The sequence below is a fragment of the Papaver somniferum genome, chromosome 9, assembly GCF_003573695.1.
Source record: "Papaver somniferum cultivar HN1 chromosome 9, ASM357369v1, whole genome shotgun sequence".
NCBI classification, from domain to species: Eukaryota; Viridiplantae; Streptophyta; class Magnoliopsida; order Ranunculales; family Papaveraceae; genus Papaver; species Papaver somniferum.
The window spans coordinates 169,102,898-169,174,986 of NC_039366.1; the positions used below are offsets into that span (position 1 = coordinate 169,102,898).

Below are 72,089 nucleotides of genomic sequence, written 5' to 3' on the forward strand. Positions count from 1 at the left end.
TCTTATATTAGTCTAATATAAATATTAAAGTATTCTATATGCATAGAAGGTACGATAGGGAAGTTGATACACATACACCAGCTAAATGGGTACGGAGCAAGAAGGGTGTTTTTTTGTGGTGGTAGATGTCGTTTTCAAAGTAGTCTGAAGAGTAATGTTATGGAAGGTATTATATTGTAAAGGTTTTTGGATATCTATGTATAGAACTTTCCTTAGCTTTGATATATATCCTCGTTTGATTGGGGGCCAAAGAAATTAATCGGGGGGCATGACATTTTATTTGCACTCTAAAATTTTCAGGGGCGTATTAATCCGATCGTGAATATACTATTTTATTCTTGACTATTTTATTTTATTTTCAAATGACGATTCTAACTAACGACCCTAACTAACGACAGTTTAAAGTCGTCACATACATAATTAAAACAATAACGACTCTTCCAAAGTGTCGTCAGCGAATTGATTACGTATATGACGATTCTAAATTGTCGTACATTTCCGCCATTAACGATGAAGATAACGACTCTTTTTAGAGACTAACGATTGTTTTTAACGACACTTCTAAAACATTAACGACTGTTTACAGTCGTCAGATACATAATTAAAATATTAACGACTCTTCCAAAGGGTCGTCAGGGAATTGATTATGTTTATGACGACTCAAAATTGCCGTACATTTCCGCCATTAATGAATCTTCGACAGTTTAGAGTCGTCACTGAAACAATCGAAAAATTAACGACTGTTCAGGGTCGTCACTGAAAATTTTCAATACCATGACGACTTTTCATACAGATCTGGGCAAAAAAAAAATCAGACACAAAATTGCAGACAAAAAATCTGAAAAAAAAAAGAATTAAACTCTAATTAAATCAGATTATCACTAATTGATTAAAATTATCACTAATTATTTAGGGACATTTTAACCATTTAGAAAATATTTTTTTAAGGGGTGACCCAAATTAGGATTGGGTGACCTTTTTTGTCCTCTAGTGCAAGGCCCCCAATTAAAAATCAATTCCTTACCAAGAAGGTAAAGAATAAACGAAGAAAATACAAAACAAGCTCAATTGTAGAAGAGCTACTAAGAAAGAAAAGAAAAAGGAAAATATTAATACATGATCGTTTCTCAGTTGTGCAGGTAAGGTATCTAAGGAGATATACTGAAAAATATTTGTGCCACACACCAATTATAAATGAGAATCTTGACGTTGTTAATCAGTTCATCTTGAGTTTTGTATTTCCCGTTAAAAAGCCTTGCATTTCTCTCAACCCAGATTGGCCGCCATACCGCAAACGAAATAATATATCATATATTGTTTCTAATATTAGAGATTTTAGTCTTTCTTCATTTTTATTCCCAACTGGTTTGTCCAACCGACTCTTGAAAAACCCACCGTAATCTGTAACATTTCGGAAACAAAAGTCAGACACCTCTAGTTGTTTCACAAAATAAATGATAATTAGACTCGGCTACCTTCTTACAAAATAAAAAGCCATTAACCCAACTAGAATTTATGTTGGTATCCATTGTAGGGGATGCAACGTAGCACAACGTCCAAACAAAAAATATTACCTTTTCCAGAATTTTAGAATTCCATAAGCTTTTGTGCTGAAATAGTAGTAAACCATATGTTTACAACGTCTTGTAACACTCAGCAACTAATAAATTCTGCCTACCTTGCTGCCAAATTCTATGATCTTCCCCATTAGTTCCATAGTTTAATGTAAAAATCATATTCATAAGATGTGTAACATCATTACTTTCCACCACCTTGCTTTTACGAAAATTTACATTTAACCCCGAAATAAGTTCAAAAGCAAGTATGACATTTTTAAATTTCTTACCTGAACTGCATCATCATCAAGGAACACTAGGAGATCATCCGTAAATTGTAGATGATTAATTTCAGGTGCATCATGTGATCAAGACTGCTAATGGGGGTACCATTTTGCTTGGGGGTGTACCAATATGCATATAGGACAATAAAACATTTGCCTTTGGGTTGGTACACCCCCAGGAAAAATGGTACCCTCCATTAGCAGCCTTGCATGTGATGGTTTTAAACCAAAAGATAATCACATTGAGGATGCCTTATTAATCAAAATAGACAACACTTCCACAACCATAATGAAGAGGAATGGGGACATCGCCTCGTTTGACACCTTTTGAGCTTCTAAACTGATATGATGCAGTACCATTGATCACCATTTAAAATATTCTAGTCGATAGACACCACTTAATCCGATTCCTCCAAATATTTTCAAAGCCGAACATGGACATGGTGTAGTCCAGGCATCCCCAATTAATATTATCAAGCGTTTTTTCCAAGTCCACCTTCAACACCAAACCTGGCTTACCCTCATTTTCTCGAGAACCAATAAGCTCAGATGCAATCAATATTCCATCTATGATTTGCCTGTTATCGACAAAAGCTCCTTAAAATTCTGAAATAACAGAAGGAAGTACCTTTTTTAGCCTACTTACCAAGAGCTTTGAGATAATTTTGTAAACACCCACTATTAAGCTAATAAGCCTGAAATTATGCATACTGACAGCTCCTTCACATTTAGGCATGAGGATGATGTTTTTACAGTTCAATCTTCATTCAATGTTTCATGTACGCTCTCAAATTCCTTCATAACCATTAGAGCACTGCTCGGTCGAACTCGCAAGTGTTGGTATCTCAAGCTTGTTTGTCAAGTTTAGGTGATCAAAACTATAAGCCTTGATTTCTAGTCTACTTATAGTTATGTCTCGGACTAGGATAGAATGTGTAGTTGAGCTTTAGACTTCATGGCGTTCATCGATTGAAGATGAATATCTTCTGAGTAGAGCTTGGAGGAACTTCATCAACAAAAGGTATGTGGAGACTAAGACTTATCTATCACTCAGAAGTCTATTCTATTATATCTCCTACTGAGACTAAGTCGTATAGCATAGACTTTACATTATACACATTTGATATTTCGGGTTGAGTTTAACTCGCTTACATCTTTATCGAAATATGTATTAGAAGATTTTTTCTTTAACTACATTCATCATTATTATTGACGAGTTTAGTTGGAAACAATTTATTTGTTGGAAACTAAATAATGAGTCAAAAGATGATCATGTGAAAATTGCCCTGAAACATCTTACATGATTTGTGTGAGACAGTCATTTGATGTAGACTCGGAATGTTTCGTATTGATCATTTGATCACTTGAAAATTACTTATAAGTTAATAGTTTGTGTGAGAGAACTGTTGTTGTCTTCTAAGGATGTTCCAATGATTGAAATGGGAGTTTAGAACAATTAACCATTGTCTGGATATAGCACAATATGCATACCAGTACGCAAACTTTTGTGGTATGATTCAGGACCGGAAACCAAGTTTGCATACTTGTATGCGAACGGTTTTAACTGTTAAACTCCGGGAACCAAGTATGCATACCAGTATGCAAACGGTTTTACCTGAGTTAGGTCCGGGACGACAGTATGCATACCCGTTTGTGAATTGTCTGACAAGACCAACGTCCGGAACTTAAGTTTGCGTACCCATATGCAAACTAAGTTGGTTTATGTTCTAAAATCGGTTAAATATGATTTCATACTCATGAATAAATACATATATAAATTAAGGAATACAATCTTTGCAAATCGTGGCTTAATGTTCATGAATTGATTCTCTTGAATCAATCCGATTTTGTTTCAATTGTGTCTTGTATACTTCAATGAGAATATAAACAATTTAAAAACTCTACGAGTAACACAATTAGATTCATTTGATTATCATTTGATATAGAAGTGTTAGATGAATGTGGTTAATAGAAAAGTGTTCATATGGCTAACGTCGGTTAACTATTATTGAGCCAACTCAATATACACGTTTAGGTACGGTTACCCATATCTAAATGAAAGTATATTTCATTTGTGTGTAGCAAGCTAAGACCATCTAACAGTGGATAGATATTTCTTTGGTTTTAAGCAAACTTAGCTTGAATCTTAAATCAGGTTTTCATCTAACGGTGAATATTGATTGCTTTGTTTCAAAGCTATCAAACCCTGATTTGAAGATTATAAGTATGTAAAATACTTAAAATAGTCCTGTAAGTGGCGTACTCTTATGTAGTGATAAAAATATGTATAAAAGCCCCCTTTTATTCCAATTAGAATTGTTTCTTATGTATAGAAATCCAAGTGTAAAAGTCCTCATGCTCGAACCCCCTTGAAAACTAGACAAAAATAGCTAATATAGCTAAAAATGGATCGCTTTCAAATTTAAAGAAAAATAATTCGTGTAAAGAAGGTTCGCGAAACTGATTACAAAATGATTTTGTTATAGCATTGCTGGTTGAACCCACCAAGTGTTGGTACGTAAAGTTGGTTGTCAAGTTTAGTTTTAAAACTCGGAGTCACTTGAGTCGATCACCAAAGTAAACTTTGTTAGGTTAGACTAGGAACATAGAAATGTTGAGACTTTCTATAGTTACTCCATGAAGATAACAAAGATATTATCCTTTAGTTTGAGGTTAATAACTACAGACTTGTCTTATTCCATTTTTATTCTTTGTTCTTTCAAGTGTATATTCATTGAAAACATAACATATAAAGTTAAGTTTATTATAATTACTTTAATATATGTCATTTTGGTCATTAATGAAACACAATAGTTGTTTCTACAATCTAAGTATATGGAGCTACGGAGTATAGTTTATCTATGGACTTCGTGTTCTTGACACTTCAATAATTGGTAACTTGTTATTTTTTAGTGTGGTGATCTTCCGGTTGAATCCAAACCTTGGGATCAATGTGTGAAAGAAATTTCAAAAACATAGTTTAAGGAAGTAGACTTGTGAATTTTATATCGTGGTTGAAATCTGGATTCAAGACCGATCATTTGTGTCAATGATCGATCTCAGGACCGATCCTCACTATATCTGACTTGTTTTTACATTTTCGATATGTAAGCTTTCTTCGGGTTTTTGCAGACATCGAGATGTACTCGAGTTAGACTAGGAATATTCATAAATGTCGACATAGTGAATGAACATGTGCTAAACTTTGTATCTTATTGTTCAAGTATGTTCCTTTGATACTCAAGGCAAGATCCTGATAACCGTTTTTTCAATACCTATTTTTATATTGAAATATATGCTTACCAAATCTCAGAGTGCGAGATATCGTCTCGTAGAAATTTTTCTGGTTTAAATTTAATTCAAATTTTGTTAAAATTTGAATGGATGCGTGTTTTCCCGATAGCCACCATTGAGCCTCTTGAAGGTGTCTGTTGGTAATGAACGAGCTTCTCAAGATGTAAACCCCTTATAAATAGTGGTGACTGTTTCTCTTGCAGACACATCAAAAAACTTATATAGCATCATCGAAACTTCTTTACACTTTGTTTTTGGTCGGGTCAAGAAAGTAAAATTTTTTTGAATTCAATTTCGATGTTAGGGCATCACTGAATCTTGAAGGCATAATTCATAGACTTTTTGTACTCGTCAATTATTTGGGAATGGTCGAATTATTATCTAAAAAAGAATCGAAAGATCCTTGAATTCAAGGATACACTATTCTCTGTGTGTTTTCATCCTCCATTTTGAAACCAGTTTTTCAATAGTAATAGGCTGGCCCTACCAATTTAAAAAAAAATGTTGGACCGAGCCGGTCGGCCCAGCCTAATTTAAATCCCCTAGGAAAAACTGACATCGTTAAGGGATGGCCTCTTCTGCTTCGAAAACCGTAAAAAATGGTCTCAAGTGCTTAACTCGAGCCCAATATCCTTTCCTAGAATTTGGTCGGCCTTGCTTTATATTGATCATCGGTTCATCATGGATGGATTTCTTGGTGTGGGCCATTTAAATTAACCAAGCCAGGCATGGCGTCCCACGATGGGCTGTAACATGCTTCGAGTTCCTACAGGTACAGGCAGGCTCGGGAGGGTATAGGCAGGCTGAATATTTTCGAGTAATATTTACATCCCTATGCAAACTCCTTATAAATAGCGGTGGTTGTTTCTCTTCCAAATACATCAAAAGTCTTACAGTTATTTTCTTTCTCTTCTATGTAGCATCATCAAAAACTTCTATACAATATGTTCTTGATCTGGTGAAGGAAATGATATCATTGAATTTAATTACAATATTAGTGATTCATTGAGTTATGCATGCATGATTCACAGACCAGTTGTACTCGACAATTATTTGGTAAAGGTCGAGTCATTGTCTAAAAAAAATTAAAAGATCCTTGATACCGGAGATATATCATTGTCTGTGTATTTCCGTCCTCTATTTTATTACCAATTTTCCAACAATAGTGGCTTGGCCCTACCCACTAAAAAAAGTATTGGGCCGAATCGATTGGCCCAACACAATTTACAGATCCTAGGAAAAACTGATATCACTAAGGGGTGGCCTCTTTTGGAACGATTTTTTGGGAACTACTCCATTTTGGAGGGGGACTACTATTTCTTTTTTGGGTGGATATTTGGAAGTAAAGTGAAACACCCCTTATCCATATAATTATTTTAGTACCAAAATTACCCTTTCTAATTAAGTTAGTGTAATGATTAGTGAGTAATTAATGATTAGTGAGATTAAATTAGTAAGTTAATTATTTTCAAAAGAAGAATTACTGAGAGGGAGAAGAATAAGATGAAGATGATAATGAAGATGAGGGTTTTGGAAGCAAAAAAGTTAGATCTTTTTATTTGAGCCACAACAAGAGTACGATGTTTTGGGTACTCACGGATACTTCAAATTTAGTTAATGGTGCTTGAATTGGCCAAAACATTCCTAAAAATGAACAATTTACAAATTGATTTCGGTTTGGTTAAAAAAGTTCGGCTACGACATCTGAAGAACAGGTAGCCGAACTCATCTGCAAGTGTAGTTCGGCTAATGTTTCTGAAAACACAGGTAGCCGAACTCAGCTTTAATGGAGTTTTTTCTTTCAAAGAAAAAGTTCGGTTAGGAGAAAAAAATTGCGACGTAACCGAACTTTTTGCGACGTAATCGAACTTTTTGTGACGTAACCGAACTTTTTTACGACGTGGCCGAACTTTTTGCGACGTAACCGAACTTTTTGCGACGTAACCGAACTTTTTGCGACGTAACCGAACTAAAAGTTCGGTTGAGACATATTTTTTTTTACGACGTAAACGAACTTTTCTCTGAAAAATAAAAAACCTCCATTAAAATTGAGTTCGGCTAGTTCGACAAAGTTTTTCACATAATTCCTAGCCGAACTTCTCTCTACAACTTCCATTTTCAGCTCATCTTGATGATTACTTCTCATTTTTTTCAACCAAAAACGAATGACAAGTAATGGGCTTGTGAGAATATTTTTGTTAATGATTTAAATTAAGCTATATGTATAGAGGTGGTGGTTGGTGGTTGGTGGTGGTGGTAGTCGGAGGTGGTAGGTGTTGGTCGGCGGTGGTGAGCAGCGGTGGTGATTATATATATATATATAGTTATTATGTTGGTTTTAAATTAAATTAGGTTAAGGGTAAGTTAGTCATTTCCACACTTTATGACAACCCTTATAACTATAGGGTAGATATTCTTATCACATAATAGTCCCCGCCAAAATGGAGTAGTACCAAAAAAAAAAAAAAAAAAAAAAAAATCGTTCCTCTTCTGCTTCGAAAACTTAGTCAGAAGGTGGTCTTAAGTTGCTTAACTCGGGTCGAGTCCAGTGTCCCTCCCTGGAATTTGGTCGGCCATGCTTTATCTTCATCATGGATGGGTTTCTCGGTGTGGACCACTCAGCACTTAAGCGAGTCAAATAGAACATGCAAGCTAGCAAACAGGGACTAATATTCAGAATTATTCAATTGAAGTAGTTGTAGTTGTTGTGAACCCTTGTCTCGAGCGATTAAGTCAGTCCCCACGTGTTTAAATTATTTTCCAACCATTTTCATATCTTTATTCGTTAATGTGTCTTTCTTTAGTTGATGAAATGTCAAAATTTCAAGTTAATTACTTCATCTAAAACCATTCGACACTTAAAATGACCACATACATGGAATTACTGTTACAAAACTTTGAACGTCTCTACGATACAATGGTAAGTCATTGGAATGTTAATCCTCACATAATCTTCCATATTACTATACTTTATGGATTATTTTATTTTATATTTTAATCCAAATTAATATTTGTAGTTGTCTTTTCTGAACGAAAAGGTTGATACATTAAGAAAAATCAGAGATGAAATGAAACACCATAAAATTGCAGTAGCTTTAACTTGTCAGTGACTTCCGCAGATGAAAGTAATCGACCTCCAAACATCATCTTGTTCCCAATTATGATAGTATGAGACCAGATTACTTGACAGAATTAAGCACAATAAACTTCATCAGAGTGTATAACTAATAGTATTAATCAAAACAAAACGGATATCCATTCCAATTGCCAGTTCATTTAATGTTGTATGTCTTCAATAATTTTTTTACAATATTACACGTTTCATAGAATCAAAAAAGAAGAATCAACTGGTTTCAGATTCATCAGCAGAATGTTTAAATAATCTGCTTGATTAACAGTAACATAATTAGTCAATTAATTAATTACTCTTAGTCAATCTCACAGTTGATCTTCTTACATCTACCCCTAATAGTCTGCATGGTGACAATCTTGTAGTAATAGCAACATTCTTCTTACATTCTGAGACGGTTTCCAGTTTTGGTGACCAAACTCTTTCTTTTGAAGATCCAACCAATACATCATAATGTTTCTTCAGTTCTGGTGTACTGCAAAGAAAACTAGTACTACTACTAGTACTACTAATAGTACTGTTTCCATCTGATGTACTGATCAATTTCATTATGAACTCAGGCAAAACCCTAATCAGCATTCTTCCGTCACTACCTTTCACGTATTGAAACGGACATTCAGTAAAATTTATAGGTCTTTTTGGTTTACTACCACTTGAAGATGAAGCTAAAGAAGATAGAGATGAAATGGAAAGAACTTTGAAAGCGAAAGGATCGATAGGCAAAATGAAGTAAGTTTGTCCGGCAAATAACTCATCGCTTATCGACAAAGCCGGTATAATATGGTTTATGTAGAATGAATTTGCATGACAAACCATCATTTCTGGATATTCAAACATGATTTCTCCTGCTATTTTTTTCCCTTTAAATGTGATTGTTTTTCCTTCCCAGAATATTAACTTCACTAGTGATGAAGATGAAGATGATGTTGATGCTTTGTAATTTACATAGAAACATAAAGCCATTGCATTTCCCATGCTTTCGATCTCTTTCTTTTTCTGTTGCCTTGTCTGTTATTAGTTTGAGAGATGGACGGTGTTGCTCTGGATTTTTCCTGCGAAGATATATATAGATGGAGGAAGAAGAGGTTTGAGATTTTGGGTTTTCTGGACTTAATGGGGTAATGGGTAGACTTGGTTTAAATAGAGTGTGATATGTGTAAGACCGAGTAAAGTCAACATTTAATTTTCTAAGTGTTGTGTGCGTATCCAACTTGTGGGGGAGATCGGTGGTCAGCCAAGCCGGCTGTAAAATTAAATGCATCCTGTTGCTGAGGTAATTAATTTCATTGGACACGGAAAAAACATAGTATTATCAGCAACGACGCATGTTCGACCTTGCTGTGTAATTCAGATGGCGGTAGATTATAGAGTTTCATCGATTAAAAAAAATGTATATATTCAAAGAACTGAAGGTGACGTATAATCAGATATCTTAAGATTGAAGCAGCCGCAATATACCTTGGAGAAGTTTTATCATAAAACTTTTATGCTCCTTCAGTTTAGTTAGAGAAGCAATTTTGTCGCACATCTTCTAGCTTATTTTACATTCCTAGACTGTCCACGGTCCAAAAATATCAAATATGCATTTATGATCTAGATAATGAGAGGAGGGCAAATGCCAAATTTGGTTGCCGAAGTTTTTAATTGGCATTTACTAAATTTGGCCAGTTACAGATTAAAACTGTGTGTGGCGTAGGCGGAGATTGAAATTGAGCTTGACCAGGGTCCAACTTTAATCTTGAGTTTCCTGCATTGTGGATGCTCTTACAGCTTCATATTTACTCGCGTGTGAGCCTCCCAAGTTACAACTTACAAGTAACCATATCCCTAGAGTCCAGAATTTGTCTTTGTATACAATCTCTGTTGGCTCACATGCATCAAGTGATTTTCCTTGATTGTTTAATTAATGGTGATTATAAGTTTCCACCTTGAGTCTTGTTATTTACAATACAAGTACAAACAATAGTCTGGACTGAGACATAGTAAAACTGCCATCATGATAATAGTACTTCTAATAGTAAAACTGACATCAATTGAGTATCACTAACTTCTATGCTTTGAGTTAGTCAAAGTAAAAAAATCTCAACAATGATACATCCTGTCGACTAGACTAGTACTGATTCTGATATCTGAACTATTTATATGATGTATCTAGGTCTCGCTTGTCATAAAGCTAGAGTCTATACCGACTAAACTTGTTGGCAATTTACCAGATGAATTATCCGAAAACCCATCATTTGGTTAAACTTGCTTAACATGATACGTATTAATGCTAATTTAATAATCTCAGATCAAGAAAACAAAGTAAAAAACACACTATTACAATAATTTTTCATGCAACATGCGCAAGACAATTAAATTCCATGTGGTTACCAAATTCATTTAAAACAAAACAATTTTTACTATTGGATCCACTGATTACTCTTGTGGCAGCCTTGCTTGCATGTTGTTATAATGGAAATAAATAGAAAATAAAACTTCTTCTCAATTCTATCTTGTTCTATGCTTCCTTGACGGCAGCGGTATTTCAACACCGGATGGATAAACATATTATTCGTAAGGACAACTCGAAAAACAAGGCAAAACTTGCAAGTGAAAAGAAATGATTTAGATATACAGTTTGGCTAAGAAATCGTCCATGTTTTAGTAGATGTTGAATTTTTTGATGCATCACATTATCCTAATTTAGATGAAATCAAGCCAAAGTCAAATGAAAGGAGTTAGTAGCTGCAGCAGGTGTGATTAAAAAGGGATGTTGTACTCATCTAACCGTGTGAGATTCATGTTCCATTATGCAACTTTTCGTCTTTAATAACAAACCAAAGAAAATTCAATATCACCATGTGGACGAGAACTAATAGTATTTCTTGTCTTTATCATCTTCAAGGGTTGACATACGCATCGACCGAGTCGCGTCGATAACTGGGATCTTTCCTGGAGTCCCTATCCCTATAATTATTAGTTAATCCATACTTACTAATTAATCTAATCAGAGCTGTCCTGCAACTAAGAAAAAACATATTAAGATTTGTAGGTCTGAATGTTTGATACTCAAGTAAAACCACTTCAAAAAATAAATAAAAGCTACAGGTGAATTTCCTTGACCACTTTATATTTTTCAGAATTTTAAAAACGTGGGAAATAATTCTGGCTCAAGTTTTCTGCTCAAAAAAGCTTTTAACTGAAGTGGCTGAATTTACCATTTACAACTGCTGCATGGTTTGAACTTTTCACTACTTGCAGAATGCAGCACCTTAAAGATTTAAGCTTGAATTTTTTTTCAATCATTTAGATTCATCTCTACCAAACCCTACCTAAGCTTTTATTTCTTTGAAATTTCATTTGAAACATATTTGTCATCAACTAGACTCTTCTTCACTGTCGGCATATTGTAGCCGACTTTTGACACATCAGCAACAGGTTAATACACTACAGACACCAGGATATAACTTAATTAATTTTCTGACGCTTAATGATAAACAAATGATAAAGTCGCGCTGATAGATTTATAATCTTCGATTAATCAAGGGCTTAAGTATTCTAGGTCGACAAATTGTAATGTTAACTTTTTTAAGTATTTGTGGCTAAACATTAGACAAAGAAAATACTATAATCAGGATTTGGTAGCAGTAATTGGTGAAAGAACTAGCATCACATCCTGATGCATGTACATAAAATACACAAAAGATACAAAATTCCCAAGATATTTTATGATTGATGCACCACCAGTACTAGAAATTGAACAACTAATAATACAATAAAATGGTGACAGAAGCATAGTCCAGTCTAAATAACTTGAATCTAGTCTCAAAAAACTTCAGAGCTTTTTCTTAAATTAGTTGAAATTTTGGATCCAAAAAAACTTTGTTAAATAAAACTATATAAAACATCTTAATAGAGTTGTACATAGAACACAAAGCATGTTTCTCATGTCCTAATTTTAGGAATTTTTTTTTTAAATATATTTTGGGGAGGAGTTATTAAGATTAAACTTCTGATAACGTTCGATGATGTTGAGACTTGAGAAGAAGCAAAAATGTGAGAAAAAACCTAAATCATAATATAAGCACCATTTTTGCTGATCCACAACCACCTAGGATCATAATCACAATGACATACATTATACTAATCCAGCCAATTTATAAACAGATAAATGCAGTCTGAACAAACGTGGAAGACTGGAAGTAGTATGGTTGTACAGACAAGTCTTATTTTATGGAAGTGTCAAGATCCTGGAACACATAAGTATTGCTAAAATATTTCAGTTCTTTTCCCCATTAACCCCATGCTTAAATTCAAGAGATAGAATATAGTACTATCTTGTTAATGAAACCAAGGTCGAAATTTCTGACGAAACTTCATGGTCTAAAATTGTTAAAACAAAAACGAAAATGCCAGATTGACCGCAGGATTGAACCCGCGGTCAGTCTAGCAGCACTCCAAAAAAAATATATATTGCAGAAAAATGTCAAAGGATCCTTAAGATATAACACCTTACCAAATTAGGTTCTGAGAGTATTTGTAAAAGAGTATTTGTTTCCAGTATCTCATCATCAGTATCTTAAAAATAGCATTGTAAAGTTCCTAAACATTTTGTTATCCAACAAAATAATGCTGTCAAAATGTAATATAATAAGCTAAAAATCAGGGTGTGTAAGTCATACATAGTACAGTGAACTCACATGTAGGGATGCACATGGGTCGGTTTGGGTCGGTTTTGGCCTCACCCACCACCCAACCCACTGATGGCGGGTAACAGAAGTTGTCACCCATAACCAACCCGACATCATAGTGGGTCGGTTTTAACCCGACCCACATTACAGCGGGTTGATTCGGGTGGGTGGCGGGTTAACCCGTTATAAAATCAAATGAACTGTATGAACATGACAAATAACTAAAAGTGCAGACAATTAGCATCATAACAAGTTACTTACAACTAAAAGCGTTTACAAAATAAAAATGAGTTCAACTTCTAAAAGCTCAAAAGGTGAATTACTAGCCTACTGGCTACTGCACTAAATCCTAATAACTATACTAGTACCAGCTTCCTCCATCCATGTGATCCATGCAGGTCACCAAATAGATCTGCAAGGGAAATGAACAATTAGAATGAAAGTTAAGTAATCAAAGAACCGACAATGGGGTATAATTCTGCTATGCCATCCATGTGACACAACCAGATGACCATGAGAATCATACAAATTAAATGTCATACAACTCAAGACTCAAAATTAGAGAGACTATATCATACAAATTAAACGTCAGACGTATTCAGTCACCAAAGAGATACATATTGTTGTTTGATTGTATGAGTTAACTTCTACACTTTTGGCATAAGTTCAATAATCATCATCCATTGCAGAATATAAAACAACAAAAAAATATATCACCACAGATAATTATAATAAGAAAAAATCCATTTCAAGGGAGGATGAAAACATTGCAAAACATATTGTCGTTGATAATTACGGTGCAGGGGGGTAAGTCAGAGCAGCAGAAACCAAAAATCTAAACCAGCTGCTGCTTATGATGATTGTACCTAGATAACAAATTAAAGCTATCTGCTGCCAATTTTAGTTTAAGCAACTCTAAAAGGGGAATCCACCTAGATAACAAAAAATTCTGTAAAACAGGAAGTATATCGCACTGTTAGAAACAATGAATCAATTTGTTTCTTATTTACTGCCAATGTGCTCAAGTATTAACAAGTTACAGTCTCAGATTTTTAGCAATTTTTAGCAATCATAGTAACCATAAAAATACCATTACACTAACAAAATCCCCAAAATCATTAACAAAATCTCAGAATCTCAGATTACTTTTAGCTCAGAATCAATTGGATGTTGCCAGATTGGAGAAGGGTCGTAAGTATAGTATCTCAGAATCTCAGATTACTTTTAGCTCCTTTAAGAAGTGAACAAAATCCCAAAAATCCAATTCCAAAAAAAAATCAGAATGTCGCAAGATTAATTAATCAAAGATTATAAAAAAAATAGATACCCCAAATTGAAAAAAAAAAAAAACTAAACAACTACCCAAAATTCAAAATCAAAGAAAATCACAGAATCTAAAAATTATAAATAGATCAATTAGTCTGACTTACGATTCTTACCTTCCGTTATTGGATTTCTGGTGGTGATTTCAGTTGAGAATTGATGCAATTGAAGTGAAAAGGCACAACCGAGCGAAGGAGAGAAGAGGCTGAAGAGGAGTGAAGTGAAAAGGGGTGCGAATGAAAGTTAATAGGATTAGGGTTAGGCATTATATATGGTATTTTCTATGGCTGAGATTAATCCTAAGATAAATAATCTACGGTTAGGGAATTCTGGCGGGTGGGCGGGTACGGTCGGGTGATGGAAGCAGCTACCCGCAACCGACCCATTATACAACGGGTTTGGTCGTCCTCACCCATAGTCAACCCACTCCTAAACAGGCTGGATCGGGTGCGGGTTAATCTTGGCGGATGCGGGTTGGGTCGGCGGGTAGGGTCGGTTATGTGCAGCCCTATTCACATGTTTGTTAAACTCAGTCATGCTCGTAATCTCTGTCTAACGTAGTGCTTTTGTCTATGCTTGATCTAGCACAGTAATATAAACACCTCGTGTCTCAGTGATTCTTTTGGACTTGTAAGGACGAGGTTCCTTGTTGAATTCCTGATACTCTGCAGTGCATTAGCTTTTCCAATCAGTCCTACTATTTTATTTATTTTTATTTATTGACAAGAATATCAGGATTCAGAACTACTATGGCTAATAGGTTCATTAAATGCGTCCTGGCTTAAGCACAGAAGAACATGCCTGTATGAAGAAAACTCTTCCTTGAGAAACAAAACTGTTACCATTTGCACTCTCTTCCCAACTTCAGCGCTGGTTGAAGTGGAGGTTTTTTTTGTTGTTATTACTAAGATAAGTCAAAAACATTGTTCCAGTCATCCGACTTCAATGTCTCCTGATAGACGCATTTATGTGTCTAATTTGTCCCAATTGTTTATATTGTTAGTGCTCGATTTTGTACTTATTTGGTTATTTTATGTCTTTGTAGGTGTTTTTGGAGAAATAAGCTTTTGCGGCGAAATTGGCTCAAAATGTGGCATTTGAACCTCCGTAGATAACGTACCAGAAGCACCCCAGAAATACCCCGGAGGAACCCTGAAAAAGTGTTGAAAATATCGCAGAAAAATTACTATTTGCACCCAAGGGGAAAGTGTTATTCGGACTCTCACTATGGATAAGGGGTAACCCAATTCGGACATGTGCTAAAGGGACACCAGAACTGGATAAGGGGGAGGTCACCTTCACCGTTTGAAAACAAATTTTGGCGGGAAAATTTCCTTTCACCAGACAGATTTAGGGTTGGATTTTCGGACGAGTTTTAATGAGATTCAATCACTGATTCTCATGGGCTGGACGTGATATGGATATACAATTCTAGTATGGATGATTTCATGGGCTTAATTGGGCTAGAATATCCGGGAGAAGCAATCAAAGTTAAAACAGAGAGACGTGTCCTGTTGTGCACTTTCAAAGATTTTGTGGAGATTTTGGGAGAGTTTTACGCTGGATAATCATGTATTTGGTCCTGTTCAAGTCATAGGAAGAGTTTGGTGGCTATTTTATAGCTAACAGACGCGTACAAACACTGACAGAGGTGATTATTGTTTCAACGGCAGAGAAGAAAAAAAAAGAGATTCTATCGGGATTTCTTTGAGCTGTGAAGTATATAAGAGGTGTAGAGAAGTTAGAAAAGGTTTTATCAAGAGTTAGGGGTCGATTGGGAGGCCAGCAGAGAGGCGCAGGAGGAGTTGCAGGAATTGTACCTGCTGCTGCTGCTGCCATTAACAAAGCTCGAAGAACACGAAGAACACACCTGCAAAGACAGTCGTTTATTAACAGTGACAACGACTAGCATCTGGGGGTCTTAAAAAACAGCGTCAACAGCAGCAGTGAGGTATCGTTATTTACAGCAGTGGTATTCTATCGTTCTTCTCTGGACGCTTAAAGAGGGTCGTAGTTTCACTGTATTATATTTTTCACTCTTTTAATCATATTTTGAGCATCAAGTATGTATTTTGAGAACATGATTATTATGAGTAGCTAAACCCCAATACTGGGATGATGGAGGAAGCTGTTTTTCAGCCATGTGGTTATTTAAATAATTCTTAATTCACTTTTTGCACCGATTTTAATTGATTTATGATTTCAATTAATTACTTGTGATTTTGTTTGATGGAACATGCTTAGTCCTAGGGATTCTTGATGTGCCATGCTTATCATATACAAGTAATATTTTATGGAATCTAATTTGGCAAAGATAGAGTTAATACTTGTTTTATTTTGAGCTATAATCGCCTAGAATTATTTTCTGAGCCACTTGAATATGAAACACATTGGAATCCTGAGTCCTGGTTCCTCTTGATCTTGTGACATATTGTGTATATATTTTTGTTTTAAAAATCTTTTCAAGTCCGAGTAACGAACTCTTATTTACCGCAATCTTAATACTACAACACCTCCTCCCAGTTGAAACTAGTTGGGGTCTGCACACAAACGACATATGCAATACAAAGCCTTGGTGAGAGAAAGATAGAGAAATGAGCTCCTATTCATGAATACGTCTCCATATTTGCTAAATAGCTAGGTCCTTGTTGCCAACAACCTAACATAATATGCTGAAATTTAAGTGTATGGTGTGCTAGATAAATAACCTTAACCAACATCTCTTTGACTCAATGTTTATGGATTTCTATGTTTAAGTCGTGTGGGCATGACAAGTCCACTTATTCTCATTCTGAATCAGGTGACTGAACCCTCTGCCCCTTTCTTTTTCTACACGTTATCGAGATCCTGCCAAGCAAAAGTACTTGATGTGATTCATCTAACTAAAAGATAATAATGGTATACAATTTTATAGCAACAATTCAGTTAATTATCATCAGATTTACACATACTATAATGAGTTTCAGTAACAAAAACCGCCGAAATCATTGAGTAGATGCATAGATGCAAAAGTTAACTTTGCTCTACTGCACCAAGGGCACCATCATGTAATAGAGGACCACAACTTCTAAAGAAAAGGAAAATAAAAGACATCAGAAATAATCATTTGGCACAAAACCCTTCCTTAACATTTCATCATGCAGGCGAAATGCTTCTTTAACATTGTCCTTAGAAACATATCCGTTTATCAGTGACGTGTAAGTGGATCTATCGGGTTTTATATCTTTCTCAATCATGTTCCTGAACATCACAATAGCTTCATCCATTCTACCCTGTACACGGAAACCATGAACTAGAATGTTATATGTAACAACATCAGGTATGAGCCCCTTATTCTCCATTTTTTTAACAAAAGCCAAAGCACCATCCATGTTTTCCTCTCTTGCAAGCCCATGAATAAGAGTGTTATATGTAATTTTATCAGGAATAATTCCCTCTTCAATCATCTTGTTCAAAAACTCATCTGCCTTCTCTGCATTCCCTAATCTACAATAGCCCTTAATGACTGAATTGAAAGTCACAATATTAGGCTCCATTCCTTTTTTAACCATCTCATCCCACAAGCTAAGTGCCTCTCTGACATGTCCTTTACTACAGAGCCTGTTGATTAATATGCTGTAAGATATGTGATTAGGAAATATGCCTTGAGAAATCATATCACCCCATAACTCATTAGCCTTCTCCATATTTCCTTCTTTGCAAAATCCATCGATCAAAGTATTGTATGTCACAATGTCTGGCTTGAGATTCCTCTCGATCATCATTTCGAACAAGTCTACTGCTTTATCTGCGTTCCCATCCCGACAGTAACCATGAATAAGAGTTGTATAAGTGTAATAATCAGGAGAAATTCCTCTTTCTACCATCTCGTTAAAAAGCTCATCTGCTTCAGACAATCTCTTCTCCTTGCACATTCCATTCAACAGTGTATTGTAAGTAACAACATCGGGAAGGAAACCCTGCTCTGTCATTTCATCTCGAAGCTTAAGGGCCTCTAACATATTCCCATTTTTACAAAGTCCCCCAATAAGCATAGTATAAATCACACTGTCAGGTGCCAACCCAGCATTACTCATATCTCTAAAATAAACAAAAGCCTGATCTATATCTCCCTTCCTTGAAAACAACCCAATAAGAAAGCTAAAGCTAACTAAATCTGGAACAATGCCATGACCCAGCATTTCATTAAAAACTTGTTGAGCAGCACGTACACTACTTTTTCTACAGCACTCGCCGAGAAATATATTATAGGTAGAGGTATCAGGATTCAACCCAATCCTTGTCATCTCACCCAAAATCTCCTTAGCCTCCACAACTTTTCCATTCTTGCAGAGACAATTTATTATGGAATTATAGGCCACATTGCCAGGCACTAGGCCCTTAGCTTTCATCGAGTTCAATAACTCAAAAGCTTCTTCACAATTCCCTTCCTTACAATGTGCATAAATGAGGGTATTATACGTCACCATATCGGGAAAAACCTCCTTCTTTTCCATATCCAATAAAAAAGACCTGGCATCCTCCATTTTTCTTTCCTTACACAATGCATTAGTCATAATGTTAAGTGTATAAATGTTCACTTGTATGCCAATTTTAATCATTTCCCAATAAATCCCCCATGCCATATCAACCCAATCAACCTTTACCAACCCACCAATAAGGCTATTACAAGCATTTATCGAAGGCGAAAATCTCCTACGAGTCAAAATTTGAAATGCTTCTGAAGCTTCTCTTAGCTTCCTAGCTTGCACATATGTCCTTATTAGTAAATCAAATACCATAGGGTTCGAACCACAACCATAATAAGTAGAAACCAACGAACCAACAATCTGATTCCTTGAAACCCCACTCTTTCTAACCATTCTAAGTATCAAAACCTGAGCATCCGATATTCTCCTACCCCTTACCGCTATATGAATCATTGCACTTAAAGTGCTCGACGTATGTTTAAAACCTCGGTTTCTCCCCAAAAAATCAATAAAATTCAAACCTAACTGTATATTTCCACAACATTTATACAATACATTGACAACAATTGAAGGACTCATGCGAGAGGCGGCGAAATGCCGTAAAGAATCAAAATCACGGTTTTTCAGATACATAAACATCTTTTCCACAATAAATGAATCTGAAACAGATGTTACACGCTCAAATTCCTCAGTGTTTTTCAAATGTTCTAGGGTTTGATTCATCTTGGGTTTTGGATTACTAAAACCAGAGAAGGAGAGGAATCGACAAGAATACCTGGGTAAGCTCCTAACTGTTTGCGGATGAAGAATCCTATTTCCCGCCATTTTTAGGGAGCCGTTATTCGAATTCTCAGGCAGACTCTAGTATTTCTTTCCCCTTCACCTCACAGAAGTAGCTTAAAGAGAGAGAGAAAATAGAAGGCATTTATACGCGTATTCATTGTAACGAATTATCCGGCCGTTAAAAATACGCGAGTCTCCGTATAATACGGAATGAGGAAACTTAAAATCTGAATTTGGCTCTACTTTCAGGGTTCAGTTGTTTTGGTGGTAATGGAAGAGGAGACAGAACTGCTCACAAGCTTCGAATTTGAAGAGCCAAAATCTGGTGATGATGGTGAAGAAAAAATCGAAGAAAAAGGGAAGAGAGAAATTTGTAAAAATGGCTGTGATAGACCTGCCAATGTGTGTTTATGCAAAGAATTACCGGCAAAACCATTCTTAACCTACACCAAAATCATAATCCTACACCACCCACACGAAGTTCATCATAAGTTAGCAACTGTACCAATCTTAACTAAATGTCTTCAAAATTGTGAAATCTTAATTGGTCGACGCCTCCGTAGTGGGCGGTCTCCGATTTTAGACTCTCTTTATGAAGCTTCAGTAAGAGATCCTGCTCTTCCTCATAAAGCTATGTATCTTTTTCCTGGTACTGATTCTTCACCAGCTATTGATTTGAATGATTGGGTTGGTGGAGGAGGAGGATTGGATGGAGAAGAGATTAGGGTTTTGATTGTATTTGATGGGACATGGAAACATGCAAAGGAAATGGTTAAGTCTAGTTTACCATATTTGTCTAAATTTGCAACTAGGGTTTGTTTGAAATATGATGTGGAAGTGGGTGGTGAGACTATTTTTGATTCAAAATTGGTTCTCAGGAAAGAACCATTTAGTGGATGTATGAGTACTATTGAAGCTGTTGCTAGATCTTTAAGGGTTTTAGAGGAGAATATCAATGGAATTGAGATCGAAGGAAAATTGATCTCAATTTTGAAGTCTATGGTTAAGTTTCAATCTTCTCATGTTATGAAAAAGAATATCAAACCAAGACCAATGTTGAAGAAACAAAACAAGAAACCACAAAACATTGTTTCTTAACTTATTGATTGGTTTACGTTTTTGCTTCAATGTTAGAAATGTAATCCATCTTTTTAGAAACCTAGAAATTTTGTCATGTAACTTGGTGAGTGAATTGTTTGCAAAAGAAAAAGTGAGCTAGTAAACTTGGATGCCCAAAAAATTCCAGATGATTTATGGATTTCTTTTTTATGGGTTCTTATGCTACTGCAATGTTCATTTTACATTACAGTAGAGAAACTTTTACAACAGTCTACAACGATTATTGCTTCGATGAAATACTTACAGGCTGACTTTTTAATCTACATAGAGACTAAAAAAAACTACTCTATACCTGGTTAGTAATTCTGGGAATCATTCTCGGATGATTCGCGAACGTATCCGAACTGATCGAATCCGAATGATACTTCCGAACTATTTGAACTCCGAACGTAGTTTCCGGATTATATGGACCTCGCGAATGATTCGCGGACGTATAAGAACTGACCAAATCCGAATGATACTTCTGAACTAGATTCGAACGCCCAACCTCGCTCTCCCTAGGTAACTTTCTGACCAGAGTTCTGTTGATTGGTTTTTGTTTGATTTTGTATATACTTTGTATTAAATACAATAATAGTTAAAATTTTCTATCGGTAGTTGTTTAACCAGTATTTTATGTGTTGATTTTTGTTTAAAAGTCTATAAACTCGTTTTGTAATACATTTATGCGATTAAATTGTTTACTTCTTGTTAAATAATCACGCTAAAATGCTTATTTTCCATCTTATAAATCATATACAAATAAAATTAGTCTCGTAATAAGATCATAATACTTATCAATTTATCATATATGTAAGCCGAATTTTAAGTGCCGAACTCACATTTATAAAACGAATATACACGTACGTATGCCGTTCTGAACTACTACCCGAACAACGAACCTTTAACCGGATTTTTGACTGAATCCGACCTATCCGAATCCGTATAATTCCCGTAGATATGCCGTCCCGAACTACTACCGGTATCCCGAATTGCTAACTAGGCTCTGATATACAAAATCCTATAAGAAAGTCTATAGTTATGGACGTGTACTATATTTCTGTTCCCAATTGTTGTTTCCTGAGGCGTACATTTTCAGTTACCTGTACACGCAACTGCTCTTTAAGTCTTTTGGCTGCCTGCTCAAAATTCTCATTCATAATGGTTTTCTCATTAATTGCTTCTTTGTATCTACCTCTGTACATGTCTAGCTTTATCTGTGTACCTCGAAGTCTTAACCTGGCCTTGGCTTTTTCGTTTGTGTTGCTTATAGTGTCCTGTGAAAGTGACAATTATGCGGAATCATAGAAACCAAGGTTAATATTTCTAAAGACACCCAGTGAGAAAAATAAATTCAGCATGAGGTACAAATAGGGAAGTGTTGATACTTCAAAATCAGTACTTAAATCCTTCTATGAGCTCGACATAGCATAGTAAAAAGATGAAATGCAAACGAACTTAGTCATGAACATCTTTAGAAATAATTCAAAGATACTCACATTACGAATCTTGAGTTCCATGTCGGAGAGCTTTCTAATTAGTTCATCTGCATCAGCTCTAGCCTTTGCTAACTGTTAAACACACAAATGTCAAGATTTAAGTCCAAATGTTGTATAATGAAGCAATTAACACAGTGGCACAGTAAATATCCTTCTGAGGTTTCCACATCAATCAAAAAGTTCGTGAATTAGTGACAATGCTTACATCTAGACCATTTTCACTCTCCGCCACAGATATTTTGAGCTTTAGCTGATCAATTTCTGCAGACTTATCCATGCTGTAAAAGGAAAAAGAAGAATTAATGCCAGAACCATCAGAAATCCTCCAAAATAGTACATAAAGGAACAGTAAAACTAACCTGCATTTTCTTTCCCTTGCAGTATTTTCCTCGGATAGGGTTAAAGTTTCCTTGAGGATCTTACATTCATCTCTCAAGCACTCAAGTTGATGCCTCACCTTCATTTTCAAGAATATATACACAAGTGAGAACCATAGGCAGTATCCGAAAACGTATGAGTAGCTTGCCAAACACAAACAAATTGCCAAATTGAACATAACAGATTATCTAACACAATGTCTGCCAGGCGATGGATAGAACATAGGATATAAAGAATGGGCAGATACAGCCAAATCGAATGGCATGGTACCTCCAACATCTCCTTTGACAACAGTGTTAGCTCATTTGATATCCTTCCTTTATCTGCAATGGCTTCAATAGATGCTTTCTCCTTAGCAGACCATATAGCCTTTTCCTCCTCCAGATCCATAAGGGCATTTGTGAGTTGCTGTAGACTCAAATCAAGATTGGTTTAGTAACAGTTAGCTCCACATAATTAAATAATACTAGAGATGCAGAGCCATAAATTAGATAGTAAGTTACTGCAAGTAACTACCATTGCCAACTCTTCTTTTTCTTCCAACATTTGGCTGATAGCTCTTTCCATTTTGTTGCAAGACAACATAGAATCGGCAATGTTATCTCTCTGCAACAGAATAAACGTGTTAACAGTCTGAACAATATAATATCGAAAATCAGAGTAGGAGCCTAAAAAGCTTACCATGCTTGATAACTCATCTTGCATCGCCTCCTTTTCCAAGTTTGCTGAATTCAAGTCCAAGGACATAGCTTCCAGTTCTGAAGCTAAAATATCCTTATTATATAAGACCTCCTCCTTTTCTGTACTTACAGCTTTCAATTCTTCTTCCAAAGCGGCAATCGTTGTTTCCATCTCAAATGCCAAAACTTCTAGCTTTTCATATTCTCCCTTAGACCACATACAGTAACAGTAATGGGGTCAGATAGAGAAGTAATACCATCAGAAACTTTAGTAGTCTAGTTATCCTTTAAGATCCATTTCTATTACCTGCATCATCTGTATAGAAGGACCAGCAGGACCCCGGGACTTCTTCATGTCAAACATATTAGAGTCACGCCTGGAGATATCACGCACAAGAAGATTTTTCTGCCCATGCAATTGCTTTATTTCTCGTTCAGCTTGTGCTTTCTCACCCTAGACACGCAAATGTTAATGACTTGAGCCATGCGAAGTAGTTCCCCTTAATGTGAAAGAGGATATAACAAAGAAAGAGAAGCCCAGAAAAAGGAAAAAAAGAGGTAAAGAGAAACCTCGAGTCTAGTTTTCTCATGGATAGCGTTCTTAAGTTTGGACTCGGTCTCCTTCGACTTCGGTTTTGTTTCCTCAAGCTCTTTTCTCAATGCTTCTTTTTCTTTTTCCAATGAACAAGAAGACAATTTTGATATCTCCTTTTTGAGAGTTGGTATTTGGGAAAGGAACTCCACTTTCTCCAGCTCATGCAGTTCATCACGATCCTAGAAAAGAAAAAAAAAACTCAAATTAGTAAGGTTCCTGTGACCCAATTGGTTTTGCAGAATCACAGCTTACCGTCAAGACCCTTTCAGATTGTTGTAAATCCACTTTAAGATCCTCTATCTGTTTATGAAGGCTGGTGGACTGATTAAGCAAAGTACACTGCAACAAGCAACTTAAACTTATTGAAATGATTTAAAGTGATCATGACTTAAGTCTGCAAACATCTACAATAAGCCAACCTTATCACTTTCAAGCTCAGAGATCTTCTTCATCATGCAACCATACATCTCCTTATGGTTCCCAATTATGGAATTTAAATGTACAGCACTTGGGCCTATAGATGACTTGAGGTCCTGCAAACGCGAGTGCAGAAGTAAACGAAACATAGTGCTGAAATATGAAGGGTTAACCATTCAGGGACCAGATGAGGAAAGACCACAACAATCATAAAAGCAAAATAACATAAAGGCTATGTAATACGAAGGTGGCCAAGAAACATAGTGTATACAATCCCTTGTCAGTTGAACAATAAAGTGTCTGACATGATCAAGCATGAATGTCATGAAAGTTGGAAACAAGCTTACAAAGTTTAAGCAGAATTTCCAAAAGAGATTTGTTACTTGCAGACTCACCGAGAACAAGCCCAATACATCTGAGAAGTTTTGAAATAGCTCATCGATAACAGAACAAATGCTCTCAGCAGCATATTTTGAATTCTGAAATTCCAACATTAAAGCTCCGACTTCCACTGAAAATTCTGCCATTTCACTATCCTCCTAGAAAGAAGTCAGACGCAACAATTCTAAATGCTAAGTTATTGCACCAAAATATTACAAGGTAAGATCAAAAAAGCTTGCTCAAGAGTCACTACATCTTGAATTGTAAAAAAAATGGAAGGATAATAAGTAATAACTACCAGAGAGAGTAACACAAAACATTTTACAAAAGTGGATTGTAGGCACCTCAGCTGTTCTAATAGAAATGCCCTGAGAAATTAATTCATAGGTCATCTTACTATTTCTGTGTGCGTCTACAGGCTCCTTACAAGCTAGAAAGATATATGGAACTCAGCAGTTTAGAAACCATAAAACAATAAACAAAAGGCTAACCTGTAACCATGAGCCCTTATAACAGAATAAATATTAGATTTACCAATCTTGATGAAGTTAATAAATGGCACATAAAAGAAACAAAGAGCAAGTGGATCACTGTTATAGATCTGGATCAAGTACAGTAACCTTAGAAGTCTAGGCAGAATTGTAACAGGTCAAGTTAAACTTACGAAAGTAACCAAGCCAGATGGTTATGCCAGTACATGTCAAAGGCTTCCTCAAGTGCAAAACTAATGTCTGGGATACATCCCAGGGTATCTGGATATTATAGAAATTACAAAGTTGCAACTAGCTACAGAAATTAAGCTTCATCCAGTAAAAAAGGCAAAATAAACACCTAGCAACATAAACTCCTCCATTTTTGCTCACTTCAAAATCTAAGACTTTATGCATTCTCGGGAAACTTTTTTATGGATATACTTCCGCAAATACGCTCAAGATGTAATAGATGTAGAAATAAAAAATGACGAAACTGGAGATTGCAGAGTCAAAGGTTGCCACAAAGAGAAAAATCAGGCATATCCATTACACATTTACCTCATTGGCTGTCTTCTGCCCCATTGCCAAATCAACATAATAATCCAAATTGGTTTGGAGTGAAGATTTTTCCATCTCTAATATATTAATCTACAATAACACATAAAGCAAATCCTTACAATCAATATAAAGTTTCACATAGAACAAATTTAAAGGAAGTGAACAATAAATAACAGAAACAAGGGTGGACCTGTTCCTGGAGTTGTTCAGTCGTACGAATAGCCTCCAACTCCTCTTGAAACTTACTTTTACTTGGTTTGCACGTAGAAGGAGCATCCAAATGAATCCTTGCCTCTAATTTTTTAGTTAAGCATTTGATCTCTATGTCCTTAGTTGTTCTCTACCAATAAATGATTCAAAACAATCGTACACCAATTCAAAAAAAAAAAAAAAAAAAAAAAAAAGAGAAGAAGAAGAAGAAGAAATAAATAATAAAGGATTCCTGACGAAGGAGAAAACCTGAGTTTCAAATTCTACAAGCAAGTCTTCATATTCTGCCTGCATCCTGGCTAACTTGTTGTCGTCCTGTAAGAGAAATAAACGTTAATATTTTAAACTTTGTGGAGACACAATATATCATAGTATGACCTGTGCTACCTGTGTACTCTTCTTGTGAAGCGGTGGTTTTCTTCTATTAGTTACATTTAACAAGGCAGTTGCACCAGGAATAATGCAGTCTCCTGGCAAGTCAATGTTGCCAATTTTATCTGATAAGCTGGTATTTTGAAGGATTTCATTGCTGCTCACCTTTTTTCAAGTTCTTCAAAAGGAACAGCCAACTCTGTATCTCGTTCAGGTCTTATAGATTCCTCAAAAGAAGCCTTTGGTTGATTTGCAGCAGCCACCTAAATTGACAACAGAATAACTTAATCAAAACTCCGTCACATTCCTTAAGTAAGATTCATGATTCATTGCATGAGTGCAAAAAACAAACCCATACATATCGGTAGGTTAGGTAACACTGCCTGATTCTCCAATTTGCTCAGTTAGATATGAACCCCTACTTTAGAATCCCTTCAACTAATGGAAATAAGAAAACCATACAAACAGCAAGGGATTCCCTGAGCTTAAATAACATTCTCGTCAAAATACTATATGATCATTGCCATAGCAATGACTGCTGATACATCAAGAGAAACCGCAACGGCTTACTGATCATTATCAAAAAGTGACAAATCAATGTAGAACACTCAATCACCTCTCTTTTGACATTATCTTGTGTAAGAGCACCTGGGCACCATGTATCTCTCCTCTTGTCCTGCATGATGGGAGAAGGAGAACGCATGAGAAATGAAGAACAATACTGAAAGCATTAGTGCAAATAGCATAATTAAATAAAATTACAGATCAATCCTGAAAAGGGAGGATTTAATCAAGGAAACATAGCAACAGCTACCAATTAACATCACATATGTACGAACTTGGTGGATTATGCTGTAAAGCTAAAATAAGGAGCTGGACAAAAAGGCCATGAGGAATAGACAGAAATTTAAAATTAAAGAAATAAAAGTAAAAAAGTAACCAAGTGAAAATAAAGTAAACTAAAACAGAAATAGACCTTTCTAAAAGTAGAGCGTTTGTCATCCGTGTTTGAGTTCAACACCATTGAGCTCAAATTCTCTATTTTCTTAGCTTGCTCTTGCAACCTCCTTTCTCGTAGAGCTTGAGCCTTCTTTTCCTCTTGCAGCTCCAAAGCTATACGCTCCCTTTCCAATTCACTCTGTAAAGATAAAAGTTTAGAATTACTAAGAAAATACCAAATCATGAACTCCAAGAAAATAGTGCATCACACAGCTTGTCTAATCTATATTTTGCTTTTACCCATAAAAAATCAAATTGACAAATGCAATATTTTGGACTTCCACAAGCAAGTTAAGGAAATCGATGACATAGTTGCTAAGACTCCAAAACCACACTTTCTTTTACGTATATAATGCTATCCTTACTACCTTACAATTAATGTGTTTCGCTACTTTCCATTAAGTAAAGAAATAGATAACAAACAAAAAAAAATAATGCTTACCGTCAATAATGTGTTTCGCAGTTGGAGAATCTCCTCTTCAAAATGCTCAGAGTGAGAACCCTAAATAAATAGCACGCAAAAAAAGTTATAGCAGCAAACTTCCACGAGACTGTTAATTAGACGAAGTATGAAATAAAAAACCTTCAATTTTCCTCGCAGCTCCTCGATCTCCTTCTTTTGACGCTTTAACAAAGCTGCATCTGTTAAAATCTGGCAACAGGAAAATGTGAGGTGGTGTAAAACTAAAGCTGAACTATATTTGAGTATTACAAGTGCGTGAATATGCTAGAATTAAGCTCCTTGATCTCCTTCTTTTGAAGTCTTTCTTCCTTTTCAGATAAAATAATGGGAAGATGGAGTTGAATCAGAGCAAAACCTCGTTCACGTGTGCACAATTCGTAACACGTAATGCTCGACTCGCAAATTGAAGACTACTTTTTGTCTCGTCTGCATGGATCTACATCATATTAGAGGTTGAAATGGCATTAAAATCCAAAAGCAATCTAAGCATAATTTGAATGTAGATTTAAGTAGTGCATGAATTATCTTAAAGAGCCCGAAACTTAATCACTGGATAACTATCCTCATAACGTCTATGAGACATTGTTATGCCTCATCAATACAGCGTGTCTCAAATAAGAAGATCAATTCCATGAAATAGTGGTTAATCAGGTAGGAATTCTTTTGGAAAATGAACAAGAATGCTGATACAAAAAAAATCTGTGTAAAACACAATGATAAGCATATGAAACAAACAATACACAGGGGAAGCAATTAAACAGATTGAAGGAGCCAAGTCATTTCAATCTCCCATGACCAACATGTTCTCACTCAAACAGCTCTACATAGTTTATAGAATAACTACCTGTGCAAGAGTAATATTGCAGATAATGGCAGTATTAGCATTACCACCCAATGATGGCTGCAAAATGCGAGTGAGTTTGCTGTCTCTGTATGGTACATGACCCCTGCATCAGATCGGAACATATTGTAAGAGCAAGTAGACGAAATAAATGCTTGATAGAGTATATTACTTATTAAATCTTGTTCGACCTACCCTTGGCTTTCAGCACCTTCACTCAACTTCTTGATCACAGTTCCGAGAGTCATAAGGCTTTTGTTTATGTGTGAGCCCTCTTTCAGACGCATACCTTCTGCGCCAGTCTTGGCAGCACGTTCTGAACCAGCTAAGTCCACTAAGCTCTAGTAGACAGGAAACAACATTACTTTTGCATGTACGAAAATAGGTCATCTCCCAAAGTATACTACAACTAATTATAATGATAGGGAGGAGATGAACAATGTAAAAGTAGTAACAAAATACCAGGACAGATACACGAACAGCATCACAAGAAATGCCAACTTCCCCATCTTCAGTCCTATCTCGACTCTCAATAATCTGAAGTTCAAAGTAAAAATAAAAGAAACGGTTGAAAAACTCTTTGGGTGATCAGTATTTCACAACCAGGTCAAAAATGAAGAACAAAAACACTACCATGCGAAAGATTGTGTGGGATCTGCTACTGTAAGTATTCATGTTTGTCTCGCCAATGTGGCGATGAGCTGCATAATATTACTGAAACATTAGTATCCTATCAATATTCAACCGCGAAGTCACAAAGGTGAAGAAAAGAACCACCAAAGCAGAGAGAGAGAGAGAGAGAGAGAGAGAGAGAGAGAGGGGCGCACATTCTCCAAAGTCCATTAATTCAAGAACTTGTTCAGGAGTGGCAACAATTTCTTCTCTCAGTCCAGCAACAAATATTCCTCTCTATCAGAAAAATGGAACAAACTATCAATGACCTGTTAACAATCAAACATAGAGGAAACATTATCTTTTGGTCACATAGAGATACTTACATCAATACTTTCGTGATTCTGTAATTTGCGATGCTCGGGAGCTAGCAAATCGTTGATCTCTTCGTTATATATTTCCATATATGACATTCTTAGAAGAAATTCTCGATCCATATCCTAAATATATCAACAAAAACACATCCAAATAATCAAATGAAATTTGAAGACAACGAAAAGCAACAATGTGATAACCACAAAAAGAGGGTCAGAGCATGAAAACATGAAAACTAGAGTTCATCTCAACTCTTGAGCTTCATTTTTCATTTGCCATTATGTTAACAAACAAGTACCTCTTGAATAGTGCGGAATAAATCATGCACAGCGAGAGGAATAACACCTGGCTCAGAAGCTGATCCTCGCATTGTATGTGTCTTGCCACTATTAGTTTGCCCGTAAGCAAAAACAGTACCTGCAGCAAAATGACGAGAAGAAGAAATGTTTACAGCTTTAGTTTTATCCTAACAAGATAGTTGTTTGGATCCAAAAAATTCAAAGTAACACGTACTGTATTTTGAAGCTTAAATGTACAAGAAATATGAGTTAGTTAGGCAAACCATCGGGTGGATATAACTTTATGATTGACCCAAGGTATTTTCATTCAGTGAAATGAAAATTTGACTCTCGTTAACCATCCAAAATTTCCAATAGCAGATTGAATCATAAATTTTATCAACATGAAAGAAAAAAAGAAAAAATGGGCCAAGGAACACAAAGAAATTGGATGTTCTAGTCGATCATTTGATTGATTCACCCCAAAATTGTAAAGCAAAGGGGCTTATTTTGAGAGAGGCCAAGCATCAACATCCAATGCCGATGAAGATAAGACCGTGAACTAACATCGATGGCTCGCATTCTATAACATTGCATAATTCCCCTCTTTGTAGCAATTAGACAATGAGACAGTCATTATATAAGATTGTAATGATACCTATAAGTTTACAGCCAGGCTTAACATAGTTCATATGTTTCACTTAACCACAACTGGAATTGAAAATAATCCACTAGTTATTAGTGACATAATGCTAACCACCAAAACTGAACTATTGAAAACCTAACAAAGCTTTTATCAAAAGAAACCTAACAAAGCATTGTCTAACATACTTGCCAATTTAAAGAACATTTACACGAGAAATTCAGAAATTGATGCTGTATATGAAATTGCGTACCATTGAATCCACGAACGGCAGCAGAAACAAGTTCTCTAGTACGAAGTTCATAAACTTCTGAAGTTTTACAGTCTGCTTTGAAGATATGATCTACACAAATCCACAAAATGAGTAACTAATTAGTCAAATAAAAGATAAATAACCAGAGACGATGAAAAGTAAGATGTGAGAATGAAGATTAAAGTAGTACCGAATTCGAATTTTGTAGGTTGATTGGGAATTGTGATGCAGTTCTCATTAATTTTCCATGAACTGCTTTTCGAATCTTCAAGAGTGAGAGGCTTCGGTCTCACAGAAACATGAATCCTTTCCATGGGGAGAAGATAGACGAGATTCAAACCCTATTTGAGTAGTCTCTCAGTACAAATCTCCTCTCTTTCTCTCTCTTAGGTTTTTCCCCTTTCTGTTTGAAACACGAAAATGTTATTTTTCCCGCCAGGAGGTTTTTTTTATTTCACTGATTTCTGTACATCTATGCAGCGATTGGGTATTACTGTACCCTTTTCTTCTTTTTTTAAGGCCAAAACAATAACAAAAAAGGGAAAAAACCAACAAGAAAGAAAACTAAACTATAGAAGTAGACTCATTCAGATCTAGGTTAAAAAACCTTGTTTGAGATATCAGTTGGCGTGGCAAATGAGTTGCGCCACTGTGGGGGAAAAAGCTGAGCGATAGAGTTAATTAATATAGATGGTTATTATCAACATTGCTGGCGATATTATGAATATTGCTAGCGTTATAGTCTACATCGTGTGATCTTTTCAATATCGTTGACGATATTATGAATATCGATTAACAGCTATTTTGAAATGACTATTTCCCCCTACTGGCTCTTATATATACTCCTTTGTACTTCTTCAAATTACTCGCACCTAATTCTACATATATATTTTACCATTTTCTTTATTTGTGTTCTCAATCTTGTGTTCTCAATCTTGTGTTCTCAATCTTAAATTTCATAATCATCAATGGCGAGATCCAACGAAGAGATGAATGTTATTATGAACCAGTTTAGATTACAACAAGAAATGCATCAACGAAAGTTGCAACAACTTGATGATGAGAAAGTTGAAGATAAACAACTAATCGACACTCTGATGTTCGTACATTCGGGACAAATACCTAGAGTTCTGGTGCCAAAAGAAGTATTCTCAAGAAGGTATACATATCGAGGGAGGGAATTTTACCACCAGAAGCTGATACACGATTATTTCTTCCCAATTGTGTGTACTCTGATTAAGATTTCCAACGTCGATTTTGCATGCCTCGGCACCTGGTGAAAAAGATTATTGATGAACTTTGTCGAGTAGAACCTCAATTTAATTATCATTTTGATGCACTAAATATTAGAGGTCATAATCTTGGACAAAAAATTACTTCGGTTCTAAGGATTCTAGGGTATAGCAAACCAACGGATGCGAACGATGAGTACCTTCGTACGGGCATAACACCTTCATTCACTTATCTTTCATTGTTTTTCGAAGTAACAATTAATCATTTTGGTCTAACGTGATTATGAAACCAACCGAGGGAGATATTAGACAAATATTAAAGGATAATAAAGAAAGGGGATTCCCAGGATTTATAGGTAGTCTTAAATGCATGCATTGGGTATGGTAGGGATCCCCTTTTTATAGAGCCTGTCAATATAAGGGTCATCACCCGAAACCAACCGTTAACCTTGAAGCTGCTGCTTCTTATGATTGTTGGATATGGCACGCTTTTTTTGGTCTTCCAGGGTCACAAAATGATATTGATGTTTTGCGCAAGTCTCCTCTGTTTGAAGATCTAAAGTATGGAATTTGTCCCAAAGCCCATTTCATAATCAACGGCAATCAATACACTCATCAATATTATCTTGCGGATGGTATCTATCCAAAATGGTCAACCTTGGATGAATGTTATCGTCATCCCACACCGCATTGGGTAATTCGCATTATCATTTTAACGAACGCCAAATGGCGTTGAGGAAGGATGTGGAACAGGGAATTTTGAAGAGGAAGTTTGCTATCATGAAATGCACGAGACTATGCTCACTTGCATAATTCTACATAACATGGTAATTCAGGAAACCCATCGTGATAGACTAACTATGAAGATGAAGATTTGAGGTATGAGATTCAACCATGCACAAAGAGGCGTGCCTGCAAGAAACTACGGAAAAATGACTAATTACATTCATAACCAGAATTTGTATGACCGATTAAGAGAAGATCTGAGAGTGAATCTTTGGGCATGGTATGGAAGAGCCGACTGCCGTAATTATTAAGTTGTATTTTATATATCAGTTTAAACATTTAATTGTCAATTTGTTTGTAGTTTGTTTTTCAATATGAAGTTGATGAGTTAAACTTGTTATTAAGTAGAATGCACATTTCAAATTAAGCAACTTCCTATTTCAAATTAATATTAAGTAAAATGCAAGAACATTTTAAATTAAAATTCAACATTTCAAATCAAAATTATAATTAATATATCAATTATCTAGAGGTACTACTACATCAAACTCATCATCCTCATCATCATCACCAGGTTGGTTGTTACTAAATCCAGCTTGTTGTTCAATCTGTACTTGAAGCCTGTCAAATTCGATTTGCCACACATGTTTTTGTTAGGGGTTCATAATTGAAGTGTCAGCTTGAAGAATGTGATGCTTGTTATAGTCATTCACATATTTTTCTCGAGAAAGGCGATTTTTTTTAATCTCCCTGTTTTGAAATTTCCTGTCAACCTCTCTTTGCGTTTCGACGGGCTACTGATGTTCCATAAACTCCGCCATGTTAAATCCATCGGAGCTTCCTCCTTCTTGAGATCATTTTCTAGCCAGTCTTGCATTGTTTCTCCCTAGTAATTTTCTCTTACTATCATCATTATTGAGAACTAAGTTGACATTTGGGTTTCTTGGGGTATCTGGTGAAGAATTTGATGGACATGGTGAAAATGGTGAAGAAGCTGGTGTTGAGGAGAAGAATTATATGGTGACCTTTCAGGTACTTGTTGATTAGATGCTAACACGTCTGGATTATATTTGTTCAACACCTTCAAAATATTATAACAACTTTCGAATACAAAATTTTTGTTATTTTTGCGTTGTCATTCTATATGAACCTGTCTTTCAACATCACCACCTATAAGACCAGTCTATCGGCCTCTCTTGGCTTGCATTATCATAACAACATAAGAGGCGACTTCCTTATTGATTACAACGAAGCGTTGCGCTAACCCAGTTGCATCATGTTCGTTGATGTTCATGGTTGGCTCTTGATATCTCATAAATATGTTATCCCACATGGTGTCACCATGTTGTTGTGCACCGTCGATACAATCTTGGGTAAAATAAACATAATGACGAAAAATACATTCATCTTCTGTGATGTTGAATATTGGACCCCGAACTTTGACCTTTTTACCTTTACCTTTGCCTTGACTTTAAGATTGTGAATCCATATTACAAAAAATTAAGAAATTAAGAAGTGCAAAGAATGTGTGATTAGTAAATATTGTTTTAGATCAGAAGAATATTGAGAGAAGAAAAAAATTTAGAGAGATTTAGAAATTTTGGTGTGAGTTGAAATGAATTTGAACTTGGGTATTTATAGAGTGGGGAATTTGTAGTTGTTGGATGAGGAACTGCTAAGCGATGATCTAATCAGCGAGCGACCACATGACTAGCGCTGGCGCTATAAAGACCAGCGAGAAATATTAAGACCATATGCGGTGGATAGTCTATCGCTCGCTGGAAATTCTATCATGTATGCCTATGTGGTATATTTGTCACATTTGCACATACGTTTGCCACTTTGACGTACCCATAGTGGGTGCAAAAGTGGAAAATTTTGGTGTTTGGCATGTGCATACGATTAGGACTCACGATGAGCTGGGTAATACAAGAAGGGGGAGATTGTAACCAAGTTTCCGAAGAATGGTTAGAAACATCATGGGCTGCTAAGGTATGAGCCACTGAGTTGGCTTATTTCCTGATATGTTGAAACTGACAAAAATGAATTTAGAAGTGAGCTCACTGATTTTACTGATAATGCTCTTGACGCGCCAAGGTTACGGTTAGTGCTTGTATATGAGGCAGATAATGATAATTAGGGAATCACCTTCAATAATAACCTCCTTAAAGCCTCTCCTTATTGCAAACTCCACTGCAAGTAAACCTCTGTGAGCCTCCGCTTCACTGCGGAAACATAGTTAAGTTTTTTATTTGGCATCCCTAAAATGCAGCAATACAGCTTCTAGCAATAGCTATTTATGGCCTTCCAAATGTCCCAAAAGAGAAAAGCTCCCATATTTACTGTATTTATGCCCAAAAATGTCATTTAAAAGCTACAGTATAAGCTATTGATCACCTTTTCATCTAATGTCAGGCCACTCAAGTTGTTATGTTTGCCTCTCAAATGAACCTGAGAATCAATGTTGATCATAATGAGACCACTCAAAGCTTCATATCTAAATGGTTCATTTGAGAGGCAAACAAAACAACTTGAGTGGCCTGACATTAGATGAAAAGGTCATCAATAGCTTCTATTGTAGTATGACACAATCTGCATTATGTGTTTACTCGATGTACATGTTTACTAATAATACCATCAAGTGCAAGTCTATTCTTCAAAATTCTCCATATAAATAGATGTATTTTGGGGGGTATATTTTTAACTTGCCAGAACTTTTTCTAGAATTTAGCATTATCTTGAAATGTAGATGGATGAATGTTTTCTAGAGGTTTAAGAAAGGATTTAGTTGAGATGGTACCAGATGTATGGTAAGTCCAAATCAGCTTATCACTGGAGTCAGGATCAACGTCGGAAGGTAAGTGAATCACTAAGATCTTTTGGTCTGGTTAACTAGTTGATGTTGCAACTTGTTTTTATTCCAGCTTTTGTCTTCTTGATTAATCAAATATTTTACCATCTTCAAGTATGGATGATCATCTGATATTACTTCAAGGGTTTTGTTCATCAAGGGTGAAACCCAGGGATCAGATCTTATCTGAATTTTTTTACCATTAGTAACAGACCAACAACACCCCTTCTTAATTTCTTCTCTGCAATCCAGCATTGCACTCTAAGTAGAAGAACACTTGGTTGGTTTCTTAGCTTCCCAAAAGCTCCCACCTTTTAGATACTTAGCCTCCATCAACTAAGTTCATAAACAATATTAGTCATTTAAAAGTTTCCATATCGGCTTGGATATCATATCTTTGATCATATTTTGTAAAGGTCTATTCCAAGCCCATATTTTTCTTTTGCAAGTTTCATCTGCTCCCATTTTATGAAATGTATTTTCCTGTCATCTTTATTATGGCCTCACCAAAAATTCATCATATAGTGTTGGTTAACCTCTGAAGAGTTTTCTTAGGAAGAAGAGAAGTAGCCATGTAGTATGGAGGAATAAGACCCAACACTTCGATAAGAATTGTTCTTCCAGCATGTGTGAGGTACATTCTCTTCCAACCAGCCATCATATGTCAAACTTATCTTCCAAAAAATCATAAGAAGAATGTATGTAAGCAGGTTTAACCAAGTGGTGACCCAAGTATTTATCAGAGATTTCCATTTGTTGAACACCTACTAAACTTCTGGCAAAATCATTCATCATGTCTGTGGAGACTTCTTTGCTAAATAAAATAGTTGATTTCTGCATATTTCAATTTTCACCAGAGCACGTCGCATATATGTTTAGAATATCCGTTAAGGTGTTCAAAGTTTTATGATCTAGAGTACCAAATAGTAGTAAATCATCTGCAAACATTAGATGTGAGACAACAAGGGCATAATTACATATTTTGTAGCCATTATAGAGGTCTCTTCTCTCCATAGTCTTAACTAGCCATGACAAAACCTGAGAACAAAATATGAATAAATAAGGGGATAGAGACAACCTTGTCTCAATTCCCTCTCACTGGTAAAAAATCCCTCAGCTTGTCAATTGACTACGACATAGACATTTCATAATCAGCTTATGTGTAGTACCCACAATGCCAAAATCCCTTAGACAATGACTTAAGAACCTCCAACTAATTTTACTAATATCTATTTTCAGAGCAAAAGTACCTATTATGGGTTTGGAGTTAGACATGGAATGAATGCTCTCTTTAGCAACTACTATATTGTCTATAATAAGTCTACCAGGGATGAAAGCTGAGTGAGATCTGTCCACAAGCTTATTCAGGTGACATTTAAATATTTGAGCCAGAATTTTAGTAATCACATTATATAAAATATTAGTCATAGCTAACGGTTTAAACTCAGATGGGTGAGTAGGGATTTTTATCTTAGGGATCAGCACCAGGTTTGTGTGATTTAGCCCTAAAGGAGTGGAAGCTGAAGCAAAGCAATCTCTTACTATTTTGGACACTTCATCACCAACAAGCTCCCAACATCTCTAGTAGAATAAAGCTGGCATACCATCAGGCCCCAGAGCTTTCAAACTTTTCATCCTCTTGATAGTAGACCATATTTCTTCGATAGAAGGAATAGCTGAAACTTTAGTGTTGCTTTCCATGTCAATTACTTCAGGGGTCTGAAATAATAAATAATACTCCTCCTCATCTGGGTCTCTTTTGAATGGGATAGAAAAATGATGCACCAATGAGTTTACAACCTCATTGGCATCAGTAACCCATTTGTCATCCTGCATTTTTAAAGCACATATATGTTTTTTGTTCTTTTGCTGGAGTGCGGATATATGAAATATATGGTATTTTTATCCACATTAGGAATCCAATTGACTTTATTCCTTTGTTCATAATACCTTTTTTGTAGCGGGTTCAAGTTGTCAATCTTCTCGCATAGTCAGCTTCTTCACTCCTTGTATCCCTATAAGGTGCTTCTCCTTGTAGCTTTAAAAGTTCTTCCCTGCTATCCTCCACAACTCCGAATATGTTTCCAAAAGCCTTTCCACTCTATTTATTTAGGTTCTCTCCCAATCTGTTAATCTTGTTGATGGTGTTATCATTATTCACAGTCCAAAAATTGTGAACAACATCATTGAATGCAGGGTGTTCAATCCAGTAGTACTCAAACTTATATGAGTGTCTTCTCCTTCTTTTGTTAGATGTGTGAGTGTTAACCATAATTGGAGCATGGTCACTACTTACTCTAGGCAGGTGTAAGACTCCATTCAGGGCAAAGAGCTATCCATCCTTTCATATATTGGTTCATTCACCGCTGCATTTGACTAAGTGAAAGTTGGTCCTTTAAACCCCATATCAATTAAACCTCTATCATGGATGAAATTCTTGAATTCTATATTTGCATTGTTCATTTTCTTTCTTCCATATTTTTTCTCACTTATGTGCTTGATTTCATTTACGTCTCCCATAACATGTCATGGGTTGGTCAGCTGAGCAGTATACTGGGAGAAGTTGTTCCAAAATTTATTCCTTAGTTGATGCTCTTGAGGACCATAAACGTACAATCAATCCCAATCACTACCAATTAATTGATGCATTCGACAGTGAATAACATTTTGGATGCCCTTATCACCTCTAACAGCCAACTCACCACTTTGTGCAATTCCAGGAATAATCTTATAATTATCAAAACCCAAAGAATCATATAGAAAATTAGAATTTGACGCACTATTAGAGTCTCAAATAGAAAAGCAAGTTGGGGATTGCAAGCCCCGAGGAACGCCTTCAAATTACAGACTTTCGAGATGTTCCTCAAACCTCGACAGTTCCAAGAACGCTAACTGCTTCATTGGATTTAACCAGTTTGCTAAAATCCTTCCTTGAAGTTCTCCTTCATCCAATCTTTTTCTCCCTCTTATTCCCCTCTGAAATAATTGCAGACGATGAAGAGGTTTCTTGTTCAGTTTCTAATGTCGCTAAATTAGGTTTAGCCAATTGAGATTTTGACAATCGAAGAAATTCATCTCTTTTACTAGTATCCAGACTTAATCGAACAACATTCATATTGTTAGATTTTGCCTTCATCCATAACTTTTCAATATTAAATTCATGGGCTTGTGTTACCTTAAGGGAGTCCAACTCTACTACAAGTGATTCAGATTTACTAGTTAGTCAACATTCTCACCCATAGAATTATTGCATTTATAATTAGTCTGACTCAAAATACTTTTCTGCATCCTCATCGTGTATACCCTCTCCATTGTTTTATCATCATGAGAGTTTCTTGGATCTGTTGTCCTCATCGCATTATTTTCTAAATTTGTAACTGCTTTTATAGGAGCGGAGCTGATTATTGCAGAATGTTGGTATTTATTAGATGGCATCTTCCCTTCCTCCACCTTTAATTGATTTGCAGTCTTTCCTATATCACTCGCCTTTGTACCTTCTCTTCATATTTTCACTTTTCAGAGCCATCTACCTTTTTTTCCCTTTACCGTATGATTCTCCCATTTATAGAGCGCTAAGTTGACCTGAAGATGCCGCGTGTGATCAATCTCGTCCATTAGTCTGCCTCTTGGGATCGACGGACCTTGAGTCTTTGGATTCAATTGCATCTTCCCTATTGCATTACCTTGGCAAGAACTTGTAGAACCAACATCTGATTTTCTTAAATAAGCACGAATTTCCTCCGTATATCTCGTCATCTTTTTCTCATTCATCATTGCAACCATTTCCTCCATACTGAGATTTTTGTTCTCTTCCAACTTCTTTGAGAGAAGAGGACACTGTTTCATTAAATGACCGAAGAATCCATAATATAAACATAATCTTGGTGAATTTCTCATACTAAAATAGATCTTGATCAACTTATTAGATTTTAGTGTGGTCTTCATGTCTTTTGGCCGAGGTCTAGTAATATCCAGTTTTACTCTCACCTTAGAAAATCTTCCCCATTTAGCCGCTAATTCAGTCTCAATTTCATCAAGAGTTCACATTCTTCTAACAATATTGAATACCTTCTCAACATTCATCATACTGAGCGGTAACCCATAAACATGTAACCAGAAATAAACAAATGAAGTCTTAGAAGTGTTTGAGAGAGTTCTAGCAATGCTAAACATATTTAAAAACAAGTCTTTGGGAATCTGCTAAAATCTACTGGGACGGTTGGTACAACAGTTCGTGAGGCTTGTTCATGAGTCAGGGTGCAACAGTTCGTGAATCGGGTTCGCCAACCCTACAAGACTACCGAACTCAGTTGACCACAGTTCGTGAACCGGGTTTGTCAACTGCTAGCATATAATACTAACTTTAATAAATCAGTTCACAGCGGTTCGTGAAATGTTCCCATTTGAACTTGCGGTTTGTGAACTGTTTCGCCAACTCTCATGTATTTTTGAAACTCATATATGTATGGTTTGCGAATTGGTTCGCCAACCTACCCTGACTAGAAATATCAGATAATTCAATATATTTCTATTAGGATTTTTGAAACACTCCCACGTGATAAAATCATTTGCATGGGCAATTTCAATTGATCCACAAATTAATTCACACAATGAATTGTTTAGAACTGATGTTGTTAAGGATCGTTGAACATCTTTGTTAGAATCATATTTCGAGATATTTAATAAGAAAAGTTTGACTCGAAAATTCTTCTTTGTAAATCTACTAGAAGTCATACGACATCGTCTCAAAAAGATATAATAGTAAGTTAGTGAGTAAAGTATAATGGTTCAGTCTTCACATACCTTATACAGAAGTTCTCCAAATGTCTTCGTCAATCTTCAGTCTTCGAGGTTGATGTATGGTACTCAACTACCAAATTTTAACCTAGTCCAGGACTTGACTTAGTAGACTAGAAATCAAGATATAATTTTGATCATATAACATTCACACCCTCTATTGGATTGTGAAGCCATTATGTTTATTCCTATGTACATGTCAAACACCATGATTTTCCACTTTTTCACCCACTATGGGTATGGAAAAGTCGCAAACGTATATGTCAAAGTGTCAAAAATACTACATAGGCATACAGACATACTTTCCATCGAGCGATAGAAAGTTCGTTGCTAGATGATCATCACATCGCTCGAGGATTATAAAATCGCAAGCGCTAGTCTTTCTAGCGCTCGTCAGCTTGATCATCGTTCAACAAATCATCATCCAACAACTAGAATTTCCCCTTTTCTAAATACCCAACTTCAAAATTATTTCAGCTCACACCATAATTTCTAAATCTCTCTAGAATTTCTTCATCTATCTATAATTTCTTAATCTCTCTAGAATTTCTTCATCTATTTATAATTTCTTAATCTCTCATTATTCTTCTAGTCTAAAATAAGATAAACTAATCACACCTTCTCTACACTTCTTAATCTATTGTAATATGCATTCCTAATCTCAAGACAAAGGGTTTTGAACAAATTTCGGGGTGCAAAGGTCAATATCACAGAAGATGAATGTATTTGTCGTAATTATGTTTATGTTACGCACGATTGTATCGGTGTGCGCATCAACATGGTAACACCACGCGGGAAAACATAGTTTTGAGATATCAAGAGCAAACCATGAACATTAATGATCGTAATGCGAATGGTTTGGCACAACGCTTCATTATGATAAATAAGGAAGTCGCTTTTTATGTTGCTATGATAATGCAAGCCAAGAGAGACAGAGAGAGTGGTGTTGTGGATGTTTATGTGGGAAAACAGTGTCGTAGCTAATCAACAAGTATAATCCAAGCATGAAAAATTTTCCAATTTGAAAGTTGTTATCATATTTTGAAGGTGTTGAACAAATATAATCCATAAGTGTTAGCAGCTACTCAACAAGTACCCGAAAGGTCACCATAAAATTCTTATCTCTCAACACCAAACTCTTCACAATTTTCACCAGGTTCATCAAATTCTTCGCCAGATACCCGAAGAAACCCAAATGTCAACTTTGCTCTCAATAATGATGATGATAATAAAAAACTTCCAGGATGAAACAGACCAAGACTGGTGATGCTGATGAGGATGATGAGTTCGACGTAGTAGTACCTTCAGATAATTTGTGTATTAATTTTAATTTTAGTTTGAAATGTTGTTGCATTCTACTTAATATTAATATTAAATTGAAATGAAAAGTTTCTTAATTTGAAATATTGTTGCATTCTCCTTACTAATAAGTTTGACTCATTAATTTAATATTGAATAAACAAACTACAAACAAATTAACAAATAAATTTAAATGTTTAAACTGATACATAAAATAAAACTTACTCCCTCCGTTCCTAAATAATAGGTTGGTTTCTATAAATAGATGTTTCAAAAAAATAGGTTGGTTTCCTAATTGGGAAAGTCAAATGTTACTTTAGTTTTCTGGGACCACTTTTCTCTTAACTTCTTTTGGTGACAAGTGTCGTGCGAACCATTTCACTTTACTTCTTTTGCTGACAAGTGTTATGGGGACCATTCACTTCACTTCTTTTATTGACAAGTGTCACGAGGACCACTTTCAATGATTAGTTCTCTTAATTTCCTTAATTTTATCTAAAAACAAAATCATCCTATTAATTAGGAACGAAGGGAGTACTAACTACTCCCACCGGCTCTTCCACACTCTGCCCAAAGATTGACTCTCATATTTTCTCTTAAAATGTCATACAAATTCTTCTTTCTAAATGTAATTAGTCATTTCCCCATAGTTTCTTGCAGGCACACCTCTTTGTAGTTGAATCTCAAATCTCAAATCTTCATAATTAGTCCACTCCTTATCCCAACGGGTTTCTTGAATTACGATGTTATTCAGAATTATGCAAGTGAGCATAGTCTTGTGCATTTTGCGAGGGCATCCTATCATACCCAATGCATACATCAAGACTATCTAGCATTCTCAGGAATCCCATATCCTCATTCTCCCTTTGAAAAGATGAGGGTACCCAAATATACCTCAATCTAAAACTTTTCCACCTATAAGTCCTTTCTCCGAAAGTGATTGTCTATGGACTGAGTCGAGACAATATAACAAATCGGTTCACACTTTGTATGATCGACTATGGATACGAGATCGAGACAATACAACAATGAAGTATGTTTACTTGATAAAAGGTTCAGACTTAACCAAACACAATAGGATTACTTATCAAGTAAATATGAATTAACGTTTGTGTAGTTTACTTTAAATTATAATAACAACAATTATAAATGCGGAAAATAAAATTAAATGACACAAGAAGATTTTGTTAACGAGGAAACCGAAAATGCAGAAAAACCTCGGGACCTTGTCCAGAATTGAATACTCTTAGGATTAAGCCGTAATACTAAATCAAACCAACTTCGTATAGTTGAGACCAAGCAACTAAACCTATAGTTCACCTAGTTTCGTTTGTATTCCCATGCCTCCGACCTGTAATAAGTCACGTACTTGGAACAATTCCTTTGGTTCGTATTCCAAACAGTAAAGGAACAACAAATCTGTTTGGTATCAACTCTTTTCAACCAAGTGATATGAGTTCGACAAAGGCTCTTCTGTTTATCTCAATAAACTCATTCGTCAGGTTCTTAGATCTATGTTATTATCAACTACCGAAGTAATTGTTAAGATTTTGCAATGAATACTTTTAATCACAAAGAATTGTATTGATGCTGATCTACACAACTAATCAATCTAATCTACCACAAGGATAAACCGATTATAGTTGGATCCTCTTTTATCAAAACAAGTATTGTGCACACCAAAGATTATGAATCCCAAATCAGAAATCTTCAAAGTCTTCTTTGTCTTCAAATCCTCTTAGATCTTCAGTAAACACCTGCACACAATCAACTTGAATCTCTTGTGATCAATCACTCACAGAACGGAGTCTGTTAACAATGGATTATCACAAGACGTCTTTAGATCTACAAACAGTCTAAAGATCCCCGTTGAAACTTTGATCTCGTTTGAGTGAATCTTATATCAGAAGAGAAGATTCTCAAGCATAAACAAACTAGGTGCAATCAAAGTTCAACCACCATTAGTCAATCAAATCAATCGAAAACAAAAGATAAACCACAATTATCTAGTTTCCCGCCAACGGTACTAATAGAGCTTCTCAATCCCAAAGAAGACTTTAAACTGAGCGGCCGTAAGAGATTTTGCCTGATTAAGTTACTCTCCTATCCGAATAGGCGTCTTCACCAGTACCAGCACAACTGAGATAGTTCTTGTTGTACGAGGATTAGTTTACTCGAAATGCAAACTTTCATATTTATATACCAAGGAAGATTGGACACCAAGGAATTTCCAAAACCGAAAATATTCTCAAGATATGCAATATATTCCAGATTCGGTTTCCATAATTCCTGGAAATGCTTTGTCCAAAATAATGACTGAAATTCTCTTAGAAAATCTCCTACTAGTAAATGCACATTACTAATTTTCATTTTCCAAAAATAAAATTAAAAACCTTAAATAAAAGATTCTCAATTTATTTTATTCGATCCGATATTTTCTTCCTTTAGCTATTATGGAATAACTTTGAACAATAAAAGATAAGCGTTAATGCACATGTTCAAAGTATGTCGACATCTTTTTACGTTTCCACATTAACCAATTATATTGTCGGTATCTCTAATATTTCTAGAATAATTGAAAATTTGAAAAGATATTTTTGGATAAATTTTTGTGTTAAAAACACAAAACGTGTTATGATTGGGTTGAGATTTCTTGTGACCGATTGCACATGTTCATAGGATCGGTTCCCCCTTGTTGCACATGTCCATAGGATCGGTTCCCACATATTTATGGTATCTAACTTGTATTTGTTGCACATGTTCATAGGATCGGTTCCCCCAATGTCTAAAAACGTGTTGCACCTATTACAAGGATCGTTTCCCCTTTGTGATAGGTTGCACCTCTTACTAGGATCGGTTCCCCTTTACCCAGAGTCGGTCATACCAATAACACTAAATCGATCATACCATCTCAGGTGATTACTTAAGATCGGTTTCACTAATAAAATTCATACCAATACAAAAGTCAGGCCTTTGTATTTAGTTTTACCAAGAACATAAACAAGTCATGGGAGGTTATACCAATCACACATATTGGTAGTTCAAAAGATATGCAATGAATAACAATACCAATAATGCCTGGCGATTTCTCTTTCGATTCGCAGAACAAATTCATGAATTTACTTCTTTAAAACACATGTAAAACATTGTTTCCTAGGATGAAATATTCACCTTATACCCGTACATAATGACAATAGCATTCAAACGATTATGTTGATGTCTTATCTACAAAGTTTAATGGTGAAGCAATAAACCTCGTATTGTATTCCTTAATACTATGTCTAACTAGAGTATAACCATTCCTGCTTCGTAGTTTTTTTCTTCAATATGCACGACTTGAAAGATACGTTAGGGAATGAAACAGTTCAAGTCAAATATCACTAACCTCAAGTGGAAGGATGATGTTGTCGTTGTAGCTCCTTACTTCTTCACTTCTTCAAGTCTTCGCAATACTTGTAATGTATCATATCCTAATACTTTAAAGCTAACCTATACGAAGTTGACTCTAGTACATAATCAAGCGACTCTTAAATGAGTTTTGGCTCACTAAAATATGACAACCAAACTTGACATACCAACGCTTGGTGGGTTCAACGGAGCTATGCTCTAACAATCTCCCCCTTTGTCAATTTTATTGACAAAACTCTTACATCATATGGATAAACAAATTACAAGAATTCATTACACATACGCTTGATTTCCGAATTCAACAACACAATAACCTGTATACATTCAATCCTTAAATGCCGCTATTGACATTATAATAACAAAGCTAATACTCCCCCTAAAGGTAAGATAGGTAGATTTTATCAATCCACACGTCTTTGTTATTTCCTTTGTAGTCCATATAACTACAAGTATATGATATGTTACTCCCCCTTAGTCTATGCTTTCACTCTTTCGTTAGATAAACGTTTAAGCACCAATGTCCTTTCCCTTAGTGATACCAATCAATATAAATCAATACCAGTATCACTTGTTTACTCCATATATTTCTGTGGGAATTAAATAAATGTCCCTACTTTTCATGGGCTTCACAAATGCCTTTATCCATCAATAAAAATACCCTCCCCGTTTCAGAAGGAAATCAAATCAATATGTAATAAATTAGATCTACCCTGCCTGTATAATAAATTAGATCTTATATTGTTCTGGGCCACATAAAATCAATCTTATTATTTATAATGTTTTCGCTCTCCTACTCTCCCAAACGACAGCCACAACCACCATCTTCATCGTCGCCACCACCACCTCCGTCATCACCACTACCACCACCTCTGCGGTCGCCAACAAATTAAGACCTAATAAAACCATGTGATACTTATTTTTGGTTCATTTGAGAGAGATTTCAGAGACGATTTGAAATATTGAGAGATATCTTCTTCTGAAATCAATCAAAGTTTCGAAATCGACTTCATAGTCACCATCAACAGTTGCATCTTCTTCTTCTCAAATTAAGAGTCAATTCACTATCGGTTGAAGATCCAAACGATCTAGATAGAGATTTAGGTCTTCATTTTTGTTTTCTGGTAATTATCAATTTAATTTGTTGCACGTTTGGTTTATTTGAAGATAATAATCAATTTTGTTTTCTGGTAATTATCAATTTAATTTGTTGCACATTTGATTTATTTGAAGCTTAAAAACTAATCAATTCATATTATTTTTGTTTCCACGTTTATGCAGTGGTGGATATGTGGTGGTGCTAATGGTGGTGGTGGTGGTAAGTTGACAATACAAATGTGTTCATACGAATCCGCATCAGAAGAAATTATGTACAAAAGTAGTTGTCAAACAGGTGAAAAGCTCAATATTTGCTTTCTCTCTGAGCTACACAAGTGATCCAGTCTCGCATCAAGGTACATTCAATATTTAATGAAGTTTTTCTTTTATAATTATAGAATTGGTTCATGGGTTGGTGTTAAAAGATGGAATTTTAGCTAATTATATAAACTAATTTTCCGATTCAAACAGACAATTGTGAAACGGTCGGTCCTTGGAACACAACAACTATATGGAATGATGCATAATCAAATTACATCTACAAACAAGAAACACTGTTTTTAGTTGTGGGAAAATACCAGTAAGTCTAAAGGATCAAATACATGCTTTGAGGATACACTTGCGATGATACAAATGACAGGTTTGGAGGAGCCTGTCAGTTTTGAGGTGAGTACTAAAAATTTATAAGCTGGATGAATACCTGAGCTATTTGCATTTGCAATATACTGGTTTCCATAATCATTTTCAGTTTCTTATTTTGTAATGTATAATTAGTTAACCATCATTTTAGTTACATTTGGGATAATTACTCGAGGAAGATCAACCATGTCTGCATGAATTTTATCATGAATTCTATTTTTAGTATAATTTTTTTTTGAGATGTCTTAGGAATTTCTTTGAATGCATTTTTTATTAATATTTTGAAGTTATTCTTAGGTCAATCCTATCATGTTTGTGCAGTGGATTTGGCTTGATTTTTTTTTTATTATTTTCTTACTAGTGCCAGTGATGGTTTTGAATATACTATGATTTAATAACCATGAACACAACTTAGAGGCATCACTCACTAATTTGTTTTTTACATTTTATTGCGCAATTATTTTCAAGTAATATTACGAGCAAGTATCGTCGGTTGTTGGAACATTTGCTCAGGCTGTAGTTATGCTTCAGGCTTGGCTATTCAGAAATGTTTTACACCCGTAAAGTAGTTATCTGCCTTGGAGACCATTGTTACTAAATTAAAACAACTCTTTCCTGGCATGGGCATACTTTCATAAACATATTGAACTTATGTAGTGGTACAAGATTGGGATTGGGTATGTATATGAATATCATTGTATAACTACATTGCAGGTGGAACATTTGCACTTTACTCACGACCATGTAGATATGCATAAGTGAATACCATATTGTACCAACACCGTACATACGAGCAGCTAACAATGTACAATCCTCATATACTTCAAGAGATAGTTTGTGATGGTGATGGGCAGTTAACAAGGTCTGATTTCCTTTCTTTGTTTACCAATTTAATCGTGTTAGAAATGACATATTTGCGAAATTTAATTTCACGCTTAGTTACTAGTCATAGTAGTAATACACTAATATATCATTTATTCTTTCAGTTAGTTGTATTTTGCACTCTCTTAGCTTCTTTAGTGTTAGCAGGTAAGCTTGAAGCTTATTAGTATTCTGAATTTAACTAATTGTCCTCACATTAGTGTTATCTTTTGGACTTATATGTGTGATTTTATGTAAATTGGTTTTTTGCAGGGCTGAGGTATATTAGACGAATCTGTGGTGCAGTGGTAGCACAAATGTCTCCACGTCAGAAGATGCATGTTCGATTCACGTCAGGTTCATTAATTTTGGTGTATCAATTTTTGGGATCAACTTCGGTTGTTGACACCATAATTTGGGATCAACTTTGGTTGTTGACGCATTTTTTTTCTTCTTATTTTCTGATTTTTGTTTTGGGGATCAACTTTCGTTGTTGATACCAGAATTTGGGATCAACATTGGTTGTTGACGCATATTATTTTTTTTCTTATTTTCTGATTTTTGTTTTTGGGGATCAACTTCGTTTGTTGACACCAGATTTTGGAATCAACTTCGGTCGTTGACGCCGTATTATTATTTTTTTCTTTTTCTTATTTTCTCTGATGTTTTTTTTGGATCAACTTCGATTGTTGACACCAGATTTTGAGATCAACTTCGGTTGTTGATGCCATATTATTTTTTATTTTTTTTATTTTTGTTTTGGGGATCAACTTCGGTTGTTGATACCATCGGCGACGGCGGTGGACTGGTGGTGGTGGCGGCGGAGGCGGTCGTGGTGGTGTCGGCGGCGACGACGATGGTGGTGGTGGAATATTGGTGGTGGTGGCGGTTAGTTGGTGGTGGATTAGTGGTGGTTGAATGTTGGTGGTGGTGGTGGATATGTGGTGGTGCTACTGTTGGAGGTATGGTGGTGGTGGCGGCGGCGGCGAAGTGGTAGAGAAAGAAATTTGTTTTTTTTTTTTGAAATAAATAAAAATATTATATGAGTGAGGGTATTAAAGTAATCTATTTTTTAAATGGATAATGTTTTTAAATGATAGGGGTATATTTATTGTTGTATAAGGGTATATTTATTGGGTGTTAAAACTAGGGGTATTTAATTAACGTACCCTATATTTGTCCCCCTTTTTGTCACAAAATGACAAAGAAACGAAAAAATAAAGGACAAACCGAAAGGATTTTACAAATCTCAAAATAGACTTGCAACCTATAGAGTTAAGCACGAGGGTTCCACACACCATTTTTGATAACCAATATCAAAACCGAAACTATAAAGTAATTTGTTTTGATATGTTACCAAGGAAACAATTGCCTGAAGCAATTTTCCATAATAGTTTAGCAAACCAAAAATAAACTAAGCACCTTAGTTCCTTTGCTAAACCGATTGTACAAATACAATCGCTTGTTCGATAAGACCAAAATAAAGATAACTCTATTTTTCTCATCAGGTTCTAATTATCCATATAACTTAGACCTTTAAATTTCAAACAAGACAAGTACTAGGTTAGTTAACTAGCATTTCTTGTTAAGGAATTCGATTAGACTTGAATAAACGAAACCTCCACTTTGATGAGTCTAACTAATATCAGAATTAACTTAGTTTCTCTTATCCAGAATCGAGTTGGACTAAACAATTCATCCCGTAAACTTTTTCTTTCGTTAAGCCATAAACAATTCATACAAACCAAATAAATCAACTTGCATAATTATTCACCTCAACCGGAAGCAATTAAAACAACATAGACATTAAAGCATCGCAATTGCACCGAAATTTTGTAAGCCTAAACAATTGATACCACACAATAAAGCAAGATAACAATAGTTTTTCTTAACCGGAACCAATTGAATCACACACCCATCCATACACAAATAATGGAATAAAACATCAATTGTACCGAAATTTTGTTAAGCAAAAGTAATAAATATACGCAATAAAATCAGGCTTTTCTTAAACAGGAAAACAATTAACTAACAAGATTGTTACCTCAAATTTCGCATCCACTTCTCCAATATGTTTGCATCTTCTTCCAGGGAGAATTGATATCGAAATATCATTATGTTGTCATCCTTATGCAAAACAAAAGAATAACAACAACCAACCTTTACCAGAGAAAGGTTGAAAACCGTTTTTTAACTATTGCAAGCAAAAGTTGAAAACCCCGAAACACATATGCTTTTATGCTAAACAAAAACCGATTCAACATATTGTGACTTTTTCACATATTGTTTCTATCAGAATCCCTCATGATCCTTTGATAAGGCCTACCAACATGGGCTAGAACTTAATCCTGCTAAATCAAAAAGTCACCCAAACCATAAGGGTTCACAACATATGAGATCGAATATTAAGGTCAGAAAACCGATATCAAACATCCCATAAACTGAATATTCAAAGCAAAAATATAAAATTCATCCATATGAATTTGCTTCTAGGAATCGGTCATACCACACTTCCAAACAAGTTTAGAATTGGTTGTGACACACGAATTCATACACAAAACAGTTTTAGACATAACTTTTGCATACTAAGTCTGAATTCAGTGATTTTTGGCTCGTTTTGACCATAAAAGCAAGATATACACAAATATGATCAGTAGATATCAACATCATCAGCTCAAAATTACCGTTTTTATCAAAAGCTCAAAGATAGATAGAGAAGGTATGCATATAAAAGATAAATCTCCCTAAAGATGTTAATTAGTCATAAAATAATCGAGAGGTCATGTGCTCAGTTTTTTCATGTGCTTTCTCACATTTAAAAAGATTGAGCACTAAGGTGAGTATGCACGTTCTAACACAACTAGGTTGTGTTAAGTTGAGCCTTGTCTTGTTCGTCATGAGTGACTAAGACAGAGTCATCGTTCTTGACCTCTTGCTTGGTTTGTTTTCTCTTGTTACATCTCTTGTTTTTCTTATTTGACTTGTGATGAAGAGTGTCATTATAACCACGTCCACTAGTACAAGAGAATTCAGACATGATGTCTTTCTTTAGTCTTTCAAGAAAACCCTTGTAATTATTGTCACCAACAATTAACAGCTGAGAGTCATTCTTGTGACTAACTTTTGGTCCCTTCTTGGCTATGGAGGACTTCGAGACCCATTTAGAGTTGGGTTTCGCAGGAGAAACTTTCTCCTTCATACCATTAGGATCATAGTCTTTTTGAATATTTTTCGAAACACCCTTTCTCCAATTTGGAACATCAGATCTTGTTTTTGCATTTTAAAAAATCATCTATCTTTCTATAATTGGGTCTTTTATGAAACGACCTTGTCGAGTGATACGCAAAATTTGAACTATCGTTATAATAATTCTTTTTCCTAAACTTAGGATAATACCGATCTGAGTTCCTTTGGGGAGCAATCTTAGCCAATTCGTTTGATACAAAAGAAAGTGTATCTTTTATCTTACGAATCTTGCATCCCCATTCCACATGCCATTTACTACCACAATAACAACAATGCTTAGTAACATACGAAGTCTGAGTTTTAATGTTACCTTTTTGTGGATCCTCTTGCATTAGAGATCAACGATTCTTCTTCTTCTTCTTCTTCTTCTTCTTATCTTTGTTCAACATTGTTGGTTTGTTGACATTAGCATAAGTGCTCTCTTTGATTGCTGCTGGTTGAACACAATTCTTAGGCTTGACTGGTTTTACTTCTTTATAAGAAATACGAGCATCTTTTACATCGGTGGAAGCCTCTGGTTTAGAAGAATTTGTAGCTTTAACGAATTTTACCTCTTTGCTAATATTTGAAGCATCTATTCCCTTATAGCCCAATCCTCGTGTATCACGATGATTTCTACTTGCTTCTAACATTGAGGTTAAATTGGTTGAGCTAGCATTGAACTTTTTAAGGTCCAAATTTTCTTCTTCCAACATCTTGATTTTATCAAGAGCACTAGCTAGATCAGCCTCAAGGTGTTTTTCTCGGGAGAGATATTCACCTTCTTTCTCTTCAAAACTCTTTTGTTGAGAGTTAATCCTTGCATCATAATCAACAAGTTTCTCTTCTAACAAATGTACTTTTTCAAGAGTAGCACCACGATTTTTCTCTAAAAGTTCCGCTCGAGAAAGACCAACACTTGCTTTTTCCTCAAGATTCTGTATATATTTAAAATCAGTTTTCTTTGCTTCCTCAAGGAAATTGTTAAGCCTTTCTTTAGAGAATGAATCTCTAATGAAGCTTCTCTTTTTAGAGAAACAAATTCAGACTTTGAGGAACCAAGACCAATGACAAGTTGATCAATCATAACTTACAGACAATTTATATTTTCTAGATGCTTTCTTTCCCTTTCTAATGCAAGAATTAGTTCAGTTGAACATTAGAGAAATTTTTCGCTTAATTCGTTTTGATGAAATATTTCTATTTTCAATGAATCAATGTTTTTCTCGTCATCAAGAAGATTTCTTCCAGTGTCTGAATCATTGATTACAAATACGGGACTTAACTTAATCTCGTCTTGAGAACATTCAGACTTATTCTCAAAAGAGCAAGTAGAACTTGACGAAGAAGCCCCTTTTAAACATTTCTTAAAATCAAAATTTCAACGTCTTGCGATACGTTAACTGAGTCTTCCTTAAGTTTTGTCTCTCGCTTAACTCTACTTTGACTCATGTATTATAGGTTGGATCGCATCAAATGTAGATTGTTAGATCTTTTCGTGTTTGCATGCTCTGATACCAATTGAAAAGACGAGAGTACCCAAATATACCTCAATCTAAAACTTTTCTACCTATAAGTCCTTTCTCTGAAAGTGATTGTCTATGGACTGAGTCGAGACAATACTACAAATCGGTTCACACTTTGTGTGATCGTCTATGGATACGAGATCGAGACAATACAACAATGAAGTATGTTTACATGATAAAAGGTTCGGACTTAACCAAACACAATAGGATTACTTATCAAGTAAATAGGAATTAATGTTTGTGTAATTTACTTTAAATTATAATTGCGGAAAATAAAAGTAAATGACACAACAAGATTTTGTTAACGAGGAAACCGCAAATGCAGAAAAACCCCGGGACCTTGTCCAGAATTGAATACTCTCAGGTTTAAGCCGCTATACAAAACCAAACCAACTTCGTATAGTTGAGACCGAGCAACTAAACCTATAGTTCACCTAGTTTCGTCTGTATTCCCATGCCTCCGACCTGTAATAAGTCACGTACTTGGAACAATTCCTTTGGTTCGTATTCCAAACAATAAAGGAACAACAAATCTGTTTGGTATCAACTCTTTTCAACCAAGTGATATGAGTTCGACAAGGGCTCTTCTGTTTATCTCAATAAACTCATTCGTCAGGTTCTTAGATCTATCTTATTATCAACTACCAAAGTAATTGTTAAGATTTTGCAATCAATACTTTTAATCACAAAGAATTGTATTGATGTCGATCTACACAACTAATCAATCTAATCTACCACAAGGATAAACCGATTATAGTTGGATCCTCTTTTATCAAAACAAGTATTGTGTACACCAAAGATTATGAATCCCAAATCAGAAATCTTCAAAGTCTTCTTTGTCTTCAAATCTTCTTAGATCTTCAATAAACACTTGCACACAATCAACTTGAATCTCTTGTGATCAATCACGCACGGAGTCTGTTAACAATGGATTATCACAAGACGTCTTTAGATCTACAAACAATCTAAAGATCCCCGTCGAAACTTCGATCTAGTTTGAGTGAATCTTATATCAGAAGAGAAGATTCTCAAGCATAAACAAACTAGGTGAAATAGAAGTTCAACCACCGTTAGTCAATCAAATCAATTGAAAACAAAAGATAAACCACAATTATCTAGTTTCCCACCAAGGGTACTAATGGAGCTTCTCAATCCCAAAGAAGACTTTAAACTGAGCGGCCGTAAGAGATTTCTCCTAATTAGGTTACTCTCCTATCTGAATAGGCGGCTTCACCAGTACCAGCACAACTGGATAGTTCTTGTTGTACGAGGATTAGTTTGCTAGAAATGCAAACTTTCATATGTATATACCAAGGAAGATTGGACACCAAGGAATTTCCAAAACCGAAAATATTCTCAAGATATGCAATATATTCGAGATTCGGTTTCCATAATTCCTGGAAATGCTTTGTCCAAAATAATGACCGAAATTCTCTTAGAAAATCTCCAACCAGTAAATGCACATTACTAATTTTCATTTTCCAAAAATAAAATTAAAAACCTTAAATAAAATATTCTCAAATTATTTGATTCGATCCGGGATTTTCTTCCTTTAGCTATTAAGGAATAACTTTGAACGATAAAAGATAAGTGTTACTGCACATGTTCAAAGTATGTCGACATCTTTTTACGTTTCCACATTAACCAAATATATTTTCGGTATCTCTCTAATATTTCTAGAATAATTGAAAATTCGAAAAGATATTTTTGGATAATTTTTTTTGTTAAAAACACAAAACGTGCTCGGATTGGGTTGAGATTTCTTGTGACCGATTGCACATGTTCATAGGATCGGTTCCCCCTTGTTGCACATGTCCATAGGATCGGTTCCCACATATTTATGGTATTTAACTTGTATTTGTTGCACATGTTCATAGGATCGGTTCCCCCAATGTCTAAAAACGTGTTGCACCTCTTACAAGAATCGATTCCCCTTTGTGATAGGTTGCACCTCTTACTAGGATCGGTTCCCCTTTACCCAGAGTCGGTCATACCAATAACACTAAATCGATCATACCATCTCAGGTGATTACTTAAGATCGGTTTCACTAATAAAAGTCATACAAATACAAAAGTCAGGCCTTTGTGAATAGTTTTACCAAGAACATAAACAAGTTATGAGCGGTTATAATAATCACACATATTGGTAGTTCATAAAACAATACCAATAATGCCTGGCGATTTCTCTTTCGATTCACAAAACAAGTTCATGAATTTACTTCCTTAAAACACATGTAAAACATTGTTTCCTAGGATGAAATCTTCACCTTATACCCATACACAATCACAATAGCATTCAAACGATTATGTCGATGTCTTATCTAAAAATTTTAATGGTTAAGTAATAAACCTCGTATTGTATTCCTTAATATGTCTAACTAGAGTATAATCATTCATGCTTCGCAGTTTTGTTTTCAATATGCACGACTTGAAAGATACGTTAGGGAATGAAACAGTTCAAGTCAAATATCATTAACCTCAAGTGGAAGGATGATGTTGTCGTTGTAGCTCCTTACTTCTTCACTTCTTCAAGTCTTCGCAATACTTGTAATGTCTCATATCCTAATACTTTCAAGCTAACCTATACGAAGTTGACTCTAGTACATAATCAAGTGACTCTTAAATGAGTTTTGGCTCACTAAAATATGACAAGCAAACTTGACATACCAACGCTTGGTGGGTTCAACCGAGCTATGCTCTAACACCCTTAATATTTGTTTAACATCTTCCTCGGTTGGTTTTCGTAAACATGTTGGACCAAAATGATTAATTATTACTTTGCAAAAAATGAAATATTAGTGAATGAAGTTGTTTTACCCATAATAAGGTATCATCGTTCGCATCCGCTGGTTTGCCATAACCCATAATCCTCAAAGCTTAAGTAACTTTTTGTTCAGGACTATGATCTCTAATATCTAGTGCATCAAACTGACAATTAAGTCGAGGTTCTACTCGACAAAGCTCATCAATAATCTTTTTCACCAGGTGACGAGGCATGCGGAATCAACGTTGGAAATCTTAAACAGAAACGCACAATTGGGAAGAAAATAATCGTGCATTAGCTTCTGGTGGTAAAATTCCCTCCCTCGATATGTATATATCCTTGAGAATACTTGTTTGGCCCTGGAACTCTAGGTATTTGGCCCGAATATACGAGCATCAGAGTGTCGATTAGTTCCTTATCCTCAACTTCCTCATCATCAAGTTGTTGCAACCTCTATTGATGCATTTCTTGTTGTAATCTAAACCGATTCATAAATAACATTTCTCTCTTCATTGGATCTCGCCATTTGATGATTATGAAATTTAAAATTGCGATTACAGACACAGAAATTGGTAAAATATATGTAGAAGTAGGTGTGAGTAATTTGAAGAAGTACATGGGCGTATACGTAGGACTAATAAAGCAGGGGGAAATAGTCGTTGAACGATATAGTGTCCATCGAGCGTTATAGTAACCATCGAGCGATAAAGACCAAACCGCTACCGGCATTCATATCATCACCTATGTTATAGTTAATAACTATCGATAGAAACTCTATCGCTTGGTTGATTTTCCATAATAGCACAACTCATTTGCCATGCCACATGATATGTCAATTTTTTGTTTTTTTTTTTGACCTTATGCATAGAAGGCCTTATACGAGGGAGGTTTCCAAAAAAATAACGCTAAATGTAGATATACCACTCTCATCGGTCATCAAGGTCTATGAGTTTCATCACTTTATCCGCAGGTGAAACCCCAATGAGAGATGGGAGTGTTCGCAGCTGTATCCACTACTATTCACAGGGGCGGAACTACAGCCTAGGCTGGGCTGGCTTAAGCCACCCCCAAAGCCCAAAAAAACCATTTTTTTACCAGCCTATTTCTATTAGGCCAAATTTTAGTACCCTAATTTTAGGCTTAAGCCAGCCTAACCGGGAGTATAAAATGGTCAAGCCAGGGGTTACCTGGATTTTTGGTTCCGCCACTGACTATTCATATCATCAGAGTTAATAACTATCGATAGAAACTCTATCGCTTGGTTGATTTCCCATAGTAGCACAACTCATTTGCCATGCCACTTGATATGTCAATTTTTGTTTTTTTTACCTTGTGCATAGAAAGCCTTATATGAGGGAGGTTTCCACAAAAATAACGCTAGATGTAGATATACCACTCTCATCAGTCATCGAGGTCTAGGGCTGTTCATGGTCGGTTTTGGTTCGGTTTCTAGAGAAACCAAAACCGAAACCAATACTATTGGTTTCTAAAAATCTAAACCAAACCAATCCATTAACCATTGGTTCGGTTTCCAAATGGTTCCAGTTGGTTTCGGTTTGTCCCAGTGGTTTTTGGTTAACCAATAATTATGTCAAACCAAAAAAAAAAAATACACAAATTTACAGATAAAAAAATCGTAGTTGCCGATAGTATTGGTTTACACAAATTTACAGACAAAAACAATAAAACAAAAAAAATATCAAGAATAGTTAAAGCTTACTCTAATTCTAGAGATCAAAAGAAAATATATAATATATCTTAATTTAGTTATTGACAAATAAAAAAGAAGGAAGACGGGAAGAAAAAAGTCGAGTAGCAGCAGCTGTAGTTGGGGGTGGAGAAAGGAGGCGAATGAGAGAAGGAGAAAGAGAAAGAGGGAGTGTATCATAATGACATATTAGATTTAGGGTTTTTATTTATCCTCTAAATCAATGGGTAGAATATAATACTCGGTAGAAACTAAGTTTAAAAATTAATCGGTTTTCCAATGGCTTTTGGTTCGGTTTTAGAGGTCAAACCAAACCAAAACCAACACTATCGGTTTTCCACTTTCTACACCGTAACCAATCCATTAGTAAATGGTTCGGTATGGTTTCTTCCTAATTGGTCTGGTTTGGTCTGGTTTCAGTGGAAAACCGAAACCATGTTCAGCCCTATCGAGGTCTATGAGTTTCATCACTTTATCCGCAGGTGAAACCCCAGTGAGAGATGGGAGTGTACGCAGATGTATCCACTACTCCAGTTTCAATTCCTAAATCCATTCCGAAAAGACACAAACCTTTATTCCCTCAGTACATTCATGGCAGAGCTACAGGAATAAGCTTCAACCCCAAAACCCTTCCACTCTTCCCCAGTTTCAGAAACTCTTTCTCTACTAAATCAAAGAATGAGAAGAATTTCAATTGTAAGTCTACATTTTCTTCCGATTCCGACGATGGATTCTCATCAACTCCCTCTATTAACGACGACGATTTCGTAGTCGTAAACTTTTATCGTTTTGTGTACATTGAAAACCCAGAAGAAGAAGTTGCTAAACAGCTTTTATTCTTACAAGGTTTTGATATTCATGGCCGAATTTATATAAATGAACAAGGAATCAATGCTCAATTTAGTGGTCCAGTTAAAGATTCATTAAGGTATGTTGATTGGTTAAAAAAAGATCCTAAATTTTCTGAAATTTTTGTTCAAATTTCTCCTTCTTCGGATAATAGTCATGCCTTTCCTAAATTGAGACTGAGATATAAACCCTCATTGGTACAATATGAAGGAGGAATTTCACACTTGCCTATACTTGAATCATCTATGAGAGCAATTCCTTTAACACCAAATGAATGGAGGGAGAAGCTATTAGGAAACTTGAATGATTTTGATAGGAAAATTGTTTTGTTAGATGTGAGAAATGGGTATGAATGGGATATTGGTCATTTTAATGGTGCAAAAAGACCTCAAGTAGATTCTTTTAGAACAACTTCATTTGGTTTATCTGAATCTGAAAGTAGTACTGCTAATGTAGATGTTGTTGATGATCCTTTATCTGGTGTTGACAAAGAAAAAACCGAAGTATTAATGTATTGTACGGGAGGGATTCGTTGTGATGTATATTCGACTATTCTTAGACAAAGAGGGTATAAAAATTTGTATACTCTAAAGGGAGGTGTATCTAATTATCTTCAGAAGGAAGGCTCTGATGGATGGATTGGCAATTTATTTGTTTTCGATTCACGTTTATCTCTTCCTCCTTCCGCGTACAATCCAGAGGCTTCTGCGAATGGAGTGGATCCCCAGCCTGATAATGATGCATTTGCGAGATGCTATATATGTGGGTTGCAGAGATTGAATGATTTGTGGCACAGGAATTGTGCAAACCTTGGTTGCAATATGTTAATATTGTCTTGTAACAATTGTGTTGAAGAGTTTAAAGGATGTTGTTGTTCAGATTGTATGTCTGCACCTCGAATTCGACCTGTTCTACCAGGGCCACAGAGGTATAAAAAATGGCATATCTATCGGGATGCAGAGTTACAAAAAGATTCAATTGCTCGAGGTTAGAAATTTTTGACTACCATTAGTATTATGCCGTGTGTTAGCTTTGTTGAATACTTGTACTATCCATGTGTTATTAATAGGCTTGAGCTCATTTGTTCTTTATGCTTATAAAAGCAATATTTTTACAATATGTTCCCTGAATTCCAAGTTTTTATTTTAAGGTAGTTATTTAGTAGCCCATACATGTAGGTTCTTGATTAAACATCACCCATTTCTGACAATAACATGACTTTTATCCCACCTGTGGCCGTTACTTGATTAACTATGAGAAACAACAATGGGTGTCTGAAATATTATTTGATTTCAGAGTAACACTTGAAAATTGTTACTTTAGGACGAAGAGAAAGAACACATAAACATAGATCTGAAAGTGCCCAATTGTACACAGGTCAATTAGATTTCTGCTTTTGGAAGGAAATATGCTTATTCCATCTCCATTCCTATGACATGAGTTATAAATGCCATCATTAGTAACTTGCTTTTTTATACTGGCATGTATTCCAGATTATCCAGGACATTCAGCCGCCATCGCCATCTAATCTAATATTCTTATACATGAACTTCAAGGGCTGGATTTAAGCTTGACTCTGGCTTTTAACCTGATATAAGACGAGTAGAATATGGTGTTGATTCTATAATACTCCAAGATTTTCTTTCAAAATCGTATGGAACCACATTGGCTTTCCATTTACTGTCGTCAAGGAGTTGGATTACTTCTCTATTGAGCATGTGTACCAGGACACTAGCATAGCAGTTGGTCAAGGAGTTGGATTACTTCTCTATTGAGCATGTGTACCAGGCGACTAACACAGCAGTTGATAATTTGCCAACTTGCACCAGCACCGAACTCTTTTGCCAAATAAAATATACTACAAATGCAACAATTAATTGTTTTCGCTTTTTGTAGTGGTTTTGGATCCCATCAAAACCCTCACTCGCATCTTATGACTATTCCTTGAGCTGAATGGGCAAGTTTTATCGCTCCGAAGTGACGAATTCCAAGCATCTTACAGAAAAGATTGGAATCCAAGTTGAAGCAGGTTGTGACCTCCCCTTGCATCTGATAGCCAAAATCTAGAATCACTCTCCGATGTATGCGAAATCCAACGACTCTTTGAACTCCATCTAAAAGTGAATTTCCCGCTTTGAAGAAAAACACAACTCCTACTATAATCCTATAATGGCATCAACTTTGCGCAAAACAAAAAAAAAAAAACATGTCGAGGTGTAGACATAGCATTTGGGCGATGACTCTTTGGTCGATGACCTTTGCCAGGTTACATAGAATGTAGAATGCAATCTACAATAGCATTTGGGCGCTCAAAACCAAACGCCGGATGCCCAAATCGAAGTGCTAATATATTTATTATTTTTCTCCAGTTTTAGTACTTTTTGTTCAAGCAAACTTTGATTCGTAAAGGTCTTCCTAAAACCCTTGTTACAGATTAGTGAAATTCTAAATTTGAAAGAAAGCATAAAAATCCAGTGATGGCGTCGGAGGAGTTAAATGGGCGTCCTTTAAATGTTGATTCCCTAAAATTGAAAGAAACAGCTATGAGTACTGATCAAAGCACTGTGATGGGTAGTGATGCCGGTGACGAAGATGGTGCGAAGATAACGTGTTTCACCGAGGATATGAATAATACTACTTTTCATATTCAAATCATAAAGCTTCATAAACAGGTAAACATACTAATTTTACTTATTTTATTTGTTACCGATTCAGCGTATGAGATTTTTTCTGTAATTATTCTGGACGAATTGTGAAACTGTGATAGGTTTTCTAGGTTTAAGTGCGTATGTAATTTTGAAGAGCTGAGATAATTAAGTGTTTTATTTGTGTAATTCTTGAAGTTGTTGAATGTTTTAAGGTCTTAATTATATAAGCGTACCATGATTGTATTTTACACACTGGAATGAGCAAATCTAGTTCCCATTGGGAAGATTAGTATTACGTTTGATTATCAGAGTTTAAATGTTGTGCAAAACCCTTTTGAGGTGTTAAATTACCATGGGTTGGAGAATTGGAGTTGTCGTTTGCACACATAAGCCTGTACCCACTAAAGCCAAGCACTTCATTTGCTCTCCGTGCAACTTCATTTGAAAATGGTTGCCGATAATGTTCACATGGTCATGAGAAAAACTTCAGTAACTTCATCTTTTTCTACAAATGTCAATGTCAATTGGCAGCCCTTGCACCACAATCTTCACACTGAAAGCTTAGGTGGCCAAGCTGTACATTTGTTACTCAGCTGACTCTTGAAAATATAAATCTATTCCTCTTTGTTGAATGTGCAGATGAGCTTTTGGGTCTTCCTTGTTTTTTCCCCCCACCAATCAGGGAGAGTGTTCAGTATTATGCTCTCTTTACCGTCTTACAAAAGTTGTTTGGTTATTTGACAAGGTTGTGTTGTGATTGTAGACAAATAGATTGAAAGAAAAATTAATATCAACTTCTATCTTCTCAATTAAAATTTTAGTGAAGTCATTCTACTCAATAGCCACCACTATTGGCATCAAATAGAGTAAAATTGAGTAGATCTGTAAGATTTTGATTATGTAAAGGACTAAGGAAAGCATCACAATTAGGACTTTGGGATCAATATCAGTTAGGTTCTAGTTCCATCCTTTTCTTTTTTTTATATCTATATACAGATGATTTGTCTATACCAAGTTGAGGGATTCCCACTAACCTAAAGGGGTTTAGGTTAGTGCTAATTTCAAGGTATTTAGTTATGTTGATAGACTCATTCTGGATTGATTGATTTGGCAGCTGATGAATCGAATCTAGTCGTTAGGTTGAGTGGTCAAATGCATATAATTTGTTGATTGGTATATGATTGACAATGCGTCTAATTATAGTTAAAAGAAAGTAAGTTAATTAGCACGTGTTTATACATTTGATGTGGGTATATTGTTTGGGACATGGGCCCAAGGCAAAGATTGCTTCCGACTTTTGAAACTGTTACTCCTGGTTTGAATTTCTTTGTAATTTCCGTTTTGGGGTCTAATTCCAAAGATTGCCTTAAGAAGAAGGTTGGAAGAAGAGTGTCAATTTAAAATCAGAACCTAGGTTCTACAGGGTAAAATATTAATGTATTAGATAGTAGCCTCTGCTTTCTCAACAAATATCTTATTCATTGTATCTTTTGTATACATGTATTTGAATTCATTCATCTATTCATTTGAGGCTTTTATATGTCACTGAAGGTCTTCTTATGATTTCAAATTATTACTTATGTACTAAATTCAGGATTCTTACTTCTCTTAATGCCTGATCGCAGATATACGCATGGATTGGCTGCAACTCAGCTAAATTTGGTCATTTATATGCAGCTGCCCCTACTAGACCTGTGAGTTGGCAATTTCGGTAGTCTTTGCATGTTTCTGGCTTACAGGTTTATGCCTTCGTTATTCTTTATTTTCAGTTTAATGATGTGTTGTTTGATTAAAACACAGAGTAATACAGTGAGCGTGACCTCCATTCTTGGAGGTGCTTCAGATAACACCGGCTCAAGCATTGCTCGCCGCTTAGGTATTTCTTACATTTTTGAAGTGAATAAGCTTTGCTCATATGGTCGTAGTCTCACCCCCCAATGCTGATGCTAAAACTGATCTCTATTGTAGCTCTGAAGTGCGGTCTGAACATAATTTTGGCTTGCAATATCCCTAAGAACAGCCCATTGCTTGAGGTCTCTCCCTCCTTCCCTCTCACTTTTCACTGTCCATAGACACTAATGCTAATATTTTGATTTTTTACTTTTCAGGCTGATGCTGAGAAAATACTCGTGCAGAAGCTAATAAGTCTTGGATACACAAGACCAAAAACTAGTCTTCCAGCTTCCATGGTTGGTGTTCACTAGCTTCACTGTTTTTTGTAAACTTACCTCATATTTAATCTACTTGTAAGGTGGGAGAGGACCGTTGTACAATGAACAGTGTAGTTTTAATGACTGCAACCACAATTGAGGTATACAGAAATTGACAAACACCATCATACTAACTGGATACTGTTGTGGATTGCTCTTCTTTGTTTATGCAAAAGTGGCTTTAGTTTATAAGAATATCCTTCAGAAATATGCCCTGTGTCAAGTTCAGATGATACATCTAGAAGTGATGGTGTCCAGAATCTAAGATGTCTTAGCACTGCTAAAGATGTTTGTAAACTATTACTTGATTTTCCTTCAAAAATTCTCATGCACCTTACTTTCCAGACAATCCAACATTTTGTAGCTACTATTTCTATCACATTATCCTTAGAATTTCCTGCAATCCAGTTAGAGTATAAACTCATGAAAGGAATGTTAGATTGAAGTTTAAACCAGCCAGTGGAGGAAGCATCCATACTGACTTAGCATAAGGACATTAAAAAAAAAGATGTTTCAGAGATTCACAATGATGATTACAGAAAATACAATGAGTTTATATGTTGTCCTTTATATTGACCAAGTAACTTCCTAACTGGTAATGCATCATCAATGCATTTCCACTAGAATATCTTAATTCTTTGAGAAACATTCAATTTAATTCTTTGAATGTGTATTCTGATTCATCTGTGCAGTCTGGTTGGTCTCATTGTTTTGCAGTTTAGCGTATAATGATTTAGCTGTGAACTGCCCATTTTTTGTTAAAAGCCAACTTAAAATATCTTTTTCCATATGTCCATTTGTGTCTGGAAAAATCTTTATCTTTAAGGTTTTGTATGAAATAGTCTGGGGCAAGTTAAATCCAACTTTTTCTGAGTTCCACTTCAGCATATCTAAGTCAATTAACTCAGCTACAAGTGTTGACGAGTTTAGCTTAAAGCCACGGAATGATTCATCTAAGCCTGGAATCCATTTGTTTGTCCATATATTTATCATCTTTCCATCCCTACCTCCCAATAACTGAACCTATGAATGAGAGTTACACCTTGTTTTATACATTTCCAGATCCAACTTTCATTGTAATGTACTAGAAATAACCCGTGCCGTAACGACACGAGTTGTAACATTTATCTTCTATCACGATGAACCCTGAACCTAACTAATATGGTGTTAATGTTCGATAAAAAAATTAAAAAAGGGTTTATCTAATTTAATTATCGCTTCTAGTGAAAATATAGTTGGTCTCTAATATATCCTCAAAATTTGGGTAGGCTGAATCTCACACATTTCGTATTAGTATTTTATGATATACTTCCTCTGTTTCAAAATAATAGGCTTGTTTATGTGCAAATTCATTGGCAAAGTCATTGGGTGATGATACCAGTGATCTGAGTTCGAAACTCGCTAGCATCAAATTCTTTACAAAAAAAAAAACAAATTTGCACATAAACAAGCCTATTATTATGAAACGGAGGGAGTACTTTTTAGGATTAATTAGGATGGTTTGTACATGTATATACAATTACTTATCCTTACGCTTTCCCTATCATTCCAAAATAAAAATGTGAAAAATTAGAAGCAAAAAAGGTGTGCCATAAGGTATTAAAATAAATACAATATTAAGCCCAAAATATATACTCGCATATATTTTGGGGATATCAAAACTAATTGGGGGATAGAGGAAAAGGACAAAACCTGGATCCAAATATCAATTCAGGGTCACCCCTTATCTAAGTGTTTTACGTAATACCTAATCTACCCCTCACTAATCATGTTTAGTGGTTAAATATAATTAGGCAAGTTAATAGTTTAGTTTGATAATCATTAGAATAAATCATTATCATTGAATTTGTTGATGCAACAACATTAAATCAAGATATTTATGATCATGAAAGTCTATGGGAAGAACCAACCATGAAAGTAAACAAGCTGAATATACAAGTGCTCCAATTAGTCATATATAGGTATTAATGTATTGAAATTTGATTTTTTCATTGAATCCGCCATTGTTACGCCTGAAAAACTCAGTGCCGGCATGGTCGATTCCCAAATGAACCATGCATGGTTTTCATCCTTAATAACCATGCCGAAACTCAGTATCGGCATGGTATTCATCCTGAATATCCATGTCGGAACTCAGTATCGGCATGGTCTTCATCCTAAATAACCATGTCGGCACTCACTATCGGCATGGTCTTCATCCTAAATAACCATGCCGGCACTCACTACCGGCATGGTCTTCATCCCTACCGAATGTAAAAAAAAGAAAAAAATTCAAAGTGAGGAGCCGAAAGAGAAGGAGAAGGGAATTTGAAAGGGAGTGAGAAAGGTTTCGAATTTAAAAGGGAGTAGGGTATTTTTATGTTTGATTTAGCTTTTATTGTTTTAAAGGGTAGTTTCGTATTTTCTCCCCCAAAAAACACCCCTTAACAAACACTATTGGTTGGGGGAAGTAAGTTATATCCCCCAATTAGTTTTAGTATCCCCAATTGCGCGTTCTTTATTAATTGAAGGGTTTGATTCATAGGAATGTAAATGTTGGTTGTGATTCTTTGCACCAAACATCTTCATATCACCAAGGTCATTTACAAAAAAATTTGTGCTTTGATTTATTGTTTCTAGGTATGTTATAGGATTTTGTTATTTATAAATGATTTGTAAATTATTTTTCTTTTTGATGCATGATTTAACAAAAAAAAAAACTCATTATCATGGATTTTCTCTATAATTGGTTTTTTATGCACAATCGTTCAGCGGCCGGATAATAACTTAGTTTTTTTTTAATTTTTTTGGATTTAATTAAAATTTTCTATTATTAATTTTGAGAAATTATTTGGTTATTCATTTATTTATTTATTTGTAGATGGAGAATACAATGAAAAATAGAATAATGACATAATTAAAGCCAAAAGTCTTAATCATTTTTGTTTAATTGAATTTAATTTTTATTTATGATCCTAGTTATGACATAACCCAATTAATGTATATTCATAATAATTATAGGTTACAACTCTTGCATCCGTCAGATGTCTTTCGCTAAGATGAGACTGGGATGGTAGGATACAATGTTTGTCTCTCAAAATGTTATCCAACCGTCCTAAGCTCAAAAACCCCTTTTGTTTTGTATTATAATAAAAATTTTATTATGAAAAACAGAAGTATTTCTGAAGTATTTGTCTTTTAGAATACTAGCCCAAAGTGCTTTTGGTTCAGCATCCGGTCTCCAAGCTAGTTTGACTATCATGGCTAGGTTCATTTTATTATCTTCTTTAAAGCCTCAGCCCCCTAAAGTTGTTGGTTTACATAGAAAGTCGAAAGCTTTCAAGTAACGCCCTCCAAAATTTTCTTTTCCCCACCAGAAGTCGCGCTGGATTGCATTAACTTTTTCAGTGACTTTTTTGGGTAGGATAAAACAACCCATTTGGTAAATAGGCAGACTGGTAAGAACTAATTTATTTAAAAACAAACCTACTTGGTTGAGTTAGAGAGGTCCCACTAAAACTTTGAACTCTAGTTTCCATTTTATGAACCATGTTACCGAAAGTTTTTAGTTTAGATCTGTCTACGAAGAGAGGGGCGCCAAGATAAGAGTCTGAAATATTTATTTTCTTAAATTTTAAGAGTTTGATCATCATTCTTTGGTGTCGTGAATGTATTTTCTTACTGAAAAAACTTCGGATTTGTTAAAATCTATTAGCTGTCCCGAAGCCTGGCTAAATTATGTTTGTTCGCGAGAAAGTATTATGTAGTTATTCAGTTTGGGGGTGATTTATGATATTAAGCAAGTTACTACAACTTAGCAGGCTAGCTTTAGTGAACAACAGACAGTCGTCTGCAAAGAAAAGGTGGTTAAAAGATTGGGTATGTCTAGCTATTTTTATCCCTGTTATTTTCCTGCTCTTTAGCAACAAGTAATTTGGAGAAGACCTCCATGCAGTAGAGATAAGGAAATTTTTCTTTTCCTGGGATTCGATTAAGAAGAACCGCTATAGATGCAGTAGACAAGCATTGAGCAATCAGAGTGCACCGATCCTTACTAAAACCAAAAGCTAACATTATTTGATTTAAAAACTCCCAATTGACTCTGTCGAAAGCTTTCGACATGTCAATTTTAACCCCTAACCCTTCATTCTTGTTTTTCATCTTTTTTAAGGAATGAATTACTTCGTGAGCCACCACTATATTATCAGCAATCTGTTTAGAAGGTACGAAAGCTGGCCGAAATGGTGTTATCATCTTATCTAAATACTTTTTCAGTCTGTTGGCTAATAATTCTGATAAAATTTTATAAGGTGTGTTACTTAATTCTATTGGCCTGAAATCACTAGGATTTTTTGGATGTTTTATTTTAGGTTTGAGAAAGAGGAAGGTTTCATTTAGTTTTGGGTTTATTGTCTTTCTTTTGAAAATTGTTAGTTATTGGCTCGATTTAGGAAACACACTATTTTAGAAAAGATCAAATTGATTTCCTAAATCAGTTTGCACCTCCTCAAGTATTTTAAGAATCTGATTTCTAAGTTATATTAGGAATTAGTTCTCTATTTAGGACCTCTATTTCTAGGCAATTCTTGATTATTCCTAGGACTATAAATAGGATTGATAACCCTTTGGTTATTATATCTAAGTCTGAACTGTTAGAGGTGTGTGAAGAAACAGTTTTTCGATTATCTAAATATTCAATAAGAAGTTTATTTGCTGCAGTGGAGTAGGCATATTGCCGAACCACTATCTTTCTTTGTGTTCTTGTTTAAATTCCGCATATTTTCGGTTTTTCTGTATGAATATCTTGGGGTGTTTTGGAAGTAGCTAATCTTAAGCACAACAAACTGGTATCAAGAGCGAGTTCTAGGGTTTTGTCTAGAGTTATCTTGTTTGAAGTCAGAAACAGAGTTTGAAGGTGAAGATGTCGAAATCGATGTCGAACGCAAAGTTTGAAGTAGAGAACTTTGATGGTAAGAACAGTTTTACCATGTGGAAATGTGAAGCTCATGATGCTTTGAGTTAGCAAGACCTAGAGAATGCTATATTAGAAGTAAAACCTGCTGCACCAGTGACTACAAACGTTGAATGGGCAAAGATGAATTGTCAGGCTTGCAACACAATCCGTTTGTGCCTTATGAAGGATATAAAGTACGATGTGATGAGTGAGAATGTAGCTTTCGAGCTGTGTAAGAGTCTGAAAGACAAGTATGCGGTGAAAAGTGTTTCAAACCGAATTATGATGCAGAGAAGACTTTTCAGATTCAACAAAAAACCAGGTACCTCTATGGTCGAACACCTCACTGAGTACAATAGATTAATTGTTGATGCACTTAATATTGATGTGAAACTCGATGATGAAACCAAAACTTGCTGTTTTTTTGGCATCTCTACCTGATTCGTATGAGACCTTCATTGATAGTTTGTCGAATAAGATAGAGGAGAAAACACTCAAGTTTGATGATGTGACTGCTGCTCTTATAAGTTATGATACTAGGCAAAGGGATAGAGATTTGAACAGGGAAACTACTAGGGAAGCCTTAATAGTTAGAGAGAATTCGGGTAAATCAGGTTTCAAACCAAAGGCCAAATCAAAGATCCCAGCATATGATGAATGTTCCTTTTGTCATCAGAATGGACACTGGAAGAAGGATTGTCCTAAAGCAAAGAACAAGGACAAGAAAAAGAATTTAGACGCAAGCGTTGCTGAAATCAAGTCTGGTGCTATTGAAGATGATGAATATGACAAGTTCTCGATGACTGTCCGCACTAGTTGCGAATACAACTGAGTGGATTATGGATTATGCAGCTTCCTATCATATGTGTCCTAGGAAGGATTGGTTCATTAAGTTTGAAAAGTTTGATGGACCAAGAATGTTTGTGGGTAACAATAATACCTGTAAAGTTGAAGGGATTGGGAAGATTTGTTTGAAGATGAATGATGATGTCGTTCAAGAACTTGAAGATGTTCGTTATGTACCAGAATTGAAGAAAAATCTGATCTTAGTCAAACTACAGGATTTGGCTGGTCTACCCCGGTTAGGTGAACTTGACTCCCAAGGGTTTGAGATGACATTGAAAGGTGGAGTTTTGAAGGTATATTCCAATGGGCTAGTTTTTATGAAAGGTTTGAAACATGGAAAACTTGTATTTTCTGCAAGGAAACACAAGTGAAATGGATGAAGGAATTGCAGCAGTATCAGATAGTGTTGAGTCGGACACTACCAAACTATGGCATATGCGTTTAGGGCATATCGGAGAAAAGTCTTTGCAAAAGCTGACTTCGCAAGGCTTGTCGAAAGGCACAAAATCATGCAACAAGTTGGGATTTTGTGAACATCGTGTGAAGGGGAAGAGACTGGTAAAAGCACCATCAAGGGAATTCTAGACTATGTTCACACAGATGTATGGGGACCTTCAAGGAATGCATCCTTGAGAGGTAAAAGGTATTTTGGCTCCTTTATAGATTACTTTACCAGAAGAGTATGGGTGTACACCATGAATAGAAAGGATGAAGTTTTGAATACATTTTTGAAGTGGAAGAAGAAGGTTGAGATGAATACTGGCAGGAAAGTGAAGGCCTTAAGATTATACAATGGTGGTGACTACAAGTATGATCCATTCCTGCGAATTTGTGAAGATAAAGGCATTGAGCGTCATTTCACGGTAAGGGAGACTCCACAACAGAACAAGGTGGCGGAGTGCATGAATCGTACATTGTTGGAGAAAGTACGATGTATGTTTTCTAATGTTGGATTAGGCAAGAAGTTTTGGGTTGCAGCTGCGGAATATGCGTGTCACCTAGTGAATCGGTTGCCAACAACGACACTAGAAGGTAAAACTCCGATGGAAGTATGGTACGGTAAACCGGTTTCAGATTATATGTTACATGTATTTAGTTGTCCCTCTTATTACCATGTGAGGGAAGGAAAACTTGATCCTAGAGCCAAGAAAGCCATTTTCGTGGGTTTCCAATCAGGGGTGAAAGGATACAAGTTGCGGTGTCCCGAGTCGAAGAAGGTAGTGATAAGTAGAGATGTAACCTTTAATGAGACTGCAATGTGGAACGAATGAAGTATGTCAGCAAATGGCATAGTTTATTCCTAATGAGAATTCAACAAAGTTTGTCCATATAGACGAGAATTTTGAAGATGAAGGTTCTGACGAAGAGTTAGAATTGGGAACAATTGATGGTTCAACCTAAGAACCAGAACTAGAGGTACAAGTAGAAGAAACACAACCTGAAGTACCAGAAGACATATTATGATAGTATTGCTCATAGGAAAGAATGAAGAAATACTCGCAAACCAGAAAGGTTCGCGGATATAGTTGCATATGCATTACCGATTGTAGAAGAAGAAATTCCTACTACTTATAAACAAGCCGTCAAGACAGTTGAAAAGGGGGAGTGGTAGAAAGCCATGAGGGAAGAGATGGATTCCCTTGAAAAGAAGGGAACTTGGGAGCTGGTGGAGCTACCTAAAGGGGAAAAGGCAATCAGATGCAAGTGGGTATATACTGATAATGAAGGATCTCCACGTGCAAGCAATGTAAGATACAAAGCAAGGTTGGTAGCTAAGGGTTACGCGCAAAGGGAATGTATTGACTATAACAAAGTGTTTTCTCCAGCGGTAAAGCATACTTGGTTTGATCTCGAGGTTGTACAACTCGGTGTGAAAACTGCTTTCTTACACGGTGACTTGAAGGAGACGATTTATATAAAGCAACCTGATGGGTTTGAAGTAGCGGGTAAAGAATATTGGGTATGTAACTTAAAGAGATAGTTGTATGGCTTGAAGAAGTATCCAAGGCAGTGGTACAAACGATTCGACAAGTTTATGAAGACACAAAAGTACACAAGCAGCAAATATGACTCTTATGTGTACTTCAAGCAGCTCCAAGATGGATCCTTTATCTACTTACTTTTATACGTAGATGACATGATTATTGCTTCTAAGAGTGAGGTGGAGATTCAACGATTACAAAATCAGTTGAGTAGTGAATTTGAGATGAAAAATCTCGGTGAAGTAAGGAAAAATTTGGGGATGGAAATTGAGAGAGATAGGAAATATTGCACTATTTGTCTTTCTCAAAAGTCTTATTTGAAAAAGGTATTGAAGCGTTTCGGTTTATATGACAAGACTAAACCGGTAACACAACCTCCAGCTCAACACTTTAAATTGAATGTTGAACAGTCACCAAAAACAGTGGAGGAGTGGAGGTTAAAGGCTGAAGTACCATATGCAAGTGTTGTTGGGAGCCTTATGTATGCTATGGTATGCACTAGGCCCGATATTTCACAAGATTTTAGTATGGTTAGTAGATATATGAATAATCCATGGAAGGAACACTGGCAGGCTGTGAAGTGGATTCTGCGGTATATTCAAGGTACCGTAGATGTTGGATTGAAGTTCTCACAGAATGAGAGAACTGGTTGCAAGGTAAAAGGATATTGTGATACCGATTACGCTGGTAAGTTGGAAAAGTTTCGGTCCACTACTGGGTATGTTTTTACAGTTGCGAGTGGTCCGATAAGTTGGAGGTCAACCTTATAATCCACAGTAGCGTTATCAACAATCGAAGCTGAATATATGGTTGTTGTAGAAGGTATAAAAGAATCCATTTGGATGAAAGGTTTGTTTGAGGAGTTGGGGATTCAGCAAGAGCAAGTAAGAGTGTATTACGACAGTCAAAGTGTGATACACCTAGCTAAGAACCAAGTTTATCACGCTCGAACAAAATACATCAGTGTAAGATATCACAGAACACGGGAAATTGTTGAAGAATGTGAAATTCAGCTGGAAAATATTGGAACTGCCAACAATCCAGCAGATATGCTCACCAAGGTGGTGACGGGAGAAAATTTTAGATATTGTCTAAACTTGATCGGAATTTTGCATATTTGAAGACACCTTACGGTGTAGTGGTGTTGTCAAGCACATGTGAAGCCCTATAAGGGAGTGAAGCATCTTTATGATGAGTGAAGAAGTGAAGCATCTAAGGATGAGTGAAAGCAGCAAAAGTTTGAAGGAAATGGAATGTCAGATTTCATACCAAAGTGGAGAAATCAGAGAATAGTGAAGTTGTCCTAGAAATCTTACCAAGGTGGAGAATTGTTAGTTATTGGCACGATTTAGGAAACACCCTGTTTTAGGAAAGATCAAATTGATTTCCTAAATCAATTTGCACCTCCTCAAGTATTTTAGGAATCTGATTTCTAAGTTATATTATGAATTAGTTCTCTATTTAGGACTTCTATTTCTAGGAAATTCTAGATTATTCCTAGGCCTATAAATAGGAGTGATAACCCTTTGTTTATTGTATCTAAGTCTGAATTGTTAGAGGTGTGTGAAGAAACAGTTTGTCTATTCTCTAAGTATTCAATAAGAAGTTAATTTGCTGCAGTGGAGTAGGCATATTGCGGAACCACTATAATTCTTTGTGTTCTTGTTTAAATTCCGCATATTTTTTGTTTTTCTGTGTGAAGATCCTGGGATGTTTAGGAAGTAGTTAATCTTAAGCACAACAAATATCTTGAATTATATTTATAATATGTGGACCAATTAGTTCCCGGTTATGCTTAAAAAAACTAACCGGAAACCCATCTGGTCCAGGTGATTTGTTAGCTTTCATGGATT

At 35.6% G+C, this 72,089-nt stretch overlaps 5 protein-coding genes and 1 pseudogene across 5 annotated transcripts; 3 read left to right on the forward strand and 3 right to left on the reverse strand.

The window, feature by feature from the left end:
• Nucleotides 1–8,552: 8,552 nt before the first annotated feature.
• LOC113312851 lies at nt 8,553–9,239 on the reverse strand. Its single transcript, XM_026561585.1, has one exon. The coding sequence runs from the start codon at nt 9,237–9,239 to the stop codon at nt 8,553–8,555; it is 687 nt and encodes a 228-aa protein (XP_026417370.1).
• Nucleotides 9,240–17,225: 7,986 nt separating this feature from the next.
• LOC113309029 (pentatricopeptide repeat-containing protein At5g01110-like) lies at nt 17,226–19,643 on the reverse strand. Its single transcript, XM_026557460.1, has one exon. It carries the CDS (start codon nt 19,552–19,554, stop codon nt 17,353–17,355), a length of 2,202 nt encoding a protein of 733 aa, XP_026413245.1. The 5' UTR covers nt 19,555–19,643; the 3' UTR covers nt 17,226–17,352.
• A 38-nt stretch (nt 19,644–19,681) lies between these two features.
• Nucleotides 19,682–20,741, forward strand: LOC113309030 (DTW domain-containing protein 2-like). Its single transcript, XM_026557461.1, has one exon. It carries the CDS (start codon nt 19,783–19,785, stop codon nt 20,608–20,610), a length of 828 nt encoding a protein of 275 aa, XP_026413246.1. The 5' UTR covers nt 19,682–19,782; the 3' UTR covers nt 20,611–20,741.
• Nucleotides 20,742–21,411: 670 nt separating this feature from the next.
• On the reverse strand, nt 21,412–31,036 carry LOC113309143 (annotated as a pseudogene).
• Nucleotides 31,037–56,416: 25,380 nt separating this feature from the next.
• Nucleotides 56,417–59,600, forward strand: LOC113312882 (rhodanese-like domain-containing protein 8, chloroplastic). Its single transcript, XM_026561615.1, has 3 exons — nt 56,417–56,473; nt 57,222–58,604; nt 59,111–59,600. The coding sequence occupies exons 2-3, from the start codon at nt 57,269–57,271 to the stop codon at nt 59,143–59,145; spliced, it is 1,371 nt and encodes a 456-aa protein (XP_026417400.1). The 5' UTR covers nt 56,417–56,473; nt 57,222–57,268; the 3' UTR covers nt 59,146–59,600.
• Nucleotides 59,601–59,986: 386 nt separating this feature from the next.
• On the forward strand, nt 59,987–62,683 carry LOC113312884. Its single transcript, XM_026561616.1, has 5 exons — nt 59,987–60,289; nt 61,891–61,959; nt 62,066–62,141; nt 62,234–62,298; nt 62,374–62,683. The coding sequence occupies exons 1-5, from the start codon at nt 60,095–60,097 to the stop codon at nt 62,467–62,469; spliced, it is 501 nt and encodes a 166-aa protein (XP_026417401.1). The 5' UTR covers nt 59,987–60,094; the 3' UTR covers nt 62,470–62,683.
• Nucleotides 62,684–72,089: the final 9,406 nt, after the last annotated feature.

Excerpts from the sequence above, each read along its gene's own strand:
- LOC113312882 (XM_026561615.1), top strand. The coding sequence starts at position 57,269 with ATGGGAGTGTACGCAGATGTATCCACTACTCCAGTTTCAATTCCTAAA. Across the intron at positions 58,605-59,110 it reads AAAAGATTCAATTGCTCGAG|ATTATCCAGGACATTCAGCC; the intron begins GTTAGAAATTTT and ends CATGTATTCCAG.
- LOC113309030 (XM_026557461.1), top strand. The coding sequence starts at position 19,783 with ATGGAAGAGGAGACAGAACTGCTCACAAGCTTCGAATTTGAAGAGCCA.
- LOC113309029 (XM_026557460.1), bottom strand. The coding sequence starts at position 19,554 with ATGGCGGGAAATAGGATTCTTCATCCGCAAACAGTTAGGAGCTTACCC.
- LOC113312851 (XM_026561585.1), bottom strand. The coding sequence starts at position 9,239 with ATGGGAAATGCAATGGCTTTATGTTTCTATGTAAATTACAAAGCATCA.
- LOC113312884 (XM_026561616.1), top strand. The coding sequence starts at position 60,095 with ATGGCGTCGGAGGAGTTAAATGGGCGTCCTTTAAATGTTGATTCCCTA. Across the intron at positions 61,960-62,065 it reads CAGCTGCCCCTACTAGACCT|AGTAATACAGTGAGCGTGAC; the intron begins GTGAGTTGGCAA and ends ATTAAAACACAG. Across the intron at positions 62,299-62,373 it reads AGAACAGCCCATTGCTTGAG|GCTGATGCTGAGAAAATACT; the intron begins GTCTCTCCCTCC and ends TTTACTTTTCAG.